This window comes from Pistacia vera, unplaced genomic scaffold, assembly GCF_008641045.1.
Source record: "Pistacia vera cultivar Batoury unplaced genomic scaffold, PisVer_v2 Contig52, whole genome shotgun sequence".
In the NCBI taxonomy this organism is placed as follows: Eukaryota; Viridiplantae; Streptophyta; class Magnoliopsida; order Sapindales; family Anacardiaceae; genus Pistacia; species Pistacia vera.
The window spans coordinates 425,179-482,357 of record NW_022196357.1 but is presented as its reverse complement, the minus strand read 5'-3'; the positions used below and the strand labels follow the sequence as shown (position 1 = coordinate 482,357).

At 37.3% G+C, this 57,179-nt stretch overlaps 7 protein-coding genes and 1 pseudogene across 9 annotated transcripts; 3 read left to right on the top strand and 5 right to left on the bottom strand.

Moving 5' to 3' along the window:
• Nucleotides 1–7,057: 7,057 nt before the first annotated feature.
• On the top strand, nt 7,058–11,586 carry LOC116106633 (protein NLP7-like). 3 transcript variants are annotated; one of them, XM_031392992.1, is made up of 6 exons: nt 7,294–7,349; nt 7,813–7,912; nt 8,009–8,589; nt 8,820–8,867; nt 9,000–9,936; nt 10,100–11,583. In XM_031392992.1, the coding sequence occupies exons 3-6, from the start codon at nt 8,125–8,127 to the stop codon at nt 11,251–11,253; spliced, it is 2,604 nt and encodes an 867-aa protein (XP_031248852.1). In that variant the 5' UTR covers nt 7,294–7,349; nt 7,813–7,912; nt 8,009–8,124; the 3' UTR covers nt 11,254–11,583. The 3 variants fall into 3 exon arrangements, with proteins under 3 accessions (XP_031248850.1, XP_031248849.1, XP_031248852.1); XM_031392990.1 differs by lacking the exon at nt 7,813–7,912 and having other exon boundaries at nt 7,058–7,349; nt 10,100–11,586; XM_031392989.1 differs by lacking the exon at nt 7,813–7,912 and having other exon boundaries at nt 7,058–7,349; nt 8,003–8,589; nt 10,100–11,586.
• Nucleotides 11,587–11,697: 111 nt separating this feature from the next.
• LOC116106634 (bidirectional sugar transporter SWEET7-like) lies at nt 11,698–13,828 on the bottom strand. The gene is made up of 5 exons (XM_031392993.1): nt 13,607–13,828; nt 13,324–13,360; nt 12,538–12,916; nt 12,308–12,427; nt 11,698–12,169 (listed from the first exon to the last, which is right to left on the bottom strand). Exons 1-5 carry the CDS (start codon nt 13,653–13,655, stop codon nt 11,963–11,965), a joined length of 792 nt encoding a protein of 263 aa, XP_031248853.1. The 5' UTR covers nt 13,656–13,828; the 3' UTR covers nt 11,698–11,962.
• Nucleotides 13,829–17,149: 3,321 nt separating this feature from the next.
• On the bottom strand, nt 17,150–21,242 carry LOC116106524 (protein KINESIN LIGHT CHAIN-RELATED 1-like). The gene is made up of 3 exons (XM_031392894.1): nt 20,411–21,242; nt 18,926–19,834; nt 17,150–17,642 (listed from the first exon to the last, which is right to left on the bottom strand). Exons 1-3 carry the CDS (start codon nt 21,052–21,054, stop codon nt 17,408–17,410), a joined length of 1,788 nt encoding a protein of 595 aa, XP_031248754.1. The 5' UTR covers nt 21,055–21,242; the 3' UTR covers nt 17,150–17,407.
• A 3,329-nt stretch (nt 21,243–24,571) lies between these two features.
• Nucleotides 24,572–28,627, bottom strand: LOC116106680 (beta-amylase 1, chloroplastic-like). The gene is made up of 4 exons (XM_031393028.1): nt 27,535–28,627; nt 26,026–26,236; nt 25,798–25,914; nt 24,572–25,649 (listed from the first exon to the last, which is right to left on the bottom strand). The coding sequence occupies exons 1-4, from the start codon at nt 28,050–28,052 to the stop codon at nt 24,849–24,851; spliced, it is 1,647 nt and encodes a 548-aa protein (XP_031248888.1). The 5' UTR covers nt 28,053–28,627; the 3' UTR covers nt 24,572–24,848.
• A 118-nt stretch (nt 28,628–28,745) lies between these two features.
• On the bottom strand, nt 28,746–33,078 carry LOC116106679 (importin subunit beta-1-like). Its single transcript, XM_031393027.1, has 3 exons — nt 32,947–33,078; nt 29,701–32,126; nt 28,746–29,611 (listed from the first exon to the last, which is right to left on the bottom strand). Exons 2-3 carry the CDS (start codon nt 32,118–32,120, stop codon nt 29,413–29,415), a joined length of 2,619 nt encoding a protein of 872 aa, XP_031248887.1. The 5' UTR covers nt 32,121–32,126; nt 32,947–33,078; the 3' UTR covers nt 28,746–29,412.
• Nucleotides 33,079–36,326: 3,248 nt separating this feature from the next.
• LOC116106519 (luminal-binding protein 5) lies at nt 36,327–39,871 on the top strand. The gene is made up of 8 exons (XM_031392889.1): nt 36,327–36,492; nt 37,048–37,315; nt 37,402–37,616; nt 37,724–37,966; nt 38,132–38,611; nt 38,718–38,872; nt 38,986–39,068; nt 39,146–39,871. Exons 1-8 carry the CDS (start codon nt 36,435–36,437, stop codon nt 39,642–39,644), a joined length of 2,001 nt encoding a protein of 666 aa, XP_031248749.1. The 5' UTR covers nt 36,327–36,434; the 3' UTR covers nt 39,645–39,871.
• Nucleotides 39,872–42,585: 2,714 nt separating this feature from the next.
• LOC116106611 (glutamine-dependent NAD(+) synthetase-like) lies at nt 42,586–48,807 on the bottom strand. Its single transcript, XM_031392975.1, has 14 exons — nt 48,607–48,807; nt 48,155–48,420; nt 47,394–47,699; nt 47,074–47,297; nt 46,771–46,874; nt 46,507–46,641; nt 45,819–45,987; nt 45,186–45,321; nt 44,671–44,809; nt 44,321–44,497; nt 43,818–43,985; nt 43,334–43,429; nt 43,118–43,246; nt 42,586–43,023 (listed from the first exon to the last, which is right to left on the bottom strand). Exons 1-14 carry the CDS (start codon nt 48,805–48,807, stop codon nt 42,802–42,804), a joined length of 2,472 nt encoding a protein of 823 aa, XP_031248835.1. The 3' UTR covers nt 42,586–42,801.
• A 2,663-nt stretch (nt 48,808–51,470) lies between these two features.
• On the top strand, nt 51,471–54,558 carry LOC116106569 (annotated as a pseudogene).
• Nucleotides 54,559–57,179: the final 2,621 nt, after the last annotated feature.

The following is a 57,179-nucleotide window of genomic DNA, read 5'->3' as shown; positions in this document are numbered from 1 at the left end:
TGTCACACAACAGCTATTTACAGTTGACCCAAAACTCTTGGAAAAAATCTGTTCTTTTCACGTAACATCTGTCCTTGCAAATTGTCGATATGAAATTAGTAAATCTCATTACATTGATCAATTGTTAAATATCTGTCCTCCGTAGCTGTTGCTTCGCCGCATTGCATTTTCGATTAGTTCAAGGGGTCGTCTAACAAAGTGTCGTCAGCCTAACATATATTATACATATATCATTTGATTTTGTCGCTTTCCTCTTACCATATAAAATTATTGTTGTTGGTTGACTTTCCATTAATATTAGCTACAAAGTCTGCTGAATTTTATTATTATTATTATGTTGTTGTTGTTGTTGTTTTGACGTAGTCAAGCACTGATAAAAAGTTATATGAGCAGCACTAGCTAAAGTTTTGGCATTGAATATTATCTTCTTTAATGCCGACCTCCTTTTGATGTTTACTGCTTGTATATATATATTTGTCACTCAATGATTCCCAATTATATTTTCCCCTTTTAATTTTTTTTATTGATTCGGTGCACAATTCCTTCTGTGTAATCCAGCCAAATCAAAAGATTTGATGGGCTGCCATTGCCAACGCTATAAACTCTATGGCCCTCTTGTGCTCAGATTCTAAGAGTAATTTTATCAAACATTTGACGGTCATATATTATAATTAATTTGCTAGTTGTCTCAGCTCAATCTGTTCATTTTCTTTCCAACTTGTACAGCAAACAGGAACTTTTTGTCACCCAATCTTTATCATTTGGAGAAATTTTTGGCTAAGGTTTGTGTATCTGCTTTGCTTAATAAACTAATCTGTACCACTATCAGTATTATTCTATTGAATTGTCATTTAAACAAAAGGGTGAAAGTGATGAAGTCGCCATTGCTTTTTTTGCTACTTTGAATACACAAAAAAAAATAAACTTTCAAGTGGTTGCATATTCAGCCTCAACAAAGGCTCACTTGCTAGTAGAAGACAAAGTGGGTTTAGTGGGTCGTTGTAATTTTGTTGTCATTTACGCATCTATTAAAGCAACAAAACCACAAATTCTACACCACCTTTCTTTGTCTTCTTCCTTGTTCCTACCCAGGGGAGTAATATCTAGGGACACACAGATCATCTGATCCTTGTCAAATTCTACTTTCTAAATGCCTTTGAAAAATTATTCTCATTTTTACTTTTCAAAAGAGATATATTCTATCATGTTAAATCTGGGATTTCAACTTTGTGTTGGAATTGACGACCATTTTAACAATAGAGGGTTTCTTTGTGTTGGAATTGACACCACTTCAACAATAATGGGTTCGCTTATAAGGGGTGAGGCACTTGGGGTTTCTGCTGTAAGATTCTCTAAAGAGTAGGACTCCTCGTAGGGTTTGGTTTAAGAATACGAATCCTAGTAGTTTTAGGTTTCTCTTCATAAACCTAACAAATAAATATATTATTCTCTTGTATGAATGATATAGCAAAACCAAAAGAGATATATTCTATCATGTTAAATCTCGGATTTCAGCTTTGTGTTGAAATTAGCGACCACTTTAACAATAAAGGGTTTCTTTGTGTTGGAATTGACGACCACTTTGACAATAAAAGGTTCGCTTATAAGGGGTGAGGCACTTGGGGTTTCTGCTGTAAGATTCTCTAAAGAATATGACTCCTTATAGGGTTTGGTTTAGGAATACGAATCCTAATAGTTTTAGATTTCTCTTCATAAACCTAATAGATAAATACATTATTCTTTTGTATGAGTGATATAGGAAAACCATAACAAATACATTCATTGTAACGAGAGAGGTGGGGAATGTTGGACATAGTCCGGATTTTAAGTGAACCAAGATAAATTGCGTGTGTTTTTTCTTTTTGACTATTTTTTGTTATTTGTGTGTGATTAATTTTAGTTTGATTTCAATAGCTCTTTAGTTCTTTCACTTTGTGCCAGGTTATTGAAGTTGCTGATTTCAACTTGAAAGCTTACATATAGATAAAAATAAGAGGAGGAGGTAGGCCACATGTAGGTGCTGCTTTTTGTATGGCATTGGCCCCATGTTGAAAATAGCGATTCCCTGATGCCACAAGCAAATACAAACACAGTACTCCATTGAAACTCTTCGTTAAGTAAAATTGCAATTTGGATACCCATTCTGTGATGGCTATAACTCGTCTCAGTTGGTGGCTTGGTGCATGCCCCATTTACTCAAGCCACTCATGTTAAGTTAACCATTACAATAACCAGGAGAATCCGTTCTTAATCTAGAGTCTAATTATTGTAATCATGGTTATTAGTATCATACGATATACGATATATATCCTACGATACGATTCGATACAAGTCGTCAACGATATGTATTAAAGAGTATATCATAAACCTTTCGACACGTTGATATATATCATATGATACGATACGTATCAGTTCGTATACTTAAAAATATCGATACGATTTTATTAATTTTGGTTGAAGACCCAAAATTATTTCAAGTCGAATCCGGGTCACCCAACCTGATTCACTAAAATCCGTCCTAAATTTACCTATTTTGCATGGAAAAAGTGAAGAGGAAAATGTGTTGCCCATTTTGCATAATAATAATAACATAAATGGAGATATAGATATCTTGAAAATGATATGAATGGTTGAAAGGAAATGATATAAATTCTTAATTTTGTGATTAATTTTGATTATATAAAACCATAATTTAAAGTCAATAATATCAAAATTCGTTAATTAATCTTGGGGATGATATTAATTTTTAAAATTTTTTATTTTTTATTTTTTAAAAAGCGTATCCTACGATACAATGTACGATTCGAAAAATTAGATTTTCGATACATGATACGATACACGATTTGACAATCATGATTATAATAACAAGGAGCATGGGCTGGCGTTTTGTCTTTAAATCAGTCCTACAAACCCAACACTTTTGAGTAATACTATTTGTACAAACTCTTTTTGTTGAGTTTGTGTAAATTGACGTAACGCATCACATGACATACAATGTGGCATTAAGGGATCACATAATTTAATATTATACTAATATCATATAGACATTTATGTCACGTGATACTCATTTGGTGTCCCATTTCAGTTTATACAAACTTTCTTTGTACAATAGGATTACCCAACACTTAAACCTGTTAGCAAAGTTGACAGGTTCCCCGGCCACCTACCGTTTGTATTGATAAGATAAGTCTGTCATTATCGGTAATGGCCCCATTATGTCCTCATGAATCCCTTCATTGATACTCTCCAAATTAAGTATTCATATCCAAATTTTATAATCCTTTTTCTACAATTCGCCCATTTTCGCCATCAACGTCCACATCTTTTCTCTGATTATACCTATTTTATTTCAGGTTTTGGGCACTCATTTTTTTACCACTTTTTATACACAAGGGGTATTATTGTATTGTCGCTTATAGGAGTGGCCCATGTTACAAAATTAAGAGGGGCACCGAAGACAATTAGATTTGGTTTAAGACTTTAAGCTAACCATGATATTAAAAGCAGACAACTTGTCTTTCTGGATTATTGTCTGTTTAGGAAACTACCTCCCCCACTAATTGATAGTTTCCTTTTCATTAGAGTAAACGACATTTATCTACCCAAGGTTTGACGAATTCCCAATTTGCACCTTTGGTTTCATAAATTTTAGATTCACACCTTTAAATTAATAGAAGACTATTTAATATAATAGTTAAAGGGTAAAATAGTCATTTCTACTATATTAAGTCTGAAATGGAAATGAATCAATGATAACTCCCATGGAGCCCTCATTCCAAACCACCACTGTCACAGTTGTCCAAAACACCACAGCACAAGAGGCGATTGGTTTGGGGGCGGCATTAGTGGGGGTTGGGACGACCGGGGGGTTATAGTAGTGTTGAGAGTTGTGTTTTTGAGTGTTGGGGAGGTGGTTGGTTGAGTGAGGAGTGATTGGGAGGTGTGGATGCAAGGGGATAGTCGACGACCAAAAAACAACAACAACAACAATAACAATACACAAATAAACAAACACAACAACAAGCAATAGAGTGCTAAAAACCGGCTTTGTGCGATGGAGTGGAGTCACAAAAACGTGACAGTCGCACAATAACAGTTGCAAGTGATAGACGACAAATGGTGAGGAGGGACAATTAGTGGAGGTAGGGTTTTGATGAGAAGGAGATGGGGATGCTAACGGTATTTTTGGTGCGGAAATCGATTGAAATCTGACTTAAAAATTGAAAAGTTGTGCAAACCAACAAAGAGCAGTAGCCAGTAATTGGCGAGTACACTTAGATGGAAAAGTTAGGGGTTTTGATGAGAAGGATAAGGGAATGTTGATGGTGGTGTCGAGGAGGTCCAACGATGCAGGAATCAAGCCAGATATTTGGCTTGACCTGGATCTCCTGGCCAGAGGTGGTAAAGGTGGATGTAGAGAGGTGGTAAAGGTGGATGTAGAGAGGTGGTAGAGAGAAATTTGAGATGTGAGGGTTATTTTGAATCAAAAGTAAAAGATTCAAGGATAGTTTGGTAATGACGGTGTTACTTTAAGGGTGGGAATATGAAATTTATAAAACTACGGATAGGAACATGGAGATTCGTCAAACCTTGAGTGGGTAAATGGTGTTCACTCTTATCATTATTATTATCGTTGTTGTTGAAATTTGTCACTTACTATATAAAAACATAAACAATGATCTAAAGATCATGGTGGAGCCAGCAAAATATTTAATAAAATTGAGGCTAATCATAATTAACTATAGTTAATTATAACATGGCCATTCGTTTAACCTGCATTTATATTGTTTTATTTTCTGCAAACGATTGTTTTTTTTTTTTTTTTTTTTTAAAGAACACATAGTGTGTGACAAAGCTATTTCCCTAAAATGGAATATAAGCATTTTAAGTAACCTTTTATCTATATAATCAAACTTTTGAGTTATTATAATAAGTTATGATAAATTTAACTTTCTTCCGTATTATTAGCGAATGAGAATATGGATTAGTTCATAAATTTTAAAATTTTAAACACGACAAACATATTCTTTTTGCCTACCCATGGTAGCCTAGCTGTAAGGGCAAAACAATGAGGTTATGCATGACTTTAATCCACAATCTTATGTTCAATTTTTTATTAGGTACGAAAGTATTACATTTGCCTATGATTTGCTTAGGAGCTATGACGGTGGGTTTATCTTTGCCTATGATTAGTTGAGAACTTAAGTTCAATTAGGGCTGGTTAACGAACCGAGCCGCTCGCGAGCTGGCTCATTAACGGCTCGGTTCGTCTGATAACGAGCCGGCTCAACTCGGCTCGTGAGACAAAACGAGCTGAGTTCGAGCCATACAAGGCTCGGCTCGTCAAGCTCGCGAGCTGCACCTGTCTTGAAAAAGCGGGGGGTTTTTTGAAAATTTCTAAACCATTGGGATTTAATTGAAAATAATGCAAACAAGTTTTAAAAAATAACAAAATGGCCCCCGTTATTAAAATCTCCAAATCGCGAAAAATCCGTCAGCAGTGAACCCTTGCCGTAAAATTTGAATCAAACTCCTCCCAAAGTGTTGATTTTCGGCCAGATCTTGTTCATCTTCACCGGATATTGTTCATCTTCGTCAGACCTTCGGCACCCGTTGGATCTTCATCATCTTTGTCGGATTTTCGTCAGATCTGAAGTGGATATCGTCGGTTCATCATCATCTTCACCAGATCTGAAGTGAACATTGTCGATTCGTCATCATCATCGTCAGATCTGAAGTGGATATTGTCGGTTCGTCATCATCTTCGTTGGATTGTCGTCGAACTTTAATCGGTCAGTAGGGGACTTTAATCGGTCGATTGGGATTTAATTGTTTGTTTGGGGTTTGGGGTTTCTTCAATTTTATTTGGAGATGGCTGGTGCCCAGACAAAGTTAAATTATGATTTGCATTTATTTGAATTTCAGACATTGGAGAACAAAGAAACGCAGGCCAACAGAATTTGAAGAGCCCTCTGCCTTTGAAGAATGAAGAAAATAATATTAAAAAAATTATTTTGATTTTTTATTGATAAAAGAATAAATAATTTAAACAAAAGAAAATGGAGCTGGGCAGTCAGACGACTCAGACGGCTGCCCAGCGAATTTTTGTAAAAAAAATTGAAAAAAAAAAAAAACAAAATTATTTAGAGATGGCTCGTGAGCCGGCTCAAAATATGCCTAATCCATTACCGAGCCGAGCCGAACCATATAATTTATGGCTCGGCTTGGTCTCGGCTCGTTTACTCTTTCCCTCTCACGAGCCGAGCTCGTTAAACAGAAAACTCGGCTCGATAACACCCTTAAGTTCAATTTTTTTAAAAAATAAAATAAAGAAAGAATGTCTCAATAGATTAATAATTATTCATTTGTAAGATTAAATAATATACCAATTAATTAATAAATTTTTATAGTCTTAAAAGATATTAATTTATCGAGGTTTAACTGTATTTTAAATTTTAAAAGAAAATAAAGAAACAAAATGGCGTTACAAAAAAATATATTCACATTATTTATAAATATATATCTAAAGTCAAGGGGATTAGGGGAGAAATACTGAAATTGTGCAGAAGCACTTCCCTGTTCATACGACACCGTACTTGTACTTTGTTTAGTAAATTCTTATTAAATACGATATACACAACACATTACGTATTGTAAAATGGGAGACATACTTACAGAAGGTTGGAGAACTTCCAGATAATTCCCAGTTTTCCAAGAATCCAAGCCACTTGAACAACAACAATGACAGCAAGTAAAAAAATAAAAGATTTTTTTTTTTTTTTTGTTTTTTGAAAAAAAATCAAGGGATGTGGTAGATAAGGAAGCGGAGGGGAAGAAGAAGACAAAAGAGAAGGTCGATTGTTACAATGGAAGGGAGCAGCAGAGGATAGTTTCTCTTTATTATAATGTATAGCGCAACTAGTACAACTGTTGTATGGATTCCATGGCTAATGGTTGGAATCACACACACACCCTGCAAATTTTTACCCACCAAACTTCACCTTCTCTTTCTCTCTCAAATTTCAATATATATCCTCTTCTTTTTTATTTTAGTTTTTAACAACCGGAGACAATGCCCGAACCGGACGAAGATACCCACCTCTACGTTCCTTCTTCTAGGTCAAAGGACGTTACGGTTGTAGCAGCTGCTTCGTCCATCATGGACTTGGACGTTGATCTTGATCTTGATAATCCTTGGCCGTTGGATCAGAGCGGTTTTGTCTCCAACCCCATGTCTCCCTTTCTTATTTCTACTTCTGAACAGCCTTGCTCTCCTCTTTGGGCTTTTTCTGACGCCGACAACGACGATAGAATCGCTGCTCATGCCAATTATCCTCTCTTTCTTAAATGTTAGTTGAAGAATTGAACTTTTTTTTTTTTCATCAACTTTTTATGTCTTTATTTTCATGGATTTGGACTTGCTTTTTTTGTACTTGGCCGTGTTTGTGTCTTGTCTGTACATATGTCTTTCGTGTACATTTCTTATTGGTTTGGTTTAGTTTAGTTTCAGCTTTAATTAGTTTGTGTCTGTTTCTGTTGAGTTTGCTATCTCTGAATCGAAATCTAAGTTCCAATCTTGGCTTCAAAAAACGAGGACTTATGCTTTAATACAAGGGTTATCTGAGGTTTATTAAGCTTTATTTGTCTGTTGAGAAGGCTCGGAATTAGGAGCTAGTTTATTTGATATTAAATAGAACAATGAAATACATGATTTTGAGGGCATAATGCCCAGAAATCAATGGCTTTTAAGAGTTTTTATCTTTCGAATTGATTTATGGCAACTAAATGGATCATTTGTTTGTTCCTGATCAGCCCGGCTTTAATTCTAGGATTTAGGTCTCTTCTGGAGCGATTTCTGCGTTCTTTTCCCTTAGATTATTTCGGATACGGACCATACGGTCATGATTTGAAGGTTCAGAGTCTTTTAACTAATATACGGTTTCTTACAGAACATGATGCTCTGGATTTCTCTCATTGGTCTTTTTGGTTGAAATGTTACTAGTTGCAGGTAATCCGAGTGCTGAAACTGAAAACCCAAAAGATAATGACGAAAACAGAAAGCTTCCTAGTCTTCCTTCCCCTTTTTCGGGACTGGTGCCCTTAGAGAACTCAGATGGATATTGTATGATTAAGGAGAGGATGACCCAAGCATTGCGGTACTTTAAAGAATCAACTGAGCAACATGTTCTAGCTCAAGTTTGGGTGCCAGTAAAAGTCGGGGGTCGGTATGTTCTAACAACTTCAGGGCAACCCTTTGTACTTGATCCCCATAGTAATGGTCTACATCAGTATAGGATGGTCTCTCTGATGTATATGTTTTCTGTGGATGGGGATAATGGTGGAGAGCTTGGGCTTCCTGGCCGTGTTTTCTGGAAAAAGTTGCCGGAATGGACGCCTAATGTGCAGTATTACTCCAGCACAGAGTATTCACGACTTGATCATGCTCTTAACCATAATGTTCGAGGAACCATGGCTCTGCCTGTTTTTGAACCTTCTGGGCAGTCCTGTGTTGGTGTAATTGAGCTTGTACTGACTTCGCAGAAGATTAACTATGCACCGGAGGTTGATAAAGTCTGCAAAGCTCTTCAGGTTGGACTTACTTTTTTCTTGCATAACATGTTTAGTCTAACTTCAGTTCATTTTTAATGAGCTATTAATGATGTGATGTATGTCAGATTCATTTGGGAAATGTTGTAGTTTATATAATAAATATATTTTTTTTAATTATCTTAATTACATACCTGTAGGCTGTAGGGAAACTTATTTAGAAATCTAATGCTTCAAGACTCTTCAGTCACATTATTTCAGTTTTCGTGCAGGCAGTAAATCTCAAAAGCTCAGAAATCCTGGATCACACGAGCACACAGGTGAGTTATGACCCTAATGCATGTTGATTCTGGTACTTGTTTGGAAACCAAGAAGATAAATCTTGTGTTGTTCTTTCATTCTTCCCTCTCTGTTCTCACAGATGTATGTACTTGGCAATGCTTTTAAACCAGATTTGCAATGAGGGGCGCCAAAATGCACTGGCTGAGATTTTGGAGATATTGTCAGTTGTGTGTGAAACACACAAATTACCATTAGCTCAGACTTGGGTTCCATGCCGGCATCGAAGTGTTCTGGCCTACGGTGGTGGTTTGAAGAAAAGCTGTAGTAGCATCGATGGTAGCTGCATTGGACGAGTCTGCATGTCGACAACTGATGTTGCTTGCTACATAGTAGATGGTCACATGTGGGGTTTTCGGGAAGCTTGTGTTGAGCATCACCTACAAAAGGGTCAGGGGGTCGCTGGGAGGGCGTTTTTCTCCCTCAGTTCTTGCTTCTGCAATGATATTACTCGATTCTGCAAAACTGAGTACCCATTAGTACACTATGCACGCATGTTTGGATTAACCAGCTGTTTTGCTATCTGCTTACGGAGCACTTATACTGGAGATGACGATTACATTCTAGAATTTTTTTTGCCCCCTGTCATTAGAGACAGTTATGAGCAACAAACTTTGTTAGGCTCCATATTATCAACAATGAAGCAGCGTTTCCATAGTCTTAAAGTTGCCTCCGGGGTAGAATTTGAGGGTGAAGGATCAATCGAAATCATTGAGGCTTCTGTGGACGAGAAACTTATTTCAAGATTTGAATCTGTTCGATTACAATCTGTGAGATCACCGCCTGGCCTTAATGCATTACCAAAAGGGGGAGAGTTGCCTCAGCCAGATTTATCGGAGCAGCAGTTACTTGTGAGTTTTGATACTATTAACGATGGAGGCAATGTTGTAAGTGTGGGTGGGGGCCACAACCCAGTTTGTTTTCAAGAGAACAAAAACACAAAAAAGCCTTCAGAGAGAAAACGTGGAAAGACTGAGAAATCAATTAGTCTAGAAGTTCTCCAACAATATTTTGCTGGGAGTCTTAAAGATGCTGCAAAGAGCCTTGGTGGTATGCATATACACTTAAAGCTTTTGTGTTCATTTTATTATTGTTTGCTTTTGGTGATGCTGTACTCTTTATATTAGAAAGCTAGATCTTTTATTTTCTTTTTGATTTTGCTATCCAGTAGTGATTACAATAGGTTGTTCTGAGAAAGATTCTTGCTTTACAGTTTGTCCTACAACAATGAAGCGAATCTGCAGGCAGCATGGGATCTCTAGGTGGCCATCTCGCAAGATCAATAAGGTTAATCGCTCCCTCTCTAAGCTAAAGCGTGTAATTGAATCTGTCCATGTTGCCGATGGAACTTTTGGATTAACTTCTCTCACTACTAGTCCACTTCCAGTTGCTGTTGGTTCCATTTCTTGGCCTTCTGGTGTGAATGGCTCCAACCAACAACACTCTCCAAACTCAAAACCCTCCGAACCTTTGGGTGAAAAAAGTGAATCTCCCAACTGTAGAACACCAGGAAATGATGCTCAGGCCGGGGTGGATGATCAGTTGTTGGGTGAAAAGATATTGAATCACAAGGAACTTAGTCTTGAGCAAAATGCACTTTCACCTGAAATAGATAAAGGCTCGAAGAGTTCCGGAACAGGGAGTGGGTCAAGGGAAGGAAGTGCTGGGACCCCCACTTCTCATGGTTCGTGCCAAGGTAGCCCTGCAAACGCAAGTGCGCCTTCAAAGGATCCACATGTTTCTGTTATCCATGAGCCCTGCTTTAAAGTAGGGGGCTCCCCTGAATTGGCACTTCAAACCACAGGGGAAATGAGTTTAACTGCTGCATTCTCAATACCTGATGCTCTTGTAACAACAGAACTTCAAGAACCGTTTGGAGGAATGTTAGTGGAGGATGCTGGAAGCTCCAAGGATTTGAGAAACCTATGTCCAGCTGCAGTTGATGCTATTGTGGAAGAACAGTTTCTGGAATCAAGTTGGCCAAACCTGACACGTGCTACTTTGTTATCTCAGCATCCCCTGGCTACTTCGACTCAAACAATACCACGTGTACCTGCTCGGCAGGAAATGAAGAGTATGACTATAAAGGCAACTTATAGAGAAGATATAATAAGATTTCGAATATCTTTAAGTTCTGGTATTGTGGAATTAAAAGAGGAAGTGGGCAAGAGGCTGAAGTTGGAGGTGGGTACTTTTGATATAAAGTATCTAGATGATGATCAAGAGTGGGTTCTGATTGCCTGTGATGCCGACTTGCACGAGTGTCTGGATATATCAAGATCATCAGGCAGCAACATAATCAGATTGTCAATTCATGACTTAACGACCAACCTTGGAAGTTCTTGTGAGAGCACTGGGGAGTTATGATTAGATTGTAAATATTGTAAGTTTAGAGCATAATTAATCCGTGTAGTGTTAGGATACCAGGAGAGTGAACGTGTAGATTTTGGTTCTCTTGAGGCTGCTTCAGTAGTAAACAGTTTTCCGTTGTCTTCAGTTTTACTGCTTTAAATTGTTAATATTTGCATGTTTAATTTTTAATGGGTAATTGATATAGAAATCGGAACTCCATTATGGTTTTCTTAATGACTTGTCTTTAGACGGTTAGAAATTCTCCTTTGTTATACAAAATTGAAGTCATGAACCTCCAAGCTTCATCCATGTCCCACGAAGAACCTCTTGAAGGTCATCATTGTTCTTCAAATAATGAAAGGATTAACCTTTTGATGATGTTCAGTCTCAGTTATCTTACAGTACTTCATTCAAAACACGAAAACAAGCAATTTCAGCAATAACTTGGGTGCTTAATTATGGGGAAAGAGGTTTCCTTAATGTACCATTTACAAAAACATATGGCTTACAGAGACATCACCACCCTGTTGATTTCCTGAATTGCAGATCACACAAACTGAAGCAGAAACCCAAAAAACAAAAACAAAACATTATTGAAAAGTGAAATGAAAGGACTTGGCGACACCAACTTTGGTCGCTGGCATGCTTCTGTAAAAGAAACTATAACAGTTGGATATTTTGCTTGACTGCCAAAACATAACAGGATCAACAAGACCCTGGAAACTCAGACTCCGCCATGGATTTCAGAAGCACGACCATTCTGAGTTGTGTTACCAATCTTCCTCGGCTCTCCACCCACAACTACATCTGATAAATCCAATTCCCCACTCTTTGCTTTTCTTTCTGCTATCATTCGCTTTGTAGATTTGTAATACCAAGCATACAGTATCAGTTGGGCCATCGAAAATAATGTGCCAAGCCCATTGGGAATCTGGTGACCAAGAACAAAAAAAGAACCATTTGAGCGCAAAGAATAATAAATAAAGTGCCAATGAAGAAACCCATGTCGACCCTTTCCAAAAGAATCAAAACCTTGCCAATTATCTAGTCAGAAAATTTAGGAAATTACAGCGATGAATTTGTCAAAAGGAAGGAAGGCATAAGTAGTCCAGGCAACACCATTAGCTAAGGAAGCCAAAGAGAGAAAAAATGGCATATATTCCACACTTTTTGTCGTAATCACAAGTTTCTGCATCAAAAGAAATTAAACAAAAAAAATAAATAAAAAATAATAATAAGTGCATGAACCATGCATAATAAGTTATCTATTTGACAAGAGTTAAAGTAAATAAAACTAACCATGATCGATAATGGCGAAGCATACATCATGATGTTAAACAGAATGCATACGATACCAACGACCAGGGAACGGTGCTTGGTTGTGTGGAGAAGGGTAAGAATCAGAAGGGCAACAATGGCGATGAAGATGAGCTCAACGAGGAGTCCCATTAAAACTTTGAGTCTCTTCTTCTTATCGGTGTAAATTAAGAAGAGGGTTATGTACACAAGCTCTATAGCTGTTCCAGAGCCATTTATGGTGATGACCAGGATGCTATGAGGGTGCACCATGGGCAGCCCGTACAGCACCCAAACCATGCAGTTGATTAGGGTGGCCAGATATGGAGCTGCTGAGTATTGCTCAACTGAGCCTTTCTTCACTATTTGAACAAAAGTTGGCCTGCAAAAGTAAAAAATTACAACCATAAATTGGTTTTTAACTGTTCATAATGGGTTTTGGATCATTAAAAACTTGACTTAATAGAACTAAATGTAAAGGTAAAAAGCTTTTTTTGTCTAAGTTCATCTAATAGATGATTAATAAACATATTTTTCCTGAAATAACATTATCCACTTGTTACAGGAAAATAATTAATTAATCTATGCTTTCAGTTACGGCACTCTTCTCCATGAAAATTGCTCCTGCAAACCAATAATGCTCTTCTTTTTATCCAAAAAAAGGGTTGAAGGTATGGGTAATATTGTCTTTCCAATGGACAGTACTTTTGTTTTTTTTTATATTAGTGACAAAATCACTTTATTGCCTCATTAACTATACTAAATTAAAAATTATAAACTGAAACTTACACAGGTGATAAGAACAGAAACAGTGAGATGATGTTCCCTGCAAATTAACAACATAAAAGGAGCGATTCAGATGATGAAAATTACAAAATCAAATAATAATGAAACAATAAGCAGCAAGAAATGAATATATAGAAGCAATCTCAGAACGTCGCATGCATCTTTTGTAGCCAAATAAATTACGTAGAATCCAGAACATGAATGAGCCACCCAGAAATTGTTAAGAAGCTGAACCTATTATTTCTTTGTTGAAAGGAGCGAGATATGTAAAGGTAATTAAACCCACCTAGGATACCAACTACATTTCGAGCAGTATTCACCGCTGCAGTAACCATAATTGAGAGCTAAAGAAGAAGAAGAAGAAGAAGTAGAAGAAGAAGAAGAAGAGGAAGAGAAGGCTAAGACTGCTGGTAAAGCAAGACGGAATTGTGGATTTATGAAGTTGGAGAGAGCGTTACATATATTTATACAAAAGGAAGTACACTAAGTAGAGGTTGGGTGCGGGTCTGTCCGCTATGAACTTAATTGAGTTTGGCAAGTATATCCAATCTGGTTGGTCACCAGCATGACATGTAAAGAGTAGTGAGAAAATATGCCAACACTTGGAAATGAGTGCCTTTATTATGTGAGAGAAAAGGGCCTTTATTTTTTTGGGCACTGCCTTCAAGAATCTCAAAGCCCCACAACTTAAACTTACAGGTTTTGAGCCAGTCTATTGGTCATTCTTGAACCGTTGCCGTCCGTTTGCGGTGGGCGGCTGCCTTCTCGCAATTGCCATCCAATATCCGTAACGTTTTTATTTTGATGTCAGAACTATTACTGTTTCAAAAAGAAAACCAATTCATATTTACCAGAAACTAAATGTGCCTGCAGCGTTTGAACTCAGTTTATATATGGAAATAGAACCAAAATGATTTTGTTTCTTTAGAGTATGATATGGTTTCTGTATTTTGGGATTACCATTTATTAAAATAAAATTACGGCAAGCTCATAAATTAGGTTAAAAATTGGCGTAATACAAACGTGTGCACCATTGTTGGCAGTCAGCTACAGATCAAACACCATCAGATTTCATACAAAAGATATAAGCTAGCCTTTTGATTTTATTAACCGTGAATATCATGATCATGCACAGATGGGTCATGGCCAGAATGTGACTTTAACATGCAATTAATGTTGCTTACAAATCTTACTTTCTTATTATTAATTCTTCTTAATTAGGGTTTTGCCAAATTTAGTAAACCAGCATCAGATTTTATACCAGTTTTCAACTTTACATATATGATATATCCTCAAACGAAATCCTACCAGACTTTAAAGATCAAAACAGAAACAAAAACATGGCAACTGCAAATTAAATACATGCATGCATCAAGGTTTTTTTTAGATACAGGATATGTGGAGAGATTAGAGTGGTGACTGACTTTTATGAACTCAAATCGTTCCAAAATATCAGAGAAAAAGGAACAGGTCAAAAGATCAGTATCTGGTTCTTTATGGTTCGATTCTCTTCCTTTCGAAATGTCCTTAGCAAAGTCTATCTTGTAGAATGAAAAGGTAGGGTTATGTGGAAGAAGTAGAAAAGTTTGATGAATAATTAGGACCAGCTTAATTGCCGTAAGCATAAGAATGAACGTAAAAAGAGGATCTCTTCAATGTACACAGGACTGATAAAAGTGGGATTGTCAAGATATGACGGATCCAAACACTTTTAAATGGAAATTATTAATCGAACATGTAGATTGAAGGTATTGTTATTTTATTGTAAAATAAATAAAGAAGAAGAATAAAGAGAAGATACGATAGGTATGAATGCAGAAAAATTTTCTCATCCTCACTCAAGTTTCTAGATCGATCTCTTAATGAAACACAGAATATTTAAATACGTTCATAGAGTAGGAGCAAGATTGATACTAATATTCTTGATCCTATGTAGTGTACCACTTCATCATGATAACGATCAATAATTCTTTTTATTTTAATTTATCTAATTATGTATTCAAAATTTGCATTATTTTGTGTCTTGTACATGTCTTGATTCTTGTCATTTTATACATTTTTATAATTTTTTTTTTTTAATCAAAGTGTTCAAAGTCTTGAGGAAAACTAGCATAACAATCCACCGTCATAGCTTCCATTTAAATTACGGATACTTAGATGAGGAATTTAACTTGAGTTTGTGCGCTACATTTTTGTGACTTTTAAGTGTCTTATAAGTACTTGTAAGAATATTATAAAGAAAAGTGGCTAGATTTCTATGCCAAGGTCAAAAGTTTTTACTGTTATTTCTTCTTGTTCTTGCTAATATTTATGGACTTTGGTCAAGTAAAAAACAAATCCATGATTCATCCACTTTGATCTTATTCTTCTAAAATTATATGAAGAGCACATGCCACACATGTCCTTATAAGGTGTAGTTTATAGGCACAATAGAGAATTGGATATGATGCTCAGCCTCCCATATCTCAAAAAGGTTCTAAAAATCAAAATCCCCATCATTTTGGATCCTTCAAGTCTTCCATAAGTGCCAAAACAATTTGACAAAGAGTTGGTTTAATGGGCTGTGCAGGCCAATGGTGTTGTTACAATACACCAAAGACATCAGCTAGTGTGGAATGGAAGGTTTGAGTCTCTATCAATAAATAAGCCACAAGGCTAAAATGTATAGTGCATCTTGATTGGCATTTCTGATTATAATTAACAAAATATATTCCTCATCACCTCTTTAAGCTATGAACGGCCTATGATTATTTGTCTGATTAGCCAAATTCTGACTCTGTCAAATTGATGAAGAAATACAGATGGATCCAAAACATTAAAGTAGAAATCTGAAACAAGAATATGAAGAGAACTTCAAGTCTCAGAGCTTTCTAAACTGGGAAATGGTACCTCCCCACAGTGTGATGCTAAAGCTAATAAGTGTTTTTGTTTTGTCGTTTCTGCTTTTCATCTGAATGGGAATATTAATTTGTGGGTACAAAACGAAAGCTTTTTACTGTTTAATCCTGAGGTGGGATAGTAAATATCACAAAATATAATTCCTTAGAACCTTGTTCTTTGACACCTGTTTTATTCTTCTTTTCAGAGCATTTCAATAATATTTTAAGGAAAAAAAAAAACTGCTAAAGAACATATAATATTCTAGTTTTTTTACAATCAGCCTATAATAATTGAGAAACTCTAATGATGCATTTAGTTGATTGATTGATTATACTCAGGAATTTATGCAAGTTTTTTTGTCAACTGTAAATAGTTAAAAGCTCACATGGGTTCGGTGGAGATGGAAGCATTTTAATGATCGGGACAGAGAGAGAACAAACAAAACCTTGGCCTAATCTGTCTGGCTAAGAAAGATGCAAGGTCACAGAAACATGAGCTGTGGAGAACATTAACTTAAATTCATTTTGTACTTGAATTACATCAAAATGGTGATAAAAGCAAGAGACTGTAATAATGACATACCAAGTTTTCTATTTGGGGAAACTGTAATACATAATTGCCTAGACAAAGTTCCACTTAAAATGATACTTTAACCACTCAGTGTTTCTTCTAAAAGCCTGAAAGCCACAGATTTGCAGGTAAAATTATGCAACCAACTGATAGTTTCTGGTTATAATATGTAGAAGTTGCATAATATGCTCTGTTTCATTACAACAGCTGAAAACTCTAGGAAATACCGATGCATGCATGACAATCTTTCAGATGATTTTGTGTTTACTTTGGGCGGTTTTATTTGAACATCTCGTTTCTGGTCTGGTAATGCAATCATATATCACATTCTTTTTTTGTAGCCTAAATCGTAAAGACTTAAGGCATGTGCTAATACAGATTTGAGCAGTGGAAACAGAGAGATCAAAACATTCTTCTCAAATTTATTCACTCAGATGAATGTTCTTCTCAGCCAATAATTTCAAAGGCACAACACAGACATTCCATAAAACAATTAAAAACAAATGCAGATATCAATGCTTGGAAATCAGGAAACCTCACCAAATTACATCTTTGACAATTGACACTATACATGATCTTTCTATGTTACAAAGCCTGAGCGTCTGAAAGTGAATTGATAGGGATAATTTGTGTATGTTCAAATCCTAAAACCCAGGCCTGGCCATCTCTTTGTCACCTCTTTCTTTGTCCTCCTTGAATTCGGATCAATGAGATTTTCGAGTGATTTTGCCTTTCTATTACGGGCCCTGCCAGCTTCTTTTAGGAGCTCAGCTAACCTGTTCTTTTCGTCCTCAAAATCAGGATTCGCGATTCCCAGCTTTTCTTCTCTCAATTTAAGGACATACTCCAAGATCTCAATGGCATCTTCTACTCTGCAGTTATTTCATCAAATAAGGTTCAACATCAGATAAGTTGTTCCAATTCTGACTTCGAGCAGTATTTGCAACAAACAGATTAACAAGTCAAACACATAGAATAACACTCTGCATTCCAAACTATAATCCCTCCACTACTACAAGAAGCAATGAATACATGAAAAAGAATCACACTCAAAATACAATATAAAATTTAAAAACCACTCCAAATCAAACTCACTTTGATATTTATGAATTATGACATTCCTTATAGAAACCTTTTTTTCAGGTAATATATCATAAAGGTGCAAGGACAAATCATGTATCAGCTATACTGATGACATGAGGATACATCTTCACCAGAAGTAAAATAGCAAGTCCAGTCCAAGGCAACTCGGAGAACCATATCACTATATTATGCGAACGGTTTATATAGCCGAGGAAACTCATGAAGAAATATGGTTTTATGCTGGGTCCAATCCTTCTACAACTCCACCATGAAAATGTAATGACCTCGCAGCAGATTGTGTCCTGTTGCTGAATATGTAGGGAACTAAGAGATTCAGCTTTGCCACTTTTGGTGACACTACACAATACATATACAGTCCTCACCAGGAAGCTATTAATTCAAATTATTTACAAATGATACAAGCTAGGACAAGTCCAATCAATATATTTGATATTGGTAGTCCAGACAAATCAACCAANCTACTACAAGAAGCAATGAATACATGAAAAAGAATCACACTCAAAATACAATATAAAATTTAAAAACCACTCCAAATCAAACTCACTTTGATATTTATGAATTATGACATTCCTTATAGAAACCTTTTTTTCAGGTAATATATAATAAAGGTGGAAGGACAAATCATGTATCAGCCATACTGATGACATGAGGATACATCTTCACCAGAAGTAAAGGAAGAAGTAAAATAGCAAGTCCAGTCCAAGGCAACTCGGAGAACCATATCACTATATTATGCGAACGGTTTATATAGCTGAGGAAACTCATGAAGAAATATGGTTTTATGCTGGGTCCAATCCTTCTACAACTCCACCATGAAAATGTAATGACCTCGCAGCAGATTGTGTCCTGTTGCTGAATATGTAGGGAACTAAGAGATTCAGCTTTGCCACTTTTGGTGACACTACACAATACATATACAGTCCTCACCAGGAAGCTATTAATTTAAATTATTTACAAATGATACAAGCTAGGACAAGTCCAATCAATATATTTGATATTGGTAGTCCAGACAAATCAACCAAAAGCAGAATAGTTTTTAATGATATATTACCTCCCCATAGCATCATATGTTGCAGCGAGATTGCTATATAATCCAAGAGTATCTTGGTGACATGGTCCACACTCCTGTTCCAGTATCACCCTTGCTTCTTCAAACAATTCAGCAGCCTCATCTATCTTGAACAACTGTACACAAGCCAATCCCATCTGGTTCAATACAACCCCAAAAAAGGCTGACTTCTTCTCCCCACTTGATCTAAGTTTTGTTACAGCACTCTCAAAAGAGTTCCTAGCTTCTTCATACCTCCCAACCATGTAAAACATCACTCCCATGCGAGCTTCGATTCCAGCTATGGTGTTTTGCTGCCCTGGTTTATCCTCCAATAGTTTCATTGCCTTCTGCAAGAGTTTCAGTGCCTCCTCAGGCTCATCCACAGACTCATAAATGGCTGAAATTTCCGTCAGCCCACCTGCAATCTCTTCAGTTGTAGTTCCAGGCACAGGTTTTGCATATATCCTCAGTGCATTTTCACAATAGGATTTTGACTCACGGAGCTTTCCAGTCTTCTGGTACAGGTCAGCCAAGCGTACAAAGACAGAGGCTACCGAAGGATGATTGTCACCCTTTGATGATTTGAAAACAGTGAGCGCCTTCTGGTATGAGAAGACAGCCTCATCAAAGCGGCATAGAGACAAGTAAATGTTGCCAATGCTAACATCAATAGCAGCAACCTCATTATCTTGTCCATTTGCAATCATTGCCATACTGGCCAAGACAAGGTGCTCAAGAGCTGCTTCATAATCTCCCTTTGCCTCACATATGAGAGCCATCAGTCGGCGGTCAGCTGCCTCTTCAAGAGATGCTGGCTCGCTGTGAGCACGGTGAATTTCAAGAGTTCTCTTACACAATTCTTCAGCTTTATCAAACTGCATTGCTTGAACATGAGCCTCAGCCAAGTATCTGCCATTTCCAAAAACAAGATAAAGAGGTCACAAACTTAATTGCAAAAAGTTGTTGTGTCAATTATCCAGCCATCACTAAACATTCAGTCATATAAACACAAATATATAGCAAACACATTTATAAGAGCAGCTTTATTTCATATTTTCTTATACAAATTAATGTATATAAATTGGCATAACATTCAGAAAGAAATTCAATTAATATGAAATTAAAACTTCATAAATGGTTTTAACTTCCCTCGTCCCTCAATGTTTCCCAGATCCAAACACATGATAAATGTTCTACCTAACTGGTTGTGAAGTAAAACAATTCCAATGCAAAACCCGTCACTTTTGTTTTCTCAAAACGGAAACCCGATATTTCGGATTGTTGACAGTTTCGGACGAGTTAAATAAATGATCCTCGTTTTCCTAAAATCACTGAGCCAAATTTCACAATATATACAAACTCAAATCTTCCTAATTTTCGTAATTATAAATTTATAATACGTGACAAAATCTTATTGGAGGAATTCTCAAGTTCAGTTCAATAAAAATCCAAAAAGTAGAAAATTAAAAATAAATAAATAAATACCTGCAAGTTTCTCCAACTCTGGGATCCGTGTCTCCCAAAGCCTCGATCTGAATCTTTAAGCCTTCCTCGTAACAACCAATGGACCGATCCACTTGACCCAACATCGAATACGTGTCACCCAATTGCATGTACCCCGAAAATTTTGCCAGCGCGTGATCCGCGCCACGCGCCGCGTCCGGCACCGAAATCGCCTGCTCCAAAACCGGTACAGCTTCGTCAAACTTGCCGAGACTACAATAAATCGCGGCCAGCACGTGCAGGCTCATGGCATAGTCCAGGCTCGGCTCGGCTTCGGCCGCCGCGCATCGCTCGAAAGACTTCGAAGCTCGGATGGCATAGTCCAAAGCCTTGGTAGGACCCTCGCCGGAGGCAATTGTGTCACGTGCGAGTTTCAAAAGGAAAGGACCGAGATCCGGATTGTCAAGCGAGGCGTCGCTGACGTCGGGAGGAGGCTTTTTGTTCCCGGATCGGGTTTGGGTGGGGCTAGGACTGGGCACCTTTGATCGTGAAGAAGGAGAGGGTGAGGGAGGCTTGGGGCGGGGAAGTGGAGTAGTGGGTGTTGACTGTTCGGGTCGGATCTCGGGGATGGAGATCTGGGGAGTGGGAACGTCCGGCGGAGTCTTGACGGATACTAAACCGGGCATGGTTGGGCTTGAATGGTAAGAAAATTAAGATAATGAAAGAATATAAATTTGAGAGTAATGAAATGAGTGTAAAGTAGGTGAACCAACGTGAATTTAAAATTATTGAAGAAGAAAGAAGAGAGTGTTCGAGAGAAGCAGGTGATTGAAGATTAGAACATGTTACCATTCTCAACTGACACCAAGGTTTGGTTATCCAAACATCAAATTCAGAAGAGAGGTAGGGGTATATTGGTAATTTTATGCCGTATTCTGAGTTTCCGTTACGTTAACTGTCAGTCCGTAGTAACGGTAAAAAGTAAGTTAGTAATTGTGCTAACCGCTTATAGTTAACTCTGTCGTTTTACTCGGAATTTACTGCGTTTTAATCAATGCCGCTCCGCCTCATGCCAATTTATGATTTCTAAGTCCATATTTAGTAACTTAAATCTTAATTAATGGAGTCATTTATCTTCCCCTCTATCTGCAAATTCTGTAATAAGATGAATTAACCATGCCAGCTATATCTTAATTAAGAGATAATTATATTTTATTAATAGCACACGTACAGTATAGATTATCGATATCATCCTGGAGATGATGGTAATACGTACAACTAAGTTTACATTGAAGAAACCGAAAACATATATTGGAGTTTGAAGACTGAGATTAAAGCTTCCTTTCTCACGCAGGAGAAGCAGCATTTATTATTTGTTATAGATCATCAAGACCCCATTAAAGCTCTTCAGCGACCACCTTTGCCGGGTGGATAATGGTTTCTATTTGGCCCTGGCTTTTCGTAATCGTTTACTACGGCGTTCAGCTCTATCATCTTTCTCACCTTCAAATCAAACTAAACATTCATGCTAATTATAATTAACCAAAGAACATCTGATAAAGAAAAGAAAGTAATTACCATTGTGTAATTTCACTCACATGGATGAATTCATTTAAAATACCTGCTCAGTGGTTGGGTTTGCAGAATTCGCGTTATCAACGTGGCCTATGACTCTTCCTGTGTAAAAATAGAAGCCATGTTACTTGTTACTTGGGAAAATGTGTACAATACAAGACATTTTTTTTTTTTTTNGAAAAGAAAGTAATTACCATTGTGTAATTTCACTCACATGGATGAATGCATTTAAAATACCTGCTCAGTGGTTGGGTTTGCAGAATTCGCGTTATCAACGTGGCCTATGACTCTTCCTGTGTAAAAATAGAAGCCATGTTACTTGTTACTTGGGAAAATGTGTACAATACAAGACATTTTTTTTTTTTTTAATCTTCTTATTACCTGCAGCAGACGATGAAGAGATAAAAATGAGTGATATTAGAAGCAAGAACATGAAAGCTTTAACACGAGGCCGGCTCATTTTGTTGAGTATTTGTGTGCTACAAATGGGATCTTGTGAGGAGAAGTTGAGATATGGAAATAAGAGAGTGTTTGGCAATTCATATATAGTGAATTTAGGAGAGGGGAAAGAACAAGACAAAGAAAGCTACTGTTCATATTGCGTACTACTCGATATCTTAGCAGAATAACGAAGAGAATGCTACATCCATTAACAAGAGGTCAACTGCACTAACTTCTGCATGTCATCATCATTTCATTTCTGTCCAATACGCATGGCTCAAACTAAGTTAGCTCTCATAGATTCATCAGCTTAACAAGCTCCGAATTATATGATTTTGCCTTTAGAGTTTAGAGTTTAGAGAGTCTCGACCACTCTTTTTATGACCATCTTTGAGACATGGTATTATATTTATGTTTAATATTCTATGAAGTGGTCAACATACAGTAAGAGCACTAGCTTCCATGCATGTATTTAAGCATAGAGAGGCCATCAGCCGTGGTCCATATATATTAAAACAATTTTTGTGTAGGTAGGCCATTGAAAATTAGAGACCACAGCAAAATATCCTATGTATTTTAGAATGGACTCAGTGGAAGAAATGATGGTGGTGTTGGTTTGTTTGTCTCAAAGGAGGCCAGCTCTAAGCCGTCGAATTTCATAACAAAATCTGCAAATTCTACAGCTTCAAGCTGTCACCAAACTGATTAAACAGATGTTCATTAACATGAATATATCTATATATTAATATGCTGGTAACCAGCTGGCTGGCCAGTTATTTTATATATTGATCAACTCTGGTTGCTTTGTCAATCTCTACAACAGTACTAGATAACCTGAAGATGCATTTGCTGATCTGATACTGCTGCATCATGAGAAATCCTCTACATTTGAGTCTCATTTTCTATCCACACCTACAACAGTACTAGATAACCTGAAGATGCATTTGCTGATCTGATACTGCTGCATCATGAGAAATCCTCTACATTTGAGTCTCATTTTCTATCCCCCTCCCTCCTCCCCCCCCCCCCAACCCAACTTTTTAATTATCTCAATTTGTAAGGTAGTAAACAATGCTCATCTCTTATTGAGAGAGCCCCCCCCTGAAATCATGATTTTATTGGATGGTGGGAGTCATATCAAAACAAGTCACAGCACCTTATTAAAGTTGACTACTCAACCTTCCCAGCTTTTTCTTCATAAAACTTTAACAAATACCCTATGCTTTGACAAAGCTTTAATGACAGCTAAACACACATTATCATCATACTATTTCTGTACACATGTTACCAAGAATCCTTACTTATTAACCATTGTTTTTTTGGGGACAACGAACAGTTTTATGCCATTCCCATCTATCAACTTCAATTCATATTTGATTAAGATTATAAAAGTTGCAGTCAAAAGAGGATTTTTTTTTTAACTCAAAATTACTACAAGAAATGGTGTTACTTTATTTTAAAGCCATCTGTGTGGTGATGGGTTTTCTTCTAGTGATGTTATTAAGAGGATGTGGGGTGTGTATGACAATGACAATGACAATTGATATTCAATTAATACGAACTTATCTATCGATGAGATAACCAGACTAAATATTTCTTTATGTAGAGAAGATGAATATAACTGTCTTCTGTACAGTGTATAGTTTAGAAAAGCTGATCAATGAGATTCTGTATCTGCATTTATTAACTGAGTATAATTAATACAGACTGGGAGATGATGTCCCAAGTTTCAAAGCAACATTATTTCAATTGGGATAACAATGGGAGCCACACCCACAACAAAACGCACAATCTCATAACAAAGCCAAAACTGTAGCGTGCTGGCCCATGAGTTATTGCACTAAGTGGTCACTTGAGTGGTTATTATTACACAGAGAATGAATGAAAGATAAAGAAGTTTGATATGCAGTTAAAACTCCAAAGTAAATGTAAAATATATATGTAACACTTTTCCTTTAGTCTACCTGTACGAAGAGCTTTTCTTTTGGCAGCAATGTGGGGCTTGCATTTCTTTATGGTTTAGATGATTATGAAAAGAACGACTCAACCAGTTAATCTGGCCGTCCATGGAAATGTACCAAAACTGGAGCGTCGAGAGTCTCGAGACAGTGATAAGCCATTTTCAGTAAAATATTCGGGAGATCTTTGAGTAGGCCCTTAAGGCTGACATTTATTTTACCGACTCAATTGAAAAAGGGATCAACAATTATGTATTAGTTGAAACAGAAGACATCGTGCTCCACGGTTGAAGTGGAAAATACGTACAAGATAAGGGAGCCAACCATTTGAAAAAATAAGAGGAAGGCAATTTATCATCATACACTTTTAAAACTGTCCCTAAAGAAGGCTTGGAACATGGGAAAAGAACAATGAGGCAGCATTTCCACACATTTCAAAACAATAGATACGAGATCATCGAATCATGTATAGGGTATACACAGCAAATCAATGGTATGTTCCTCCATTAACCATATGCAAAAGCTACTCCAACTTTCGTGGCATCTGATGTGGCGGAGGAAGATGGCCGTATATCGCCTCTAAAATCTAACTTGGCTCGAAAACTGCTGGCATCAGACAATTGCCTCACGAAATGAGTAAAACGAACCCAGTTATTGTACTCAAACATGCTTTTATCCATCCTCACAAAGTTAAATGAGAAAGATGGCTTTTGAATACCATCTGAGTAGTACTTTGACATCTTTAGCATCTGTTGAAATGCTGCATCGTCTAAATCAGTTGCAAAATTTTCACCTTCAAGGGGTATCTCACAGATCCTTGCAGCCAATAGGAGCTGCCTCAGAAAACCCTCCGGGCTAGAGTGAGGGTTAATATGTTTCTCATACACATCTCGCATTTCAAAACACGAGCAACACATGGTAAAACCATACCTAGCAAACATGCGAGCAATTGGCATGTATCCGTCTCTGGTTGAAGTATTGTAATAGCCAGCTGTTAGCTCAGAGGGATGAGATTGTGTACAATAATGCCAGTGGATTCCACCAACTTTTGCTGATGTATCAACTCTAGCACCTCGAAAAATGGTTGTGGCTTCCCTACATAACCTTTCTCCATGAAGAAGCAGCATGCCTGAGTACCACTCAAGGAAAAAATTCCCATATTCTGTATTCCAAGAACCGTCACGGCTTCTGAAAAACTCAGTTTTCTCAGGATCTTGCATCAGATTGCCAGCACCAATAGGACCTCCATCTCCCCATTCACGCCTCCCAATCCCTCGAGCACAAGCATTCAGAGAAGCAAGCATATACTGTCTCCATCAATGAAAAAGAAACCATATGGAAACAGTGGTTAACAATACTACCAAGGACATCAGAACTCAAAAATACACAAGTTAAAGAGAACAATGATAACTACAATGTAAGTTCAACAATTAAAGCTCAACCTTTCCCACCTACCTTATCATAGCACTGAAACTCTCCAAGTTCACATGTCCGCCAACTGCGTGTTAGCTTCTGAGAAGGGGACAAAGGATATCTTAGTTCACCAGCAGGACCCATGCCAACTTGAATTCCCTGTAGAATGAACAATTATCATCAAGCAACCTGATTTATACATCAAATGTTCTGCAATTGTGCATCAATGACAACAACAGTAATAAATCAATCTATGATTAGTGGGCTCACCGTGATAATAACACCAAGAAAAGGTCTGAAGGTGTCTCTAAAGTTCCTCATCAAATCTGTATAAGCTTGGATTGGTGATCGCCCCTGCAGAACAGGTAGAGAATCACATCCCAGGGAAATATATTCCATGCTTCTTCTTCCAAATCTGTCAGTATATGCTAAATCTGGATCTTTATCAATCTCTTCAAGCACCCATTTGGGAAGAGAAATCCTTCAATGCACAAAAGGAAAAAGTTTCAGATCCACCTTCACATAAGCAGAAAATTGCATAAAGATGAAGTACTTAATATTAACTAAAGAAGGAATCGTTCAATATCATTATGATGGCACCTAGTACTGGCTATAGAAGTCAATGACCAGAACCAAAGCTTCAAGTAGTTTTTGTCACTCTGAAAAATCCATGAAGAAATGAAAAGACACCATATACAAAACCCTATAGCACACAGTGCGATAACATCTTTGGATGTATATCATAATACTTCTTGAATCTAATGAAATAACCCAAGTGAAACTGTTGGAACTAGATTTATTGAACTTTTCTATTTTTTTTAAAACTTATAAATTTGAACCAAACCCCTCACAACCCTAATATGAGCAGTATTCAATCTCCAGACGTGTTATACGACTCCATGAGACCCAACCAAGTGAGCAAGCTAGTAGGCACATTAAAACAGATCTATTGGCTGGTGCTAACATAATATATTCAAAACAGAATACAATATGAATGTGAAACAAAGCTACCTTTCCCTGATAAACAACTTACAACACTGAGGTCTTACCACATCAAGAATAAAAAAGCACATTAAGAACCAAATAAATGAGTGCTATAGAAGTACTTGAATATGTTTTTTGACCACATGAACAGAACATATGCAACACATTTTAGGTAGCCACTCCAACATAGAAATGAATCACACTATATAAACTGTCTATCTCAGAAAGATCTGAGTCCCATCAAATTTCGGATCATCTAAACAAAAAGTTAAAAACCACCATAGATTCCAATATGATTCATCCAATCAAAGAAACAACCATACTTTTCAGGTTACATACATTTCTTATGCAAGATACTGTTTTACAACCTCAATCACACCATGTACAAGAGAATCAATAAAATGACTACAAATTGTGAATGCACACTCACTCAAGACCAGGCAATTCCGTTAGTAGAATAACTCTTCAAATAATTATATTTTTTTTCTTCCAATTTGCTTCCTTTCCGCATAAACATCTTATATACAGTGTACATTTTTCTATTTATTCATCTCATGCAAAAACAGTGGAGGCATTTGGTGGGATGTTATGATGTATATATGTGTGGTTGGCCTTGAGCTAGCTTTTGGAGGTGTGTTCTACCTAATATATGTGTGGTTGGGCTACCAATTTGTGTGCAGAAAAATCATTTGATTGCATTGCATGTAAATCTTATAATAGAACAATTATTTCTTTTCAAGATCAATTAAAGCTAATAATGGCCATAGGTTGACAGTATCAAGAAAAGGTTATTACCAATTACGGTCGCCAGGGCCAGTGCCATGAAAGGCAAAGAGAGCTCTAATTTTCAAACCACATTTGCTAGCCAAATCAACTAAGTCAAGATAACCTCCCCAGTCATAAATCCTCGGACGATCCTTCTCCACCACTCCCCAATAAACCTCCATCACCACGCCCTCTACGCCGGCCGCCGCCAGCGCCTTAAAAGACTGCGTAACGGCCTTTTTTCGTTTCAATATTCCTCCTGCCCACGTCGTATCTTCCGGAAGCTTCACGAACACCGGAGACCCCTTCCGACGACTCCGCAAAAAGGCTCTGTGATGGTGTTCGTATTCTTCGCTATTGCTGTCGCCACTGTCGTTGTTGTTGCTGTTGTGGTCGGCCGGAGAGACCGAGTTATTGGATGAGTTCAGACGGGAGACGATGCGGACTCGGCTCGGCAGTTTGTGAGAATGAACTAAAGAGAAGCGAGTCAGTCGACCTGACTCGGTGCGAGAACAATAGAAAGAAGGGGAGAACGTAGCGATCGCCATTTCTTTAAAAGATTTTCTTTGAGCTTAGGGTTAGGTTTTCAAATTCAATACTTCTTTCTGCAAAGAGAGAGAGACACTGAGCGAGTGAGAGCGAGATTGCGTGCGCGTTTACGTGTGAGTTCGTTAACGGAATCGAATGAATTATTTCGCATTGAGAGGAAGGCCTATGTACTCGACACTCGACAGGGACGAGTAAACCACAATCACAATTTTGTTGTGGGAAGGAAAATGGATTACAGTACCGACATTTTCTTGGTTGCCTACGTGTACTCTTCGAATTGCACAAGTTCTGAATTCAGTTACTTCATGTAATATAACTACGTTGCGTTAGCTTAGGCATTAAGCATTATATTCATAAAAACATATACACTATAGAGAGATGTGACGAAAGGAAGTAGCTTTCAAAGATCAAAGTAATTTCCCATGAAATCAAAAACCGTCGCTCTCGCTATCTCTCAATGACGGTTTCCAATTTTTGTGTCAATCATCAAATTGCTCATATGAAAAATATTGGGAGCATAGCAGGATAATTTAACATTTAATTAGAATTAAAGAAGTAATGAATTAATGTAAAAGATTGCTCCAAGTGTGGTATAAGACACTAGATTAACTAAAAAAAACTGTACTTGCTGCCCAGATATGAGACCAAAAGAAAACTTAAAAAGAAGAATCACTGGAAGAAAGGAGGAGACGGAATGAACGTCTATGTTAAATATAATAATGATTAAATATGATAAATGCATGATTTGAACACCCTAACATTATGTGATTCTCACCGATCACAAAGTATACAGAATGAGTACATATGGCAAGAGAAGAACTGTGACAATTGTTGACATGTAACAATGCAGTACTTTTTAAGACTCCGAATTTTGGAGAAAAGAAAAGAAACAAAGAAAAAGAAAGGGCGGTGGGGGAATGTGGTTTTTACCACTGCTGCTAAAAGTGCCCCAATTCCTAAACCAAAACTTCAGCACCATTCACTTCATAAATTGTTGCTATTGGCGACCCATTGTAGACAACACCGGCAGGGTGTGATGGTGATCTATCCTATCTCAATCCTCCCAACTCTAGTTGTTCCATTTCTTCCCATATGTAAACGTCCAACTATTTCATGCACGTTAGCAGATAGATATGAAGTCATCACTGCCAACTGCTTCCATGGAAAAGGAAAACAATAAAATGAAAAAATTGAAAGGGAAAGACTCCATCCTGCCGATGTGAAATACTGACAGCCAAACAACCGAGACACTCGTGCCCAAAAATGGTGATGACCTGACTCAGGGTATGCAAATCCAAGACCCAACTCGACACACCCAAATGCATGCAAGTACTAGAACATATGCGGTAGCAGTTTGCCTCAAAAAGAAATTGCTTTACTGATGGCCAACTTGGCCCATTCAGCAGATTCCTTAATCATATGATCTTCTGCTGATAAACATTCATTTAGAAATTCTTTGCTTGACACAGATTGCTGAATCAAGGGACCTGCATTACTACCCAGGGTATCTGCTAGATCTCCAAGAACCCCGATTGCTGTCTTAGTCACCACCTCATCCCTAAAGAAAAACAAACAGTAAGGCACTATCAATATAAATATAAAATTCAGAAAATAAATGAAAAGAGTCTGGATCCCAGTAGTGCTTACATGTCCTTCTCCATGTACAAACTATCTAAGAACTGAAGAATATGAGGTGCATAGGGCATCAATAGTTGGGTCTTCGGAGAACCCTTGAAACCTTGAAAGATACCCGAGTATGCCTCCAAGATTCCATTTCTCAAAGAATTGGTATACTCCATCATATCTTCATCAACACCTGATGTATGGACTGATAGCTCAGCTGCACTTTGAAGCATGGGCATAGCATACATCAAGTACTTCTCAAACCTTTCACCAATTGCCAAAGCAATGTCGCCAAAGCATGAAAAAATTGGAGGCTTCACAGATCTGTGCAACTGATTGCTTGACAAATCCTTGAGGAGTTGGGTCATAATCCCATCACAATAAGGCAATATCTTTTCCTCCAGAGCCCTGCATATATCCCCCACCACCCCTACTGTGATGGCACAAACCTGGTAATCCTCGAAATTTTGGAGACCCATTTCCAAAAACTTGTAAAACTCTGGCATGTATTTTGCAAAATCTGCACCTGTTACATAAGCAAGAGCACCAATGACAAGCATAGCCTCCTCATGAGCCGTGGCACTTCGAACAGCAAATACTCTTAAGAAGAGGCCCATCATCTGGTCTGCGTACTGCATGAAGACATACTTTGTTTGCTCAGATGAACCTAGCTTCTGTATGATGACCTGCAAACAACCGCAAAGAAGGCCTTGTATTTCATTTTGCTTCTCCCTCTCATCAGATGAGAGTTTTTGTCCCTCGAGAGTTTGGTGGAGCTCCATCATAATAACTGGAACTAGTTGCATCACCATTGGTGCTGTTTCGTCAGTAGAACACCTTACAACTTCGTTCAAAGTTTCATAAGCTGCTGTTCGGAGGCGTGATTCTCCAGCATCTTCCCGGTGAGTCGCAGTAAGAAGAGCCTGAACAATTTCCTGGAAAAAGGGAGTTAGAGGAGAAGATGATGATCCTGCATCCTCATAACCTTGGGCCAGGAAATAAAGAGCACCACAGGCTTTCTCGGCAACATTTGGAACATCTTTCATGCTCTGAAGCAGAACATTAATGATCTGTTGGCAATTAGCTTGCGTAATTATAGGTGTTTCCAAAGTTGACCCATGCAGAAATTCAAACATTCTTCCAAGAGTCCATGCGGTAGTGTCTTTCACATGGTTATTTGGATCTTTCACAAGGGCAGTAAGCATGAAGTTCAGAGCGATGTTAACAAGAGGTATAAGTTTCTCAGGAGATGGACCTTCCAGAATGGAACCAAATGCATAGGTTGCAGCCTCTCTCTGCCTCCAATCTGGTTTTGTTATGTTTTCTTCAACAAATGGCATAACAAGCGGGACAACATCATCTCCAACTGTTCGAGCAACCAAACCCAAGCATGTGCCTCCAGCCATTGCAATATTCCATGCCCCTTCGTCCTGATCCTGATCCTCTTCCTGCTTAAGTAGCATCTCCAATAACATGGGAACTAGAACAGGGAGAGCTTGCTTAATAAAGTAAAAGCAAGGAACATCAGAATCCCCACTGAAATCACCTCCATATTCTTCTAATATATCTATTTCCTCATCACATATTGAACTCCAGAACTCAATTGCTTGTAGAGCTACTGGCTCCTCATCTTCCCTCACAGCCTTTGCCGTGATGTTGAATATATCCTGAATGTACGGAGCCAGTTTCTCGTAGTAGGTTGACGAAATGGCAACCAAACACTCAAAAGCTGCCTGTCTAATCTTCACTTCTGGAGAAAGAGTAGCCTCGCAGACAACTCTCATGATGTAGTCACGTTCCATGTCATTTGAGAAGTTTGCCTGAGCAAAACCAAGAGCATTATACAGTGCTCGTGTAGCAGCAAGCCTTACATCATTGTTACTCTCAGAATTGCTCATACCCTGAACTACAGCTGTAAGTATCTTATTTACATGATCCTGATCCACCACATCTGAGGAAACTTCTTCACAGATATACCCAAGAGTTTCAAGGGTGGCCTGCTTGGTGTGAGCTGGAAGCTGATGAATATTTGACAAAAGAGCTCCAACTAGCTCAGGCCATTGCTTATGGGGCAACTCAATGCCTGCTACCTTCGCAATGACTTGAGACACTGTTGACCGTGCATCATGTGCAGGAGAAGAGAGAGTCTTTAGTAAGAATGATTTAATCTGGGCTTTCGCAGAGGGGTCCAACGACAACCATCGTTGTACGAGCTCAAACTTCCGATGTTGTTCTTTGGCATCCAATGCATTTTTGAGGATCAAACCTGCTAATTTACGACTCTCAACAGGCTTCTCGTCATTAGCCAATTCCCCAGCAAGGGCAAGTAAAAAGCCAGGAAGATTTTGCTCCTGATATTGTTTTAGGTTTTCTTCTGCTTGCTTCCGGACAGTGCCATCCACTGCTTGTGCATTTAAAAGGATTTGGGTGACTTCCGCGGCCATTAAAATCTGAAGTTAACACATTAGATCAATTAGAATGAAAAATTATCACATGTAAAATATCATATGTACTCCTAGCATTAGGTTCACAGAATGGAACATAAACTAAGAACCTCAATAAACAACTCTGGTCTTCTATAGAGGGGAAAGGAATATAAAACCATGTATAGTTTTATAGAATCATACTACATTGGTTTCCAGAAAGTGAAGGAAACGCTCCAAGCCATTAAGTGAAGTAAACACTCCAAGCTTCACTTTCTGTTCTTTTCAAATAGAGAAAGCTCAACTTCACAAAACCAGATAATCCTATTAACCTCGGTTAGTAAGTTTAGATTTAATATTTCAATACCAAGTAAATGAAACTAAAAAAATCCAATCGGCTATCATCTTCCCACTGTCTCATTAATCAAATGCGCATATCGAATTTGCACTTATCTTCTTGTACGGATAGTGAAAGGTCAACTTCACCAACCTTCAGCTGAACTTAGACAGATTTCATTGACGCGGTCGTAACAATCATAAATCACGATGTTACCGCTATTCATTCATCTTCATTCAATTTCAAATTGTCAACGCCCAAAAGCACATGCCCAATTCATTAGAAACTAAAACTATAGTCGAAACTCAAGTCAGGCTCACTCTGATCCCGAAAACATAACCAACTTATCTTGAAACTAATTTCCTAGCTCTTTCTCGGCAACCAAACGGTACACAACTAATTTACTAAAAAAAAAAAAAAAGAAGCAACACAAACTTACTTTGATCTCAAAAAAATGAAGTATAACTAAACAGGTGCAAAAATCAGAACTTGGAGATCAAAGGTACTTACACCGAGTTGGTGAGTTGACTCTGAGAAACACAGCGAGTGAGCGATCGATTTGAGAGGAACAAAAAGAAGCGGCGTCTCTGAAACCCTAGCAGAGTGACGAGAAAAGCAGAGAGAGAGACTGTCAATGAAATGCAAGAGCTTTTGATTTAAAAATAATAATAATATTAGTAAAACTATCTTGTTTTTCTAATTGGCCTTCAGAATGGGCCACGCGGAGTATTCTGAGCGTTGGCGCGTGATGGAACTTCGTGCTTAAGAGTAGTTGTGGGGGTCCCGCATGCTACGGGTCTCGATTCTTGAAGAAGATAATTTCATTGGTTAAACTTGTTCACGCGCTTTAACGGTTGCTGGGAATAGATTAAAATTGTTGCCATCACGGTTATTATTACAGTTGTGATTTATTTTGTAGACTGGATTAATGTGCCTAAAGCCTGTAATTACTGTACATTGTTGGTTGATTAAAATTTGATTAGAGCTTTGGCAGATACAAATCAAATTAAATATGGTTGGAAATATAATTGAATGAACCGTAAGAAAGAAAAAGCATGAAGGTTTGCTTTGACTTGACTTTAAAAATTTTGTTGACTTGGTAGTATAACGTTTAATGTTTGGTCGGTCCTTTGTGTCATTGACATTCTTAACTTAGCATTCTACCAAATTAGATCCATTTAAATGTAAATGTACTTCATCATAAATATTAAACTCTCGAGGTTTCTTAAAACCAAAAAAACCCCTTGTGATATTAGTATTAAACCCATTTGAATTTTGGCTAACTGATTCTAACGGTCAAAATTCAATTCGATGCCACCTCCTAAACTATCGTCCTCTATTTTATAAAACTTCTCTAATCTCATAACTCAGTAGCCTGTTCGTCGGACGTGACTCACAAACATCCCTATGATTAGGTTGATTTTTCCAACTGATTCTAACGTAAAAAATTCAATCTAATACCACCACCTAAATCATTGACCTCCACTTTACAAAACCTATCTAACCTCGGCACTTGGTATCCCCCCATTCGCTGGTCGTGACTCAAGTATTCGATTTATTTTTCTGACCAAATTCCGACTAATTCTGGTGTCCAACATTCAATCCGACACCACTTCTTGAACCACCAGTCTCCACTATACAAAACTCCTCTAACCTTAGCACTTGATAACCCATGGTTCACTGGCAGTAAGATTAGAGATTAGGGTGAACAATAAAATTGGAAAATCGGACAGGAGATGACACTGGTTGACGAGTCCAGTCCGGTTTTCAGAACATTGCTCCTAACTATAAATAGGTCTCCATTAGGCATGATTCATGAGAATTATGTATTGTTTTAAAAACCGGACCGGACCGACCGGTCCAATCGGTTGGACCGTGAACTGGCCATATGTCCGGTTCGGTTCAATATTAAAACTGTTATAATATAATAGACCGTTTTAAACCGTTTGAAAACCGGATTTTTGCACCAAATCGGCGGATAAACCGATCCAAATCTGAAAATCCCTAATACGCGAAAACCCTTTTCATCACGTTCAGTTCTTCTCTTTCACTCATTCTCAGCTTTTTACGAAAATTTTCTCAAGTTTCTTATGAAAATTTTCTTAGTTTCTTACGAAATTTTCTCAGCTTCTTACGAAATTTTCTCAGTTCTCTATTCTTTGCGAAAAATTTATCAGCTTCGTCTATGTGTGTTGTCTGTTCTCTGCGAAAATTTATCTCTGAAATCCCACCCAAATCGCATCTGAGCTCTCTGAAATCGACGACGACGTCTTCCTCCCTCGCTGGAAATCGACGACGTCTTCCTCCCTTGCCAGAATCGACGACGACAGCTCCGTTCCTCGCTGGAAATAGTTGACGACAGCTCCATCGTTGACGACAGCTCCGTTCCTCGATCCAGGTAGCCATTCTTCGATCACATAGTTGACTTTTTTGAGAGGGTTTTAGAAGAGGACAGAATCACAGAAATGGGGAAGGAGATGAAAGAGTAGGCCATTGTTGTGAGTGGTTCTTGGTTTGTCTGTGTAGGGATAATTTCGTGATTCATAGCTTGTAGTTTTTGGAAGCATTTGGTAAATGCAGTAAAACCTTTTTATAATGATGCAAACTTAATCTGGAGCAATAATCAATGCGGCATGGCTTTAGACATTTGTCTTCATAAAACTTTTGACTGTAATTGTAGTATTATGTGAGGCCTGGCTAGGGCTGGATATGGAACTTTTGACTGTAATCGTAGTATTTTGTGTAGTTGCCTGTGGCTGGATATGGAACTTTTGAGTTTTGACTGTAATCGCAAAATTTCTGATTATTTTTACTAATTAATTGATTGTCTAAATGGTGATTAGTTGGGTTGAAGATGACATGTGCCGAATAGGAAATAGATCCTTTATGAACAATTAATTGTTAGGAGTTGATCTCTTTCTTAAGATAGCAAAGCAGCTGGTTACATGACACCCCACCACTTTCCATTGCTTAGTGCATGTTTAGTACAGTTTTTTCAAGTTTCAGACAGATGGCGTAATTTTTTTAGATTGAAAGTCCTGAAACCTATCAACGTTTCATTTGTTCGATTATAACTTAACAATCTTATAACCTTTTTAAGTTAGCTATATATTTATAATGTTGTACTGTATTATAATTTATATATATAGTTATATACTAAATGAATGAGAGGAAAAAAATGGAATTATATACTACTATACATATCAGTCCTATATTTTAGGTAGGATTTACTTCTTAAAATATTTTTGAAGAAAGAAATATAATATACAACAAGGAAAGAAAAACTTGCAGATACTAGGATAGCCTTGCTGTTTAATGATATATCATGATTGTGTGAACATCACCGGTCCAATTGACGGTTCAACCGGTTGGACCGGTTGAACCGTGACCCGGCCGTCAAAGCGGGTTGCCCTTCGGTCTGGTTTTTAAAACAATGGAATTGGACGAGGTACTAGGTATGGAGGATGAGGCTTTAAGGTCATTTACCCTTATTTTATCAAACTTAAACGGAAAAAAAAAAGGACTGTAGAGGCTTAGAAAATACCCAATTTTTAAAAGGCCAAGCCGTTTAGACTACGGGCCTAAGAAGTTGAAGTCAATAACTCATGTTAGGCCCAAAAGAGCGGGTAGAAAAAGTAAGCGGACACGCGAAGTTGTGGAAGAACGAACGGCCAGGATCATCCCAACAACAACAACAACAAGAGATCCAATTTCATTGGCCCGACGTATGTGTCTCTTAAAAATGATTGGTCCACGTCATCAAAGATGACATGTTCTCTCGTAGCACTTCTATTGAATTAACAAAGGGCACTCCGTTTACACGTAAATCCCGACTCTATAAAAGGCTCAGTCCTCCACGCGCGATATTCCAGTGAAACCAAAAGCCTTTAAAACTCTAACATCGAAGCCCTCCCAGACAAAGAAAGGCTCTGTTTAGATTTTAGAGAGTGAAAGAGAGCGAGAAAGCTAGGCGGAGTTTAACTTTTGAAGTACGCGCGATGGCCGGCTCTTGGAGAGCACGCGGTTCTCTCGTTGTGTTCGCTATTGTCTTCTTCGGTGAGTTATTAGTTTCCATTTTTGCAAAAAGTTGGATTGGAAAAAATAGTAATTAGATCTGACTTCTTGTTTTTGTTATAGAGAAATGTAGTAGATCTGGTTTTTGGTTAACGGTTTGAGATTGAAATTGAGCTCGGAAATAGACACGTCTTGGATTGATTTAGCGACGGTTTAGATCTGATAATTTTTATTGATTTTGATGCATTCTATCTCGAAATGATTATTATTTTTGTTAACGTTGATGTTTCGTTAGATCTGATTATCTGAGAAGCAGTTACATATCTTAATCATTATAGTTTAATGATGAAAAGTTGACATCACAGTTGTTTAAAAGCAACTTTCTGTAATCCAGTTTTTATATTAACGTGAATGTCAGTAATGGTTTCTTGATTTATTTTATCTTCAATTATTTATGCAATGATGTATGTTATTATTGAAACAATTATTAAAATCATAACATTATCTTGATAGCTTGTTTTATAATTGAATAGTTTTAATATATTTGGAAGCATGTTTATTAGTATTAGTATTAATGTTTTACGTGGTGTTTAACAGGTGGTCTATTTGCTCTTTCGATTGCGAAAGAGGAAGCTGCTAAGTTGGGAACAGTTATTGGAATAGACCTTGGAACAACATATTCTTGTGTTGGTGTTTACAAGAACGGCCATGTGGAAATTATAGCCAATGACCAAGGAAACCGTATTACCCCTTCATGGGTTGCTTTCACCGACAGTGAGAGGCTGATTGGTGAGGCTGCAAAGAATCAGGCAGCTGTTAATCCCGAAAGGACTGTCTTCGATGTCAAGAGACTTATTGGAAGAAAGTAATGCATCATTTTGATTGTGCTGGTTTATGTTTTTATTGATTATTGAGGAATTGGTGATAACTGGGGATATTTATTATTGACAGGTTTGAGGACAAAGAAGTCCAGAGGGACTTGAAACTTGTTCCTTACAAGATTGTGAATAAGGATGGAAAGCCTTATATTCAAGTCCAGGTTAAGGATGGTGAGACCAAGGTCTTCAGTCCTGAGGAAATCAGTGCTATGGTGCTGACTAAGATGAAGGAAACAGCAGAAGCATTCCTTGGGAAGAAGATAAAGGATGCTGTTGTTACAGTTCCTGGTTAGTATAACGTACTTGTTTATACATTAAAATATGCATTTTGCAAGAAGAACTTGATTGATTGAAATGATGGTTTATAATTTTGCTCATCACTTTTTAATTTGCAGCCTACTTCAATGACGCCCAGAGACAAGCTACAAAGGATGCCGGTGTTATTGCTGGATTGAATGTTGCAAGAATTATCAATGAACCAACAGCAGCTGCCATCGCATATGGTTTGGACAAGAAAGGTGGTGAGAAGAATATCCTTGTCTTTGACCTTGGTGGTGGGACATTTGATGTCAGTATCTTGACAATCGACAATGGTGTTTTTGAGGTTCTTTCAACAAATGGAGACACTCATTTGGGAGGTGTGTACATATCTCATGTTCTGTATTAGTATTTGGATTTTTTTTGCACTTCTGGGACTTCCCTTTAAGTAATTCTGGAGCTGAGTTTTTTTTATTTTAGAGTGTTTTCATGTATAAATGTTAGTTGATCTTATTATTGCATGCTGATGGTTCATTCTCTTACAGGTGAGGACTTTGATATGAGAATTATGGAGTACTTCATTAAATTGATCAAGAAGAAGCACGGAAAGGATATCAGCAAGGACAACAGGGCTCTTGGCAAGCTCCGGAGGGAAAGTGAACGTGCCAAGAGAGCTCTCAGCAGTCAGCACCAGATTCGTGTTGAGATTGAATCACTTTTTGATGGTGTTGATTTTTCTGAGCCACTTACCAGGGCTAGGTTTGAGGAGTTGAACAATGATTTGTTCAGAAAGACCATGGGACCTGTGAAGAAGGCAATGGAAGATGCTGGATTACAGAAGAGCCAGATTGATGAGATTGTTCTTGTTGGTGGCAGCACTAGAATTCCAAAGGTTCAACAGCTTTTAAAAGACTACTTTGATGGAAAAGAACCTAACAAGGGTGTCAACCCCGATGAGGCAGTTGCTTATGGTGCTGCTGTTCAAGGTGGCATCTTGAGTGGAGAGGGTGGTGATGAGACCAAAGGTATGAATTCTCATTTTTCTGTTTATTTGCTTGTAATCTGGATGATATTCATAAAAATATTGATATGGGTTATGGACTGACAAATTTATTGATGTTCTGATTGCAGACATCCTTCTGTTGGATGTGGCTCCACTCACTCTTGGTATTGAAACTGTTGGTGGGGTGATGACTAAGTTGATCCCCAGAAATACTGTAATTCCAACCAAGAAATCTCAAGTCTTCACTACTTATCAGGACCAGCAGACTACTGTCTCCATTCAGGTATTTGTCTTCTGTGTTTTTATCCCTTCAAGTAGAGAGTTAATGATTTGCTTAGGTTTCATTTGCGGTGATAGTAAATTTATTTGAGTCACTGATGTTTGTTCTGATATCAGGTCTTTGAGGGTGAAAGGAGTCTCACAAAGGATTGTAGGTTGCTTGGGAAATTCGATCTTAACGGAATTGCTCCAGCTCCTAGGTTTGTACCTATCTGTGTTTAGGTTTATAATTGTTTTTGGCTCGGAGCTAATGGCATTGTATTCTTTGATTGAACAGGGGAACCCCTCAAATTGAAGTCACATTCGAAGTTGATGCCAATGGTATCCTAAATGTCAAGGCCGAAGATAAGGGCACTGGAAAATCAGAGAAGATCACCATCACAAATGACAAGGGACGCCTCAGCCAAGAGGAGATTGAACGGATGGTTCGTGAAGCAGAAGAGTTTGCTGAGGAAGACAAGAAGGTGAAGGAGAAGATTGATGCCCGTAACAGCCTTGAGACCTACGTCTATAACATGAAAAACCAGATTAACGACAAGGACAAGCTTGCTGACAAGCTCGAGTCCGATGAGAAGGAAAAGATCGAGACAGCCACAAAGGAGGCTCTTGAATGGCTCGATGACAACCAGAGTGCCGAGAAGGAGGACTATGAGGAGAAGCTTAAGGAGGTTGAAGCTGTTTGCAACCCAATCATTACTGCCGTATATCAAAGAAGCGGTGGAGCTCCAGGTGGTGGGGCATCATCAGAGGAGGACGATTCACATGATGAACTGTGAGAATCTTTTAGTTTGATTGACCACTACTGCCAGGAATATAGGGGGCAAAATTTGAGAAAATAGTGTTAGGGTAATGTGAGAGGAAACTTACTGTAATTTTTCAGAAGTCAAGGGAGAGGAACTTCCCCTTCGCTTGTTTTTTGGATGTGAAGAATACTTTTAAAATATCCTATTTTATTGTTTTTACTATTGGTATTTGTTTTAATATCAGTTAAACTTTTGTTCTACGCCTCATTTCTAATTCAAATTTTGTCTATTGTTGGACAAAAGAAATAGAATTATAAGAGAAGTGCCCTGGACAGATAGTGTTTTCATAATAGCTTTTTCATTTCTAAAGCTTACAAAATCCGTAGGTTAGAAAGGAAACTGAACTTCTTGTTTTAGGAAACATGTTAAATTGTGTATGGAATATTTAATTTTTTAAATTATGTATTGTATTAAAGGATATATTTTTTTTAAATAATTAATAAAATAATAAAAAACTTCTAAAAATTAATATAATCTCCATAATTAATTAACAAATTTTGTGATAATATTGGCTTTAAATTATGGTATTATATAATTAAAATTAAAAATCTATATTTTTTCCTACTACTATAAAAGTATATACTTCCTACTATTATCAAAAATCCCTCTAAAAAATACTAAAAATAATTTATTCAAAACATTTTTTCATTACTACTACATAAAGCCACGTTAATTCCCTTAAAAATTAAAAAAAAAATTGCAAAACCCAAAATTACAAATTTTAGCATAACCCTCAATCAAATCTGCTGCGTTGGATGCTATGCCAAGTTGTGAGAAAAAGTTGTAAGGCAATATATTAATAACCAACCCAGGGTAAAACTCGACAAAGTTGCTGGGTGTCTAAAAATTTAACATTCAGCAAATACACCTCTAAAAATTATTAAGTACCTATAGGTTTGAAATTTAGCAAGCATACCCCAAATACAAATCGGTGATCAACTAGTTGGTGGCAGCGACACATCAAATACAATCTCAACCATCCTTTAAGCCTATTCCCCATAAAATTTACTCAAAATCTAGCTCGAGTTTGAACTTAATTTCTCAGACTAGAACTCGAACTCGAACTCGAATTTGGTACTGCAGTGCTTGAGTCAGGTTCGATTAAACAAATATTTGACTCGACTTGACTCGATTTCACCCCTAGTCATGACGACCGGTCTAACAAAACTTTGGTCTACATTTCCAAAGGTCGGCTGTGGTGGGAACACAATTTTTGCAATCTTTTCATGTGAAACCGAAGGGTAGGATGTATAGTTTCATCATGATAAATGAACCCATTAATCTTTGAATTTTTTGCCACACTTAATACAGTGAGCCATGTTATGTTTTGATGGTTTTCCCCTCTTCTTTTGGTTGTTTTTTCACAAAAAGCCTTGAAAGCTTCAAGCAAAATTTGGAGATTTTATCTATATCAAATTAATATAGGATCAGTACGACATCGATAAACAACAAAACAGAATACATTAATCCCCTAAGTTATTAGGTGTTAAAATAAACCGTAGGAGGGTAATTTAATAATATTAACGAACTTTTAACCGTGTAAATTTTAATGGTACATTTATAGTTTCTTAACAAGAGATTTTTTATTATTTCAAAAACACCAAAAGGATTTTTGTTATATAATCATAACTTAAGGGTCTAAGTTTTTAACCCTTTGGGTTCGTTTGTTTCGGGTGCATGGAAGATAACACTAGTGATCTATCTTTCTTTTTCTTCCACAAATTACTACGTTTGGGTGTCAAGGAATAAAATATTATGGTGAACTTGTATTGCAAATAGTGGTTATGAGAGTAATTGGATTACCATAGGGAGAGATGTTATTTTTCTATTACCCGAGTAATCAATTGTTCATACTAATTTTACCCTTAAATTAATAAATATTTTGGACACAAATGACCTCATATGTCTACTAAATAACAATTAGCCCAAATGTGCAAAATGACTTCTTTAACCTCATATATTATTTTTTAAGAAAGAAATACCCTCACCATTTATATGGATAATACCCAAAATAACCCTAATCACCCAAGACAACTACCACCCGTTGGCCACCACCGTTGGCAGTCATCAAAACGACGCACGACTGACCGATCGTGCGCTAATCTAGCAGTTTCTGACCAAATCAAAGGTCGAAAATGACCCAATGGTTGTGGATCTGGCCAGAAACGACCATATCTATTATAACCATTACCAGCTAGATCCATGGCTGTAACAGCCATAGATTTGACTGTTAATGGCCAAAATAGATCTGGCCGCTTTCAGCCAGATCCACGACCGTTAATGGCCACAGATCTAGCCGGAAATGGCCAGATCAGCGTACTATAAGCCACATCTGATCAGTTGTGCATCGTTCCGGTAGCTGTCAGTGGTGAGCGGTCGTGATGGCTGGCGGCCGACAATCATCTTGTGTGGTTGGGTGTATTTTGTTAAATTTTAAACTTTTGCTGTTGGAGTGTTTTAGCTAAATTCTCAAATGTAAGGGGTTAAAAAAATGTTCTTAATAATAATAGTATTAACAAAGAAGGGCAATTAAGTAAAAATCCGTCGACAATATTTTATTCCTCCCAACTAAATATATCAATTATTTATACTCACCAATTTAACCAAAGTAATATTCCCCCATTAATCTTTAGGGTAATTTACCTTAGTGGTAATCATATCTTTTGAGTGATAAAGTGATAAAGAATTCCGTGAAATAAATGCACCCTTTAGAAAATGTTATACGACTAACTCATTTAAATTTTATGACGTAGAACATGAAAACTAAAACTCTAAAAATTTATTCAAGATCCATTGAATCTTCATTTAGCACAGCTCTTTATTGTGTTGGATTAGAGAACGTGCAATGGACTTGTTACCCTTCCTAATATTAAACTTAAAAAGGAGTCCAAAGAGTACTTTACATTATAGCAGATGGAGTGAAGATTTTCACTTGGATGGAATAAACAATCAATATACATTTTAACTAAAAGAAGAAGCCGAAATGCTCCTGTTTTACGTGGATGCTTTATTCATTGAAATATATCAATGAACCTTTTATTCTACTATTACATATTTTATAACTTAACAAAAAAATCAATTAGAGACATTTGTCTGCATTTAATCAAACATAAATGAAGCTCTATTTGAACTAGTGACCAGCTTTTGGGTTGCCTGAACCTGCTGCCACAACTCCCATCCCACCAACAGCTGATGCCGCAACCATCAGCTCCTGTTCACTAGCTTCTTTAAAAGGAATTTTCTCACCATCCAACTCCTTAACAAGCTGATCAATCTTGCGAAATTGGTATGGCCATCTCGCATTGTAGAGAAATTGTCGCAGATCAAACCTGTTATCCTCTGGTGAATAACTCTGCATGGAATAAGATCGGTTAAGTTTTGCTTTACATAAAAAATTTGGTCGGAAAAACATTTTAATACGATATTAGCAAGTTTCAGTTATATACCTCGGCGTGATACGAAGGAGTTAATACAGTCATTTTGTGTCGATTAATGGAATAGTACTTGAAGAAGTATTTGACTTTATCAGCCACCTCTGATGGGGTTAATCTTGCACCCCATCTGTAGCAGAGATTCTGAAACAAGCATAGTACCATAAGAATCAGTTTACTAACAAGCAAAAACTGTGCGCATCATGAACATATTTAAGTTCAAAGTCGAACCTTGAACATTGATACTGGACCACATCGGAAAATTTTCCGTAACCTTCCATACACTGAGAGTTCCTCATATGTCATTCCCATGTCTACTTCATCCAGCTGTTTCATGCAGAATGTGATGTTACACACCAATTCTAGATATGAATATTATTTATTTGCAAAAATTCAAGGAAACTAATAAAATAGGAAAACTAAACTATAATACCCTCCAGGAACTGAAAGAGAGAGACACAAGATCAAAATGAAGGCGTGTGCGATTCAAGATGTTGAGATATAAACTATTAAATAATAGCGTATATGAAAAGTGACAAACTTGCCACAAGGATGCGACTAACGACCAGAGTATAAATTTTCTTTTGATCTTCTTGATGACAAATAACCTTATGTAACTCAATACTGATATAAGTTTTTTCCAAGAGAGAGATCAGAATAACATGTCCCTAAAGAACAAAAAGAAGAAATGACAAAAGTTTTCATGACATAATACCTGGCTGTAGTTTGAACGTATGGGCTCTAATTCAGCGGTAGGTGGAGCTGCTTCAATTTCTGCTAAGGAAGAGTAACCGAGATGGGCCGCAGCCCATCGTAGAAATTGTCGCAAATCCTGTTTACTAATGCTTCCAATGGGATTTATATCTGCTGAGCTGCAATCATACTGGAACAGAAATAAAAAGTAAGTTCCCATAAGAAAATCATTAATACAGATGAACTATTAACCACAATATTCCAATAAAAAGAACAGCAACCCCCAAAGCTTAATTAGATTAACACACATTTTACCAGCTGAACCAGAAGTTAATAATGCAAACAGCACAATGAAACAAATAGCATACCAAAACACAGAACAAGAACTAATTAAACCCGCTTCACAAAGTCGTGATTAATAAAGTAATGAAGTTCTGTAATCAAGAAAAGTTTCTCGCTTTTGGGAAGGCGGAATTATAACAATCGGGCAACATGTAGCTTCTTAAAAATGCTTAAATCATATACCTTTGTCAGATAACCACGTAAGCCTTCATCCACATTGGAACTACCCAATACCAGATAAAACCCTGGTTTATTATGAACCCAAGGCAACAGTGATGCTAACATAAATGCCAGCACCATTCTGATTCGAGCTTGAATGTTTTGCAATCCCAGGTTCTCAATGTTAGATCCCCCATCTACCTATGAAAAGAAAACCAGATTAACCATCATTTTAAAGCAGACAATGATAACCATGACTGTTATCAATCTCAGTTGACCATGTACAGCAGGATCACAAGTCGCCAGTTATTGATGATTCTTAAAGGAAAACTTTTGTTCTCAAAAAGGAAGTTGAGTTTCCAACTACTATTTACCTTATAACGTAGCCGCTTTCCAGTAAGTGTTTGAAATAAAGATAGAAGAGCAGAAACAACACTGTCTATGCAAACATCAAGGTGCCATGAGCCAATCTCATCCGCTAGCTTCTTTGCACGCATCCTTGTTTCTTCAGAACTGCAAGAAATAAACCCTGTTAATATACCACTTTTATGGAAAAATTTATACGTAAAACTAATTAGTAATCTTAAGACATAAGATAATGTTAAATCCAATCAACTTATTTGATTATGTCCTTGCATGTGAGATAATTTACATAAGACAGTTTCCATGTTTACTTTGAAACTTAATAATAGGGGACGTGATATTTCTAACATACATTGGATACTAACTCTATGTTTTAGCCAAGACAAAATGAGCTCTGGGCTCTCTATAATAGTATAAGATAGAGATGACCTTCAACAAGACAGTACTAGTATTGACTGTTAGTGCACAGATACTATAACAATAGGCATAAAAAGGATAAGCAATGATCTTGCACACATGTACCCACCTGTTTTCAGACCCCATATAGACTGTATAAAAAATTCGTTTTGCGAATTCCTTGCTGTCAGTAGGAAACTGTCCATCAGTATAATGTCCAATTCGTATTGCATCAGCTTTGACTTGTTCGTCCCCATTTGCAATCTCTGCAAGCAAACCAAAATGAACTCCAATCAGACGATGATAGACATTACTCTTGTTTTGTGTTCATGGCATGAGGAAGAGTTGTTTGTTCTGTTGCTGCAGTACTATAGAATTTGGGCTAGCTCACAGGGTAGATTCCACAAGAAACACCAGAACGGACACATGGACATGGAGAAATATAAGGCTATCAGGTAAAATTTTAACCCAAAACAGCTAGAAACCCAAGTATATCATTTAAGTGAATAAGAATTAGTTCAGTAGTTCAGGGTACCATTCTCTTCTAACACTATCCAGGGTCATGAGTGTGTGCCTTTAATTTTTAATTCATGCAACCTGTTGCACTAGCTAAGCAAGCAAATGAAAGAGATCAAAGAAACTTGTCTCAGTCCACTCACCTGAAACAACTAATCCTCATAGAATAGCTGAATTAATTAAATTGCTAGCTACTTAAGATGGTGTGTGGGCAGTGAAACACACAAAAAGATACAGTTAAAAAGACCTTTTACAACAAGTTGGCACATGCATCCAACAATAGCAGCCACAGAGGAGCTATCAGCTCCACCAGAAAGGGGAAGCAAGAATCCAGAAGCTCCACTTCTTCTTAAATAGTCCCACAGCCAACAACCAGGCCCAAAGGCTATTTCCTCCTCGGGAGGGTGATACACAATCTGCAATTAATAAATGATGGTTTATGTAGCAAAAACAAATGTTTAACCAGAAAGTTCCATAGGTCAATAAATTTTTCACACATAAGCAGATGGGCAAAAAATGCATACATTTTATAGATTATTGTCAGTAATTAACATGAAGATAGTTCATTTAGAACCTATAATCAAGTTCAGATTTAGATTTCTTCAAGAGGCATATATTTAAATGGAAGTAAAATATTAAGATAGGCCAAATTCCCAATTTTCAAGGAGAGAAAACCAATAGAAAGCACCTAAAATGTGAACCAAAATCTATTACTCAAAAAGCAAGCATTTCCAATTCAAAAGCTGTAGGCGGTTGCATAAGTTCTAATCTAACAGCTGCCAGCAGGTAAACTACTCAATATTTCAAAGCATAAATATAGTAGCTCCATAATACATGCACCACTAACAAATAAAGATAACTATTCACAAACAGAAAATAGTAGTACAAAATCAATCATGTCGACTTTTATAATGCTAACTGAACCAGTAACTGACCTGAAGTGGACTCGAAAGTGACATTTTCAGGTTAAAAGATTGACATAGACTGTACGGCACCGCCACAGATGCTATTCTGGTTTTGCAACTTGCTTGCTCCTGAAAACTACTTATGGATCCTCTCAGGCTAGCAACCTGAGATTAAACAAACAAGTAAAATAATTACTGAAAACCATATCTGATCTTTTTTGGTCTTAATGGACATAAAAAGCCACAAAGATCATACAAAAGCAAACACAGAAGTAATGCAACATCATAGCATACCGCATCTAGATCTACTTGTGCAACCACAACCTCCACATCTTTTAATGAAAATTGTGAGCCTTGAGCAATCATATCTCCATTTACAACAACACAAGAACATCCATCTGCAAAGAGTAAATTTGTACCTCAGTATAGTAGGAAAAAAACGTCTACACATGCACTCTAATAAAAAATATAGACTGCTATTCACACGCAGATGTTGATGAATGGAGAATTAGAGCACTTTAAATTATTTCAATAAGCCAAAACAAAAAAAAGCAACGATAAAAAACATGTCTAGCCTATCAAGAGCATGTTATGCACCAAAATAGAGGCGGCCACCATCGCATCCTTGTTGATTACTGTACATGTAAACCCCTCCACGAGATTGAGTAGCACTTATAAAAGAACGAATGCGATAATCAAGCTTTCTTAATTGGTGGTGACTTCCACTGGCGTTCATAAACACTTCAACTCCATTCAATGCAAGGTCAGCATGAGGGGGAACAGGAGTAAAAAGCTCTTCACAAACTTCTACAGCAACAGCTCTAACAAGGAAAAAATACAAGAAGTTGGCATCCAAGTCATCATCTAAAAGATAGTACCGCATAAACAAAAAGTAGAACCATTAAGCTGATGCTTACGTGTCTAAAAACTGAAGGAACCCATAACCAAAAGGCACCGATTTCTGAGACAAAGCCTCAGAAATTTCATTTGGGAGCTGGAAGTCCACCAGCTGGTCTTTTTGCTTCCATGCCGTAAACCATCGAAGTTCCCGGTAATTTCCATCATTTGCAAGCCACAATTTGGGGCGGATCATGATAATTTTCCTATTCAAACACATAACTTGACAATTATAACGCTCTGATCCTTTAATCACAGGCATTCCTATGCTGCATAGTATTCCATCTGTCCAATCACCTACCAGTATTTCTTTCAAACACTCCCATCTGCAAGAAAACAACTTCAATCATCATGAAATTTAAAAACAATGATTAATGATATTTCAAGAATTTACTTGAATGGATTAAAATACACTAGTTAATTTTCATTTCCCCAAAATGCAAGCATATCGAACTTCCAAACATAGCAGAAAGAACTAACTCATAGACTAGAAAATACACAATGAAAATCAGATTAACTCCTAAACCAACTATACTCAATCAACATCATTACATTTACACCAAAAAAAAAAAAAAAAAAAAGCCATATTGTCTATAATATATCTATTTCCTCACTACTATTGAACTCCAGAAACTCAATTGCTGTAGGAGCTACTGGTCCTCATCTCCTCACAGCTCTTTGCCGTGATGTTGAATATATCCTGAATGTACGGAGCCAGTTTCTCGTAGTAGGTTGACGAAATGGCAACCAAACACTCAAAAGCTGCCTGTCTAATCTTCACTTTGGAGAAAGAGTAGCCTCGCAGACAACTCTCATGATGTAGTCACGTTCCATGTCATTTGAGAAGTTTGCCTGAGCAAAACCAAGAGCATTATACAGTGCTCGTGTAGCAGCAAGCCTTACATCATTGTTACTCTCAGAATTGCTCATACCCTGAACTACAGCTGTAAGTATCTTATTTACATGATCCTGCCACCACATCGAGGAAACTTCTTCACAGATATACCCAAGAGTTTCAAGGGTGGCCTGCTTGGTGTGAGCTGGAAGCTGATGAATTTTGACAAAAGAGCTCCAACTAGCTCAGGCCATTGCTATGGGCAACTCAATGCCTGCTACCTTCGCAATGACTTGAGACACTGTTGACCGTGCATCATGGCAGGAGAAGGAGAGGTCTTAGTAAGAATGATTTAATCTGGGCCTTCGCAGAGGGGTCCAAACAAACCATCTCTGTACGAGCTCAAACTTCCGATGTTGTTCTTTGGCATCCAATGCATTTTTGAGGATCAAACCTGCTAATTTACGACTCTCAACAGGCTTCTCGTCATTAGCCAATTCCCCAGCAAGGGCAAGTAAAAAGCCAGGAAGATTTTGCTCCTGATATTGTTTTAGGTTTTTTTCTGCTTGCTTGGACAGTGCCATCCACTGCTTGTGCATTTAAAGGATTGGGTGACTTCCGCGGCCATTAAAATCTGAAGTTAACACATTAGAAATTAGAATGATAACTTATACATGTAAAATATCATATGTACTCCTAGCTTAGGTTCACAGAATGGAACATAAACAGAAACCTCAATAAACAACTCTGGTCTTCTATAGAAGGGAAAGGAATATAAAACCATGTATAGTTTTTTAGAATCTACTACATTGGTTTCCAGAAAGTGAAGGAAACGCTCCAGCCATTAAGTGAAGTAAACACTCCAAGCTTCACTTTCTGTTCTTTTCAAGAGAAAGCTCAACTTCACAAAACCAGATAATCCTATAACCTCGGTTAGTAAGTTTAGATTTAATATTTCAATACCAAGTAAATGAATAAAAAAATCCAATCGGCTATCATCTTCCCACTGTCTCATTAATCAAATGCGCATATCGAATTTGCACTTATCTTCTTGTAGGATAGTGAAAGGTCAACTTCACCAACCTTCAGCTGAACTTAGAAGATTTCATTGACGCGGTCGTAACAATCATAAATCACGATGTTACCGCTATTCATTATCTTCATCAATTTCAAATTGTCAACGCCCAAAAGCACATGCCCAATTCATTAGAAACTAAAACTATAGTCGAAACTCAAGTCAGGCTCACTCTGATCCCGAAAACATAACCAACTATCTTAAACTAATTTCCTAGCTCTTTCTCGGCAACCAAACGGTACACAACTATTTACTAAAAAAAAAAAAGAAGCAACACAAACTTACTTTGATCTCAAAAAAATGAAGTATAACTAAACAGGTGCAAAAATCAGAACTGGAGATCAAAGGTACTTACACCGAGTTGATGAGTTGACTCGAGAAAACAGCGAGTGAGCGATCGATTTGAGAGGAACAAAAAGAAGCGGCGTCTCTGAAACCTAGCAGAGTGACGAGAAAAGCAGAGAGAGAGACTGTCAATGATGCAAGAGCTTTTGATTTAAAAATAATAATAATAATAGTAAAACTATCTTGTTTTTCAATGGCTTCAGAATGGGCCACGCGGAGTATTCTGAGCGTTGGCCGTGATGGAACTTCGTGCTTAAGGTAGTTGTGGGGTCCCGCATGCTACGGGTCTCGATTCTTGAGAAGATAATTTCATTGGTTAAACTTGTTCACGCGCTTTAACGGTTGCTGGGAATAGATTAAAATTGTTGTCATCACGGTATTATTACAGTTGTGATTTATTTTGTAGACTGGATTAATGTGCCTAAGCCTGTAATTTCTGTACATTTTGGTTGATTAAAATTTGATTAGAGCTTTGGAGATACAATCAAATAAATATGGTGGAAATATAATTGAATGAACCGTAAGAAAGAAAAAGCATGAAGGTTTGCTTTGACTTGACTTTAAAAATTTTGTTGATTGGTAGTATAATGTTTAATGTTGGTCGGTCCTTTGTGTCTAGCATGACATTCTTAACTTAGCATTCTACCAAATTAGATCCATTTAAATGTAATGTACTCAATAAGATATCGTATTAATATTTATATTAAATCCGAATAAATATTAACTCTCGAGGTTTTTTAAAACCAAAAACCCCTTGATATCAGTATTAAACCCATTTGAATTTTGGCATCGATGGCAAAATTCAATTCACGCCACCTCCTAACCATTGTCCTCATTTTATAAAACTTCTCTAATCTCATAACTCGTAACCGTTCGTCGATGTGACTCACAAACATCGTTTGATTAAGTTGATTTTTCCAATGATTCGACGTAAAAAATTCAATCTAATACCACCACCTAAATCATGACCTCCACTCTATAAACATATTTAACCTTGGCACTTGGTACCCCCCATTCGTGGTGCGTGACTCAGTATTCAGTTTATTTTTCTGACCAAATTATGACTATCCGGTGTCCAAATTCAATCCGACACTACTTCTTGAACCACCAGTCTCCACTCTACAAATTCCTCTAATCTTAGCACTGGTACCCTGATTCACTGGCGATAAGATTAGAGATTGGGTGAACAATAAATTGGAAAAATCGGACAGGAGATGACACTGTTGACTAGTCCAGTCCGTTTTCAGAACATTACTCCTAACTATAAATGGTCTCATTAGGCAGATATGAGAATATGACAAGTACTAGGTATGAGAGGAAGAGGGCTTAAGGTCATTTACCCTTATTTATCAAACTAAACGAAAAAAAAAAAAAAAAGGACTGTAGAGGCTTAGAAAATACCCAATTTTTAAAAGGCCAAGCCGTTTGAGACTACAGGCCGAAGACGTTGAAGGCAATAACCATGTTAGGCCCAAAAGAGCGGGTAGAAAAAGTAGCGGACACGCGAAGTTGTGGAAGAACGAACGGCCAGGATCATCCAAACAAACAACAACAGAGATCCAATTTCATTGGCCGAAGTATGTGTGTCTTAAAAATGATTGGTCCACGTCATCAAAGATGACAGGTTCTCTCGTAGCACTTCTATTGAATAACAAAGGGCACTCCGTTTACACGTAATCCCGACTCTATAAAAGGCTCAGTCCTCCACGCGCGATTTCCAGTGAAACCAAAAGCCTTTAAAACTCTACATCGAGCCCTCCCGCCAACGAAAGGCTCTGTTTGATTTTAGAGAGTGAAAGAGAGCGAGAAAGCTAGGCGGAGTTAACTTTTGAAGTACGCGCGATGGCCGGCTCTTGGAGAGCACGCGGTTCTCTCGTTGTGTTCGCTATTGTCTTCGTCGGTGAGTTATTAGTTTCCATTTTTGCAAAAAGTGGGATTGGAAAAAAATAGTAATAGATCTGACTTCTTGTTTGTTTATAGAGAAATGTAGTAGATCTGGTTTTGGTTAACGGTTTGAGATTGAAATTGAGCTCGGAAATAGACACGTCTTGGATTGATTAGCGACGGTAGATCTGATAATTTTTATTGATTTTGGCATTCTATCTCGAAATGATTATTATTTTTGTTAAAGTTGATGTTTGTTAGATCTGATTATCTGGAAGCAGTTACATCTTAATCAATAGTTTAATGATGAAAAGTTGACATCACAGTTGTTAAAAGCAACTTCTGTAATCCAGTTTTATATTAACGTGAATGTCAGTATGGTTTGATCTATTTTATCTTCAATTATGTATGCAATGATGTATGTTATTATTGAAACAATTATTAAAATCATAACATTATCTTGATAGCTGTTTTTATAATGAATAGTTTAATTTATTTGGAAGCATGTTTTGTATTAGTAATTAATGTTTTACGTGGTGTTTAACAGGTGGTCTATTTGCTCTTTCGATGCGAAAGAGGAAGCGCTAAGTTGGGAACAGTTATTGAATAGACCTTGGAACAACAATTCTGTGTTGGTGTTTACAAGAACGGCCATGTGGAATATAGCCAATGACCAAGGAAACCGTTTACCCTTCAGGGTTGCTTTCACCGACAGTGAGAGGCTGATCGGTGAGGCTGCAAAGAATCAGGCAGCTGTTAATCCCGAAAGGACTGTCTTCGATGTCAAGAGACTTATTGGAAGAAAGTAATGCATCATTTTTGATGTGCTGGTTTATGTTTTTAGATTATTGAGGAATTGGTGATAACTGGGGATATTTTTATTGACAGGTTTGAGGACAAAGAAGTCAGAGGGACTTGAAACTTGTTCCTTACAAGATGTGAATAAGGATGGAAAGCCTTATATTCAAGTCCAGGTTAGGATGGTGAGACCAGGTCTTCAGTCCTGAGGAAATCAGTGCTATGGTGCTGACTAAGATGAAGGAAACAGCAGAAGCATTCCTTGGGAAGAAGAAAAGATTCTGTTGTTACAGTTCCTGGTTAGTATAACGTACTTGTTTATACATTAAAATATGCATTTTGCAAGAAGAACTTGATTGATTGAAATGATGGTTTTAATTTTGCTCATCACTTTTTAATTTGCAGCCTACTTCAATGACGCCCAGAGACAAGTACAAAGGATGCCGGGTTATGCTGGATGAATGTTGCAAGAATTATCAAGAACCACAGCAGCTGCCATCGCTATGGTTTGGACAAGAAAGCGGGGAGAGAATATCCTTGTCTTTGACCTTGGTGGTGGGACATTTGATGTCAGTATCTTGACAATCGACAATGGGTTTTTGAGGTCTTTCAACAAATGGAGACACTCATTTGGGAGGTGTGACATATCTCATGTTCTGTATTAGTATTGGATTTTTTTGCATTCTGGGACTTCCCTTTAAGTAATTCTGGAGCTGAGTTTTTTATTTAGAGTGTTTATTTTTAATGTTAATGTATTTGATCTATTGCATGTGAGGTTCATTCTCTTACAGGTGAGGACTTTGATATGAGAATTATGGAGTACTCATTAAATTGATCAAGAAGAAGCACGGAAAGGATATCAGCAAGGACAACAGGGCTCTTGGCAGCTCGGAGGGAAAGTGAACGTGCCAAGAGAGCTCTCAGCAGTCAGCACCAGATTCGTGTTGAGATTGAATCACTTTTGATGGTGTTGATTTTTCTGAGCCATTACCAGGGCTAGGTTTGAGGAGTTGAACAAGATTGTTCAGAAAGACCATGGGACTGTGAAGAAGGCAATGGAAGATGTGGATTACAGAGAGCAGATTGATGAGATTGTTCTTGTTGGTGGCAGCACTAGAATTCCAAAGGTTCAACAGCTTCTAAAAGACTATTTGATGGAAAAGAACCTAACAGGGTGTTAACCCCGATGAGGCAGTTGCTTATGGTGCTGTGTTCAAGGTGGCATCTTGAGTGGAGGAGGGTGGTGATGAGACCAAAGGTATGAATTATCATTTCTGTTATTTGCTTGTAATCTGGAGATTCATAAAAATATTGATATGGGTTATGGACTGACAAATTATTGATGTTCTGATGGATATCCTTCTATTGGATGTGGCTCCACTCACTCTTGGTATTGAAACTGTTGGTGGGTAATGACTAAGTGATCCAAGAATACTGTCATTCCAACCAAGAAGTCTCAAGTTTCACTACTTATCAGGACCAGCCGACTACGTCTCCATTCAGGTATTTGTCTTCTGTGTTTATCCCTTCAAGTAGAGTTTATGATGTTGTAGGTTTCATTTGCTGTGATAGTAAATTTATTTGATTTACTGGTGTTTGTTTCTGATATCAGGTCTTTGAGGGTGAAAGGAGTCTCACAAAGGATTGTAGGTTGCTTGGGAAATTCGATCTTAACGGAAATTGCTCCAGTCTAGGTTGTACCTATCTGTGTTTAGGTTTATAATTGTTTTTGGCTCGGAGCTAATGGCATTGTTTCTTTGATGAACAGGGGAACCCCTCAAATAAGTCACATTCGAAGTTGATGCCAATGGTATCCTAAATGTGAAGGCCGAAGAGGGCACTGGAAAATCAGAGAAGATCACCATCACAAATGACAGGGACGCCTAGCAAGAGGAGATTGAAATATGGTTCGTGAAGCAGAAGAGTTTGCTGAGAAGACAAGAAGGTGAAGGAGAAGATTGATGCCCGTACACCTTGAGACGTAGTGTATAACATGAAAAACCAGATTAACGACAAGGACAAGCTTGCTGACAAGCTCGAGTCCGATGAGAAGGAAAAGATAGACGAAAGCCACAAAGGAGGCTCTTGAATGGCTCGATGACAACCAGAGTGCGAGAAGGAGGACATGAGGAGAAAGTCAAGGAGGTTGAAGCTGTTTGCAACCCAATCATCACTGCCGTATCAAAGAAGCGGTGGAGCTCCAGGTGTGGGGCATCAGGAGGAGGACGATTCACATGATGAACTGTGAGAATCTTTTGTTTGATTGACCACTACTGCAGCAATATAGGGGGCAAAATTTGAGAAAATAGTGTTAGGGTAATGTGAAGGGAACTTACTGTAATTTTTCAGAAGTCAAGGGAGAGGAACTTCCCTTCGCTTGTTTTTTGGATGTGAGAATCTTTTTTAAATATCCTTTTTATTGTTTTTACTATTGCTATTTTGTAATACAGTTAAACTTTTGTTCTACGCCTCATTTCTAATTCAAATTTTGTCTATTGTTGGACAAAAGAAATAGAAATTATAAGAGAAGTGCCTTGGACAGATAGTGTTTTCATAAGCTTTTTCATTTCTGAAGTTACAAAACCGTTGTTAAATAGCATATTGAAAACTTAATTTTTTGAATCTTGTATAAAAATGCCTATTGAAAACTTAATTTTTCGAATCTTGTATTGTGTCATAGGATATATTTTTTTCAAAAGTAAATTAATAAAATAAAAAAAATTCTAAAAATTTATAATATCTTTATGATTAATTAACGAATTTTATGGTAATATTGACTTTAAATTATGGTATTACATAATCAAAATTAAGAATCATATTTTTTCCTCTCAATCATTCGTAATTTCCAAAATCAATGTCAATATTATCTCCACTTGTGTTATTATATTTATACAAAATGGGCAATACATTCCCTTCATTTTCTCTATGTAAAAGTAAATTTCGGCAGGTTTTAGTGAAGCGGTTGGAGACCGGGATGACCTGAAAATTTTTTGGCCGAGGTCCAAATTAATAAATCGTATCGATATTTTTAAAATACAAACGAATACGTATCGAGGTAGGATAATATCATCACGTATTTGAAAGGTTTAGGATAAACTCTTTGTATACGTATCATTGACAACCATATTAATTATATCATAGAACGTATCGAGTATTGTAGGATACTAATACCATGGTAGTAAATGGCTTTGGCCCTAAATTAAATTGCGTTTCAGTTCGGATGAGGAATTTGCCTCAATAGAGTTTCATCTTCTCAGTTGCTAAAGAATAGAAGTGATAAAGGAGTGTTTATATTTTATGAGATTACAGATTAGAAATTTTATGAGTCTTTGTCTAATAAAAGAAAAGGTCGTTTACTTGACTAAACTAAGATAAACTATAATTATTTAAGTTGGAGTTATTATTATCAAAAATCCCCTAAAAAATATTAAAAAAAAATTATTCAAAACATTTTTATTACTACAATAAAGCTCTAGCGTTACAACTCTCTTACACTTTCCCTACAAGTAGCATCCGGTGTGGCAAGTGTCATCCCATCACCAGTCAACCGCATGCCACGTTAATTCCCTTAAAAATTTAAAAAAAATAAAATTGCAAAACCCAAAATTACAAATTACAAATTTAGCATAACCCTCAATCAAATCTGTCGCGTGGATGCTATGTCAAGTTTGTGAGAGAAAGTTGTAAGGCAATGTATTAATAAACCAACAGCGGGTGAAACTCGACAAGTTGCCAGGTGTCCAAAAAGTTTAAAATTCAACAAATACACCTTGAAAACATTAAGTACCTATAGGTTTAAAATTAGCAAAACACACCTAAATACAAATCAGCAGTCGACTAGTTGGCGGCTTATAGTAAACACATCAAATGCAATCAAACCATCCCTTAAGCCAATTCCCCATAAAATTTACTCAAAACCTGGCTCGATCAAGCTCGAGTTTGAACTCAATTTCTAGACTTGAACTAATACTGCAGTGCTCGAGTCGGGTTTGATTAAACAGATACTTAACTTGATCGACTCGATTTCACCCCTAGCCATGATGATGTCTACACAAATTTTGGTCTACATTTCAAAGGTCAGCTGTGGTGGGGAACACAATTTTTGCAATCTTTTCATGTGAAACCGAAGGGTAGGATGTTAGTTATCAATGATAAATGAACCCATAATCTTTGATTTTTTGTCACACTTAATACAGTGAGCCATGCTAAGTTATTATGTGTTAAAATAAACCGTAGGAGGGCAATTTATATATATGCGAACTCTAACTGTGTAAATTTTAATGGTACATTTATAGTTTATTAACAAGAGATTTTTATTATTTCAAAAACATCGGAAAGATTTTTGTTATATAATCATAACTTAAGGGTCTATGTTTTAACCTTTTGGGTGCGTTGTTTCGGGTGCATGGAAGATAGTAATCATCTTTCTTTTTTTCTTTTTTCCGCAAATTACTACATTTGGGTGTAAGTAATGAAATATTATGGTGAACTTGTATTGCAATAGTGGTTACGGTTGGTAAACACGAGAGTAATTGGATTACCATCAGGAGAGGTGTTATTTTCTATTCCCGGGGTAATCAACTCTTCATACCAATTTTACCCTAAATTAAAAACATTTTGGACACAAATGGCCTCATTTACTAAATAACAATTAGCCCAAATGTGTGAAATGACTTCTTTAACCTCATATATTATTTTTTAGAAAAGAAATACCCTCACTTTTTATGGAATAATACCCAAAACCCTAGGCACCTAAGACAACTACGGCCACTTGCCACCATCGCCGACAGTCGTCAGACGACGCACGCTCGACGATCGTGAGTTGATCTAGCAGTTTCTGGCTTAGATCGAAGGCCAAAATGGCTAGAT

Excerpts from the sequence above, each read along its gene's own strand:
- LOC116106679 (XM_031393027.1), bottom strand. The coding sequence starts at position 32,120 with ATGGCCGCGGAAGTCACCCAAATCCTTTTAAATGCACAAGCAGTGGAT. Across the intron at positions 29,612-29,700 it reads TTGTACATGGAGAAGGACAT|GGATGAGGTGGTGACTAAGA; the intron begins GTAAGCACTACT and ends GTTTTTCTTTAG.
- LOC116106680 (XM_031393028.1), bottom strand. The coding sequence starts at position 28,052 with ATGGCGATCGCTACGTTCTCCCCTTCTTTCTATTGTTCTCGCACCGAG. Across the intron at positions 26,237-27,534 it reads GGCCCTGGCGACCGTAATTG|GATTTCTCTTCCCAAATGGG; the intron begins GTAATAACCTTT and ends TGTGCATTGAAG. Across the intron at positions 25,915-26,025 it reads TTCTTGGTGTTATTATCACG|GGAATTCAAGTTGGCATGGG; the intron begins GTGAGCCCACTA and ends TTCATTCTACAG.
- LOC116106634 (XM_031392993.1), bottom strand. The coding sequence starts at position 13,655 with ATGGTTACTGCAGCGGTGAATACTGCTCGAAATGTAGTTGGTATCCTA. Across the intron at positions 13,361-13,606 it reads AAATGTAGTTGGTATCCTAG|GGAACATCATCTCACTGTTT; the intron begins GTGGGTTTAATT and ends GTTAATTTGCAG. Across the intron at positions 12,917-13,323 it reads TTTCTGTTCTTATCACCTGT|GCCAACTTTTGTTCAAATAG; the intron begins GTAAGTTTCAGT and ends TTACTTTTGCAG.
- LOC116106611 (XM_031392975.1), bottom strand. The coding sequence starts at position 48,807 with ATGCACAAGCAGTGGATGGCACTGTCCAAGCAAGCAGAAAAAAACCTA. Across the intron at positions 47,298-47,393 it reads TTCCTTCAGTTTTTAGACAC|AGCTGTTGCTGTAGAAGTTT; the intron begins GTAAGCATCAGC and ends TTTCCTTGTTAG. Across the intron at positions 43,247-43,333 it reads GTCCAGTATCAATGTTCAAG|AATCTCTGCTACAGATGGGG; the intron begins GTTCGACTTTGA and ends TGCTTGTTTCAG.
- LOC116106633 (XM_031392989.1), top strand. The coding sequence starts at position 7,073 with ATGCCCGAACCGGACGAAGATACCCACCTCTACGTTCCTTCTTCTAGG. Across the intron at positions 7,350-8,002 it reads TTATCCTCTCTTTCTTAAAT|TTGCAGGTAATCCGAGTGCT; the intron begins GTTAGTTGAAGA and ends AAATGTTACTAG. Across the intron at positions 8,590-8,819 it reads AAGTCTGCAAAGCTCTTCAG|GCAGTAAATCTCAAAAGCTC; the intron begins GTTGGACTTACT and ends GTTTTCGTGCAG.
- LOC116106519 (XM_031392889.1), top strand. The coding sequence starts at position 36,435 with ATGGCCGGCTCTTGGAGAGCACGCGGTTCTCTCGTTGTGTTCGCTATT. Across the intron at positions 37,316-37,401 it reads AAGAGACTTATTGGAAGAAA|GTTTGAGGACAAAGAAGTCC; the intron begins GTAATGCATCAT and ends TATTATTGACAG. Across the intron at positions 39,069-39,145 it reads GGAATTGCTCCAGCTCCTAG|GGGAACCCCTCAAATTGAAG; the intron begins GTTTGTACCTAT and ends TTGATTGAACAG.
- LOC116106524 (XM_031392894.1), bottom strand. The coding sequence starts at position 21,054 with ATGCCCGGTTTAGTATCCGTCAAGACTCCGCCGGACGTTCCCACTCCC. Across the intron at positions 19,835-20,410 it reads AGAGTTGGAGAAACTTGCAG|ATACTTGGCTGAGGCTCATG; the intron begins GTATTTATTTAT and ends TGGAAATGGCAG. Across the intron at positions 17,643-18,925 it reads ACATATGATGCTATGGGGAG|AGTAGAAGATGCCATTGAGA; the intron begins GTAATATATCAT and ends AAATAACTGCAG.